Below are 72089 nucleotides of genomic sequence, written 5' to 3'. Positions count from 1 at the left end.
ATAATCATGGGCATTATAAGTAGTCTCATTACAATAAACAGTGTTCCTCATTCAGTAGTATTCAGATCATTACAAAGTCATTATTAAAATCAGTTAATTATAGTCATAGCATTAATAATCACGGGCATTATAAGTGGTCTCATTACAATAAACAGTGGCAGTTATTAACTAGTGACAAAGCATTATTAAATATATATACTTTTTTGTATCATTAAGAAGTCATTACTGAAGTGACATACTATTCAGAGTTGATCAGTATTATTCAGAATTTTCTCAAACTGGTGTCACTATTTGGGACTGGTAATACATTTTTTTTTGTTAGCAATGCATTGCGTTGGGATCGATAATTAATTGCTGAGGCATAACACTATTTGTTTTTGACCTATTGCTGCAAATGAGGATAGGTAACGTCATTTGTCATGAGTCAGCTGTAGCAAGATTATGGAACAAAGCAGTATATGTGATCACATTTATAAATGATAAACACAAATGGGTAAAAAATGAAAATGCAAGTACTAGAACAGGTATAATAACTAACAGGTTTAGTAAGTATCATGAAAAGCTTCTCCTGGAAAAAATACAAAAAGGATTATTGACCTGAAAGAAGTAACGCACACTATGCTGAAAAGTAGTGAACTTCGAATTAACAAGTAGTGAAATGTGTATAAAATGTGTTCCATAGCTGTCCTTTCCAAAACTTTCCGTCATCCTACTATGCAATGTAACACCTGCTGTCAAAGCAAACTGCAACAAATACTTAAATAACTACATAGCATAAATACATAACTTCAACATTATCCTCATCTGTAAAGAAAAAACTTCATTATCCATATCATCATAACTTCATTATTATCATCACCTGTAAAGAAAAACTTCATTATTCATAATACCATTTCCTTCATCATTATTCATCAGTATTCATTATCATCTGCAAAAAATAACTTCGTTACTCATTATACAACTATTCCTTATCTCTAGCATATTTCATCACTAAAACTAAGATGTGTAGTTCAGTCTGACAGCCTGCATCAATCACCTTGTATTCTGAAAGAAAAAATTAGTTAAGACTGCTATTCTGTGATGAGTATTGTATATTCTTGTTAATGCCTGCCAATCCTGATCCATTTACTCTTCCTCATAAAGTTATTGCATCTCCTTTCGTTTATTCCGTAGGTGAAATTCCCATTTCTGTTGAATTTATTTCTTACATGCATCATTTCTTTCTGAAATTCATGAACAAAGATTAATGTCTTGCATTTAAATCATATACCCACTAAATAATGACTGGTTTATGGTGACACAATTAACCATACAGCATAACATGACAGAAAACGTAATATGTCAAAGACATTGACAGTGTTCAGATGCAAAAATGTACACAGAATATCACAATGCAGCAGCAAAAAAAATGTAAAACTGTCACGATGTTGAGATGTCATAAGGCAAAAAAAAAAATGTCAAAGTCAACTGGTGTGTGTTATATCTTAACTATTTCACAATGCATACAAACAAAACTGGAATACAATCATACATAAAAAAACAAAATGTGACGTTCGTTGTGTTCAACTTGTATGTAGTGTAGTTAATCGAGGCGAGACTTAGACTTTAATGAAAAAAAATGTAATGAAATTAACATGTCATTAGCTAACATTGCATAATTAGTCATAAAATACGTAAGTTCGTCTGGAAAAGTATGCACGGTCTGATGTGTAACGACAAGAAAAGCGACCTGCTAACCTTACCTTGTCGGGCACTTGCCAAGAAAAAATACGATAATCATCAGTAATTAGTCAGGTGAAATAATTGCATTAGTAAATGGCATCATAGTATGTTGAATCATACAGTGGTTTCACTCAATAAACGGTTTAATGTTTGAGATATGGTGATTGCTTTTCGATTTTCTGGTTCTCAAAGTTTCGACGTGTACAACATTGGGGTGAGGGATGCTGCGAATCCGATATGGACCTGCGTATAGAAGTTCAAATTTACTGCACTTACCTTTTAATTTGCTGGATAAATAGTGTGTACGTATTAGTATCTTCTGTCCAACGTGAAAGTCGCGGCGTGTACAAACCTGTTTTTGCTGTCTTCTCCGGCGCTCTGCGGCACGTTTGATGTTGTTCAGCGCAATGTTAATTATTTCGTGGTGTCGTACGCGACGACTTTTGGGGAATTTTACTAATTCTTTAATTTTGTTTGGTGGTTCAACGTTTTTCAGTATAACAGACGGAGATAGCATAGTGGATTCATTTGGTATGGAATTAATTACATCTTGGAATGAGAGTATGTATGTATCCCAATCAATATGTCTTTTGTGGCAGTATATTCGGCACAGCTTACCAATTTCTTTCATTAATCTTTCACAGGGGTTCGAAGAAGCGTGGTACTTGGATATATAGATCGGAGAAATGTTTCTGGCTCGTAACATGCGTGTCCATACGGTACTACGAAATTGAGATCCATTGTCAGAAATTACTCTCATTACATGCCCTACATGAGATAGAAAATGTTTTACAAATGCTTTCGAAACAGTTTTAGCAGTAGCTTTGCGTAATGGAGTGAAAGTAACAAATTTTGAAGTGAGCTCAACAGCGACAAATATGTAGCAAAAACCTCTGTTAGTTCTCGGAATCGGACCAAATATATCTACAGCGGCCATATGTCTTAATTTAACAGGTATAATGGGATATAAAGGAGGAATATGTAAAGTGGTGTCAGATTTAGCTTTCTGGCAAATTTTACAAGACGCTAAAACTCGTCGTATACGTTTCTCCATGTTGGTAAAATAACAGTTCTGTCTCAGTATAAGAAAACATTTTCGTGCTCCGTAATGTGCGTAGCTTAAATGAGTGTACCAAATTAATTTGTTAACCAGTTCGTCAGGAATGCATAATAACCAAATGTTGCTGTCAGGATGAGAGCGGCGAAACAGAATGTCATTGCGTACAGTATAATGGTTTCTAATCGTAACATTATTCTTATCTTGCCAAAGGTGTTTAATTTCTTTCCACACGTTGTCTTTATCTTGCTCCTTTGCTATGTCCTGTAATGACGATGAAATAAAGTTTTCAAATGCAACTTGCTGAATGTACATGACACTGAAATTTGTTTCGCAGAAGTTGGTTGCTACGTCTTGCTGATTGTTGCTGAGAGAACGCGATAGTGCGTCTGCTATAACATTTTGTGTACCGGGAATGTGAACTATTGTAAAATTAAATTCTTGTAAATATAGTTTCCATCTACTTAATCTGTCGTGAGTGAATTTAGCCGAAAGTAAAAATTGTATAGCTCTATGGTCTGTGTAAACGGTGGTATGTCTGCCATAAATAAAATGCCTAAATCTCGTAAAAGCCCATACAACACATAATGTTTCAAGTTCTGTAACAGAATAATTTCGTTCAGCGGGTGACAAAATGCGGCTTGCAAATGCGATGTTTTTAATTACTATTGAACCATCTTCTTCAATTTCCTGGAAAATGTGTACGCCTAAAGCGGTGTTGGAACTGTCGGTGGCAATGGAAAAATTTCTGGTAAGATCTGGGTGCGATAAAAGTGGTGCATTCAACAGAGCCTGTTTCAGGTTCACAAATTCAGAGTGTGCTTGCTTATCCCAAGACCAAATAGTGTTTTTACCTGTTAATTGGCATAGTCTAGGCGTGTCAAAAGCAGAATGGTGAATAAATTTACGAAAAAAGTTAATTAAGCCCAAAAAACTGCGTAATTGCTTCTTCGTCGTAGGAACGGTAATGTCACGTAGAGCCTGAAGTTTTTTCGGATCAGGTGCAATGCCTTCTGCTGAAATCAGGTGTCCAAGAAATTTTATAGAAGTTTTGCCATAATGCGATTTACTGAGGTTAACTGTAGGTCCTTGTGCATGCAAAGTTTGTAACAGACGTTCTAAAATCACATTGTGTTCAGACCAGTTAGCTTCTGCAATAAGAATATCGTCTACATACGTCGTAATTCTGTTCTTAATGCAAACGTGTGTCGGATGGTGTCAAAATTAATAACATTTTCGTGAAGAGGATTCTGCGTGTCAAAATTATTGCTTACGTTACTGGAATATGAAACCTGTACTGTATATGGTCAAATTCTATCGTACGTGCTGTTATTTACGGGAGAGTATTGTGGCATATCCACTATATGAACTGCTCTGTTATTTCTTATTGACCTGTTACGCTATAGATGACACCTATTGTCTGTTCCATTCATCATAATATGTTGTTGCTGCTCATAAGATCGACTGTTATTAAATGTACGCTGAAAATTGTGCTCATCATTTTTTTTTTTTTTTTTTTTTTTTTTTTTTTTTTTTTTACGTCTGTCATGATAGTAATTTCTATACGGCGTATTGATATGCGAGTTGAAATAGTGTGTTGTCTGTACGTAGTTATTTCTTTGCTGCCATGCGTTACTATTTGTTGGAGCTGGGACTATACGTGCACGCGGCGAAACATTAAAGTTTGGTTGACCTTGTAGACTGCATTGTTGGTTAGGTATTCTAAGCGGCTGACTTTCATGCTGTCGTGGTGAAAAGGTCTATTGTTACGAAAATATGGTTCCTATTGCTGATAATTTTACACATACACTTTTATCTGTTATTTAAGTTCTCGTGATTCTGGAGTGCCTAATGAAAATTGTCACATTCGGTAAAAATTTGTCACATCGGGTTTTCTTTGTCATTTTTCTTAATTCTAGGTAGAGCAATAGTTAAAGAGCAGTTTCGATAGATATAAAGGATAGTAGAAGAAAAGGCAGCAGTGCAGAAAACTAAAGATGAAACAGCACTACTACAGCTCGGGGCCCTATGCTCGCTACGGCACATATTCATTAAAGCGTAATGAATCCCCTGAGGTCAATTACGCACTGCAAATAATTTTTTGCTTTTGTGTTATAGGCAATGGCGGTAAAATTTCAAAAGTAAATCGCTGTATTCTTGCTAATTCTAGTTTCTTCATTACAGGCAATGCTGTTGTAAATACAAAAATAAATTGTCGCATCTGGTTCAAAGCTAGCTTTTGCATTACAGGTAATAGCGGTGAATGTACAAAGATAAATTGTCGTATACAGTGCAAAGCGTGTACCTGTACGCTGGCATTATTAAGTTCTTTAGATATTCTTACAAATGCAAATTGCTCGAAATCTACGTTCTCGTCACTCAGTTTGATAACACGTTCAGGTTTGTGTGTGAATCTGTTCGTCTGTGTCATTTCGGATTTCAAGTCGCGTGGCTTTTCGGATTTTACGTCTCGTAGTCTCTGTAAATTGTTCACATTATACACGCTGCGTGACTCTGACAAATGTTCATGAAGTGGCGTCTGTTGTGGCATGTTATTAACTGAAATGTTTTTCATCTCTGTTACTTCTTGTTGTAAATTTGACAACTTCCTACGTAACGTGTTGTTAGATGAATCGATCTCATTAATAGTCTGCTGTAAATTTTGAAATTCAGGTGTTTGGTTAAATGAAACCGGTGAAGTATCGTCTGATTTATTGTCATTAGTATTTCCGATAACATCAATACGACTGGCCAATTCATCACATTTTTCAGTCAGTATTTTAACCTGATCGTCGGTTTTAGAATCAGACGCATTAATCTGTTTTTGCAACTTACGCGTAGTTTCGCTCAGTTTCTTAATATCAGCTTTGATGACATCGCAATCCTGTGTTAGTTCTAATTGTTCGAATCTGTCTGTCACTGTTTGAATATTTACTGTGTGTGTATCTGTTTTTGATTTAAGGTCAGAAATTTCATCCCGTAATTCCGCGTTCAATTGTTCTATGGTATTAATTTTGTCGGACACTGTAGTAATATTATTGTCTACATACGTCTTCGCTTTCGCGAACATTTTACGTTTGTCTTCTTGTCTTTGTGCAGTGATTGTTTCCATGACTTGTCGTTTTGCTTTGTTTTGATCTTGAATAAATCTGCGGAAACGCGTATCACTGTTCTGTATGTGCTGATTAAAGCGCTCGTTAATCTGAGTGTTCTGCTGTTCGAATTTCGCGTCTATCTTTGCGTCCATAGTGCGCGAAAGTTCTACCGTCATTGCTTTAAACTCGTCCCGTAATTGTGCAGCTTTTTCAGAGCATTGTTTAGCGACTCCGCTAATTTCGTCTCTGAGTGTTTCTGTTGCGGCTGTCTGCATTTCCCTTAATTCTTGCGCAACAGACTTAATTTCTTCGCTATTTTTTTGAGAACAAGCCTCAATTTCCACGCGCAACTGTTCCTTAGTGTCATGGCACTGCGCGGCAACGTCTCTAATTTGTTCACTAAGCTGTCTGTTCTGTTCCCTAAGTTGTTTGAGATCTTCGGCATTATTGTCAAGTTTTTCATTTAAGTGTTGTTTGAGTTTTTCATTATCTTGTTTGTTCTGTTCCCTAAGTTGTTTAAAATCTTCACTCTGTTGTCTGAAATTGTTGTCTGTTTTCTCACTCTGTTGTTTGATATTTACGTCATTATTGTCAAGTTTTTCATTAATTTTATTAAATTTTTCGTCCTGTTCACTAAGTTGTTTGCTCATTTGTCGCAACAAAGCCATAATTGGATTCGACTCAAGGTCAGCATTTCTATTCTCTGTGCTGTTCAATAGTGGATCTGGAATTGTTTCACTTTCTGTAACCATTTGGTCATTTTGAAATTTACAAAAAGGTTTGTCAGTCAAATGTATACTATCAGTCATTGTTTCGGAATTAAATAAATCTGTCCTACTTTGTGTGATCTGTTCATTTTCATTAGACAAATTTGTCTGTACATTACTTGAGTTTTCCGAATCGGGTGTGTTAAGCTGGGCAGCGCTCATTACAATAGAGCGTTCTGCGTCATCAATTGTCGTCAAATTAACAGACGAGACAATTGAGTTTGTTTGTTCATTATCAGGGTAAAAGTCATCACTAGTGGTTGGAATGCATTGATTGTCAGTGAACGCAGGATTGTCATCATTACACTGCGTGTCACAATTACTATTGGTCACGTTGTTTAAGTCGGTAAATTCGTTCATAATACCTCGCGATACACTATTCACAGTCTTTCGCGGCATTTTTACAATAGTCACAATTATTCAAAAACAAATAAGCCCAAATGCAAAGGCAACACACAAATACAATAGAGCAACGAATTGCCGTTGACCTGTAGAAAGAAAGTCACAAGTTAATAAAAGCGTTGCGCCAAATCCTAATTATATCTAAGCAAATAAGAGCAGATATCTGACTGTCGCTCAAAAGACTCTCAACGAAATACGATCCTGGACTGGGTGTCGCCAAGTGTAACCTCCCCACAATAATTTAAAAGGAATGTAAAATGACAATACTTAATAGAAATGGGAGCCAAACGTAACCTCCCTAGCAATTAAATTTAATGACAATAGAAGTGAGAATCGCAATCTGACTCAAGTATAAGTTTTTCATAAAAAAATTAAAGTCCATTCAGTGACAAGAAAATATCAGTGATAATAATGATTCAATTAAACCGGAATATCGGTCTTTGGCCCTGTGCAAAAAAAACAAAATTAAATTCTTACCTCATTGCAACACCTGGTCAAATTTCTGCTCTTGTTGTTGCGCACCGCTTGGAGCAACTGCATTGCAAATAATAATATTCCCTTTTTTTTTTTTTTTTTTGTAATCTAATTGAAAACTGAAACTTTTGTTTAGGGGAAGTGGAACGAAATAGTTACTTCAAAAAAAAATGAAAATTTTATGTAAAATTGCTTTTGAAATCAAAGTTATTATTGGGGGCACTTGTTGAAAATTAGTTACAATAATTAAACCTTACATTATCCGATGATTATCTTAATTAACAGTATACCTCATTCAGCATCTTGACCAGTGTTGTCGCCAGACCACATCACGCAACCCCACTGGGCTGCCACCACTGACCGACCGCTCTGCATGACGACTACTAGCGTACTGCACTGCACGACTACTACTAACAGACTGCTCGCAACTAAACCGAGCTACAGACTGCCACGACTACAGACAGAGTACTGCCCTCCACTAGACACAGCTACAGACTCGCAACGACTGACTGACAGACTGAGAACCGCTCGCAACACTCGCGCGGTCAAGCGCATACTCTCTGGTCACAGATGCTACAATGCCTCGCCATCGCTGCTATGTTACATACGTGTTTCACAGTCATTACGGCTTTTTCTCGTTCCATTGACGTACGGAGCACGGAAAGAATGATCGCCTAAACACCTCTGTGCCAATCTTGTCCTCGCGATTCTTATGAGAGTGATACATAACGGCTACAGCATATTTGTGTACAAAAAAAGGGATAGGATGTGTGTCACAAACTAAAATTTTCAAAATTCAGGTAAATATGTCTTAAATATTTGACGATTATATTAATTTTATGAAAAAATATGTGTATATCAAAATACCTTTACAAAAGATGAAAACAGTTTTTTTATGAATATGTATAAACGTAACAAAACTTATACGAAAAAAGAAGTAAGTGCTATCCCTTCGTTTTCTGAAAACGCTGTAAGTGCCTTACTGAGTTTGTGAAAAGGATGTAAGTCAAGGGTTTATGTTACAAAAAGATTGTAAGTACATTGTAGTTTTGAGAACGTTTAATACCTTTACATTTAATTTTACTCTTTCAGTGCTAGGCTTATACAAAAAAGGTATAAAATTCTGGATGGGTTTTTTGAAGCAAAGTTGTTTGTCTTGAGTTTATTCCGCTTCTTCTTTCATTGGTAAGCCACCTGAAAACCAAAACTCAATCAGATGTCTAAATTTGTTCTGGGTGTTTCAGCTTTATACATAATATTTTGACTTTTTATTCACTATTCGTTCACTTCTGATACACTTCGCAGTTTTTGACTAAATCAATTTTATTTTAAGAACACGTATATATACGAGAAATCAAATGAAAAGTTATCTGCAGTTAGTAATCAAAATAAACTTACAGTAATGTATGTCTTTCTTCCAAGCAGTCCTGTTCCTCATCTTCTTCCTACACCTCCATGTTGCAGGCCTCTTCATCTTTGTTCTCCAACAGGGCTCTGTAGAAGTCCTTGTCTTCTTCTTTCTCTATATAATCTACCATTCCCAAAAGATGATTCTTCTTTTCTTGTGAGATTTTGGATTTAAACTGTATTTTTGGCAAGATTAACATCTATCTTTAAAACATCAAATTTCTTCCAAGTTAACATAACATCAGCTTTAAGACCCAAAACCGATGCCACTTTCACTGTGCTAGGATTCCTGAGGGAAATGCGGAAGTGAGAAATTTTACTTATAGCCAGATCTTCTGTATTTAGGTAGTCTTTAGCAAGGCCTTTAAAATCTATGAAGATAGTATTCATAGATACTACAGTAAAAGGTGTCATCAATTTTGCACTTGCAACTAACGCTTCAAGATCTTTAGGTGTTATTGCTGTAATGTTGATGCATTAAGTTGTTCTGAAAGTGGTGCTGATATTCAAGATAATAAAAGCCGATTAAAAGCTGTGAGCTATCTGGGGAAGTTATCATTGCATTACTGAGCAACTGTTTCACCAGGTATCCAGTCTAGTTTACCAAATTGCCAACCAGACTAACATTAATCATAATCTTTTAATAGTCATCTTATGACAGAATTTAAATAAAAAGAAATAAATCAGTTTATATTTAGACATTTATTTTAGCATTGATCATTGTACCGTTAAAATTTCAGCATATTAAACTTGATTCATAACTAAACTGGTGCCTTATTTAGAATTGTGAAAATGTGAGTTTGTAATCTTACAGAACACATCAAATATGGAGCCAAGATTGGGAGACTGCATACAGCACTGCATTCATAAAATAACACACGAAGAACGTTGAAACATATGCAAGAGGAAATTAACCACAACCAACTGATTCAATTTTCACCCAAAGAAGTTACGGTTTAGCGCAATCCTGTCTGTCATGAAATTACCACACTGGTATACTAAATTCACACTAACTCTCTGTGAAATCTTCCTGAAAAGAATAGCTGAGGGCTACTTTGATGATTACACCACATGCTTCATGTGGTCAACTTGGTTTACACAAAGAGTGTAACTCCACAATAATTTTGATAATTAAAATAAATTACATGGAAACGCAATTTACAAAAGAAAAGCCTCGAACTGGTTACTATCGTCCTACTATTAACGTGATGGGTCAAACAATTGTATAAGCACATGGTACTGGCCTCACAAAGTACACCCCACGTGGGTTGAACATAAAGAAAAGTTGCTATATTGAAAAATATTGTCAAGATGAGACGTCTCCGCTGTATCCTTTCTTTCAGGAGTGCTAGTTCTGCAAAGTGCTTCTGTAAAGTTTGGAAGGTAGGAGACGAGATAGTGGCAGAAGTAAAGCTGTGAGCACCGGGCGTGAGTCGTGCTTCGGTAGCTCAATTGGTAGAGCACTTGCCGGCGAAAGGCAAAAGTCCCGAGTTCGAGTCTCGGTCGAGCACACAGTTTTAATCTGCCAGGAAGTTTCATATCAGCGCACACTCCGCTGCAGAGTGAAAATCTCATTCTGGAAACATCCCCCAGGCTGTGGGTAAGCCATGTCTCCGCTGTATCCTTTCTTTTAGGAGTGCTAGTTCTGCAAGGTTCGCAGAAGAGCTTCTGTAAAGTTTGGAAGGTAGGAGACGAGATACTGGCAGAAGTAAAGCTGTGAGTACCGGGCGTGAGTCGTGCTTCGGTAGCTCAGTTGGTAGAGCACTTGCCCGCGAAAGGCAACAGTCCCGAGTTCGAGTCTCGGTCGGGCACACAGTTTTAATCTGCCAGGAAGTTTCAAACAAGAAGCTATTTCGTTAGTGGCACGGCCTCCAGTCCCTTCATGCCACATACACATATATACAGAGTCATTGTCTTCAACATGTTTTCCTATACTGTAGCAAGATAGCTGTCTACAATAAAACATAGTGCTATGTGTAAGCATTGGAACAACCATAACTCGTTGTAGGTCCATGCATAAGGTTTTATAAGTAGCCGTTGGAAGCTACAAGATGTAGAGGTAGGGGTGTAAATGTGGAAGCGTGAGGGAAATGTGGAAACGTCTAGTATCTGGCCTGCAGAGTGCTGCACTTTAGTGGGGAAGCCAGAAATTGTTGCAATAGTTCCTGTTTGTCACGGTAGAGGTTTAGCAGTCAGTTGAGCAACAGACGCCGTGACAGTGATGCAATTTACGTTCACGCATTTGCTAAACCTTTTTCGATGTAAGTTGTGGTATTATATTTATCTACATACTTTGTAGTTATCTTTCTTTACGTCTGATAGCTTATAAAGGGAGGTGCATAGAAGGTTTTAGCAGTCCTTTGTCAACCTTAAATGGGTAGTTGCTTAATTTCATCTACCGACATTTAAAATGGCCATTGTGTAGGTAATCTGGACGCATACATACGATAGCATTGTGGGAACGTTTCCACAGTACCAACATCAAATACATTAATTCTAATACGTTGTGCGTCTGTTTCTAGATGCCATGAAAGCTAACTGATCGGAAGCTAACAGCTATTTTGAAGAAGTGGGATGCTGGAAACATGATTAAGGCTATAACAGCCTTAAGGGAAAAGCCGACGGGGTTAAGGAGAGCAGTAAAAGCTTCCAGGCTATCTCAGACGACACTTCAAAGTTTTGTGCATAGTGATATGTCACCTGAAGAATGTGTTTCTTTAAGACTTGGACGTAAGCCTGTACTACCTGATGCTATTGAGAAACAGTTGGTACAGTATCTCATTGAAATGGATAATCGCTTCTATGGTCTTACCAGATTAGATGTCAAGAGAATACATATTAGCTAGCGGAAAGAAATAATATTAATCAGCCTTTTACAACAAATGCTGCAGGTTGAACTTGGTTTGACCTTTTCCTTAGACGACACAGAAATAAACTCACAATCCACAAACCTATGGGGACCTCATTATCGACAGGAAACGGGTTCAACGAAGAAGCTGTAGACAAGTATTTTTTTTAAATTTTGGAAGCTGAGTACAGTAAACACTCCTATAGTGCTGATCGTGTGTACAATGTGGACGAGACTGCGCTCTCTGTCGTCCAGAGCAGAATACCATATGTAATTGGACTGAAGGGTAAACGTCAAGTAGGTGCCCTCACATCAGAAGAGCTAGGATCCCTGGCGACTGTCATCTGCCGTACGAGTGCTGGCGGTACTTTCATACCACCAATGATGATCTTCCCCAGGAAGAACTGGACTGATACTCTACTGAAAGGAGCACCACCTGGAACAACTGGTAAATGCCATCCTTCAGGCTGGATACAAATTGAGCTCTTCTCCGAGTGGTTTGACCACTTCATTTCTAAGGCACATCCCTCAGAAGAATCTCCTGTGTTGGTAATTCTTGATGTGCATAACAGTCATGCCAGAAACCTTCAAGTTATAGAATGTGCAAGGGAGAACCATGTTACAATCTTGAGCATCCCGCCTCACACCTCTCATAAAACTTAGCCACTTCATAAGACCTCTATGGGCCCTCTAAAAACCTATTATGCTGAGTATGTTCACCAATGGGTGCAGCACAGCAGCCAGCCATTAGGACCATATGACATATCTGAGTTGTTTGAGAAAGTCTACCTAAAGTGTCAGACTGGCTCTATTGCTGCAAAAGGATTTTTGGCGACTGAAATTTTCCCTTGTGACACGGCTGTTTTTGCGGAAATCGACTTTATAGTTGCCACATCGGCTTTAGATGAGGCCAGAAATCTGAGAGGAACTTATGAGAATCCAGCATCTCCAGATGGAAGTAATGACCTCAGGCAAGAAGACACTCAGAACGCATTCAGACCTGTGGCAGCTGACAGTCCAAGTGAAGATGGCCAAAGAGAAAGCAGAAGATCTACATCGTTGTCAAATACCTCATCAAACACGTGTGTGTCCCCACCCCACAAGATATCATGCCAATCCCTCCTCTAAAGAGGAGGTTTCTAACACAGGTCGTAAGCCAGGCACATCAGCTGTCTTGACATCTTCGCCTTATAAAACACGCCTTGAAGTCTCCTTACTGAAGGGTAAACAGAAGCTTCCTAAGGCATCTGCCAAAAGCAAGAAAAAACTTGAAGCTCCTCCTAGAAAGCCATGCAAAAAACAGCTTAAGTTATATGAGGATTCAGATGAAGAGCCCAATGCACCAACTGGCACATGAGGCGAGTCAAATTTTGATCTCCCAGTTGGCGAAGAAAAACCTACTGAAGAAGATACCAATTGTATTTTTTTTTTTTGCGCATTTTCCAAAAACGTTCGGGGAGAATTGTGGATTAAGTGTGTAGTGTGTGAGGAGTGGAGTCACTCCTTGTATGCCGGAAATGAAGGAGATAATTATATATGGGATTTTTGCAAGTGAACTTCGCTTATGAAGCATTTTTCTATTACAGTTGCGTTTGAAACGTCCCCTTAGAAAAATTATACATGACTGTGCTTAAACTGACACACAATATTTTTAGCGCAACGCAATCTGACTTTCAATAATCCCTACAAAAGAATGGCCCTGACTAACATTAACCTATACCTTTCACAAATCACTTACCTCACAAAAATCTTCGTTACTCGAACTACTGCAATACAGCGAGCGCCACTACTGCCAGCTAAATAAAAGATTCAAACTACGGAAAGGCACTAACTACTGATAGGCATAGTTAGCAAATGAAAGATTTTAATAGAGAACAACCAATGTATTTACCTTAATAGTCATAATATATACAGCAGTTCATGACATCCAGTCTTACAAATTTCAAAACTCCGCCATTTCTCTCCCCACATCCACCACTGCTGGCGGCTCACCTCCAACTGTGCAGCGCTACGCGCTGTTAACAGCCGACAACCCAACACTACAATAGCGAATATTACAACAATGCCACCCAGCCACAGACTGCACACAGCACAGCCAGTGATTTTCATACAGAGCGCTATGTGGCATTACCAATATAAAAACCTAAACAGCGTACTTACACGTTTAAAAATATTTTGTGTAATTTAAATTTAATATAAAATAAAATAGTTTCTAACATTTTTAACAGTTTCGTTTGAAGTAGTCAGTTTCCCACAATTTCAAGGCCTTTCCACATTACCCACACTTCTTGAAAAATTAATGAGTTGTTGTGCAAGCAGAAAATGTTTTTTAATTTTTAACATATTTTGTTATTGTGTTTCATAATATTACATTCATTGCTAAAACATTATGAATTAGCTTTGGCTAATTTTTGAAGCTGAAAGAGAGGTAAACATTTCTTTTATACAGCAAAAACAAACTGGGTTTCCACATTCACACCCCTACCTCTAATATCTTGTTTCATACACTTATGAGCCCTTTCCCATTTTCGGTAATGGAACTCTTGCTGGGCTTTTGCTTCCTGTTTTGCCTCTTCGCTGGTGGTAGATTGCAAACTTAGCCTTCAAAAAGTCACTGTATGTAACATCACTTGCAGGATTTCGTTTTTAAAAGCCACATTCATTCGGTGTCTATTTAGATCAGGTGACAAAAACTCATTACTTGATTTTTTTCGGCTGATGTGACTTTCGTATCTGGGGAATGAGTTACATGAGATCTTACAAGATTTCGACCATCTTCTGTAAATTTAAACTTGTGTGCATTTGATGCGGGTGTTTTCCGTCTTTTGTCCTCAAAAACCAAGCAACCTGATTTCTTTTTTGTTTGTAAAACAATCAGTTTCCTTTCAGATATAGAAAAAATTTCTTTGAAGGTTTTCTTGCACACTTGTACATTTTTCCCTGTACCATCAGGGATGTTGTATGCAAAAGTACAAGTCCGCCAATAGGTAACATTTGAATATGATTCAACAAATACGTTCATTGGATTTCTTCATCAACTTTATAAAACTCCAGAAGAATAGCTGTTTCTGTTCACTACTTATATTTTTACAGTTGTACTTACAGGAGCAGCTTGCCTGTTCTGCTGGTGATGGTTTTGCAGGTATCTCTTTCCCACGACTGTTAATGTACGGCTGGCTCTTTTCTCTTGCCTCACGTCTCTTACGAACAGTCACCTTCTTCGTAACAGGCTTTTCCATTTTCTGGTTGGTACACTAAACACATGACCGAAGGACACTCTAAAACACACATGTGAAACGACCAAAATCGCTGCCGTGTAAAGTACTGTCACCAACTAAAGCAACTGTGTAGCTGAGGCACATACATATGGCGGTGGCCCTTACATCTCTTACCATCTCAGCCCCGCTGGCGCTAGCACACTGCTGCTATCTTCGAACTGCTCTTGAAACTAGTAGGAATTTTTCTGGCACTTGCAAACTTTCTCGTTTCATTACGCTTGGCTTATGCAACCCTTTTCACTATGAAAGTATTTTTTTAATTTTTGGCACATCCATCCTTTTCTACTTAGTGAATAGGATACCTTGGGATGGTTTGCGTCTTTCTTCCAGCGTTTGACAGTTTATTACTTCATCATCTCCTTGATGCTTTCGCAAGGGTCACACAAACTTGTGACCATTCTCTGTAAACGTGTACTATCACCTGTTAGTCCTATTTGATATGAGTTCCATACAAATGAGCAATAGTGCAGAATGGGTTGTGAGAGAATTTCGTAAGCAGTCTTCTTTGTAGCCTGATTTCCATAACATTCGACCAATGGATCACTTGCTTTACCTATCACTGAGGCTATGTCATCATTCCATTTCATATCCCTACGAACTGTTACGCCAAGGTTTTTGTAGAAGTTGACCGATGCCAGTTGTGACTCGTTGATTTTGTAGTGATAGGATACTACGTTTTTTCGCTTTATGATGTGCACAATTTTACGTTTCTGAACATTTAAAGCAAGTTGTCGTCTTTGCGCCACTTTGAAATCTTATTGAGATCCGACTGAATTTTTGTGCAGATTTTCTCAGTCGGAACATTACAGATGTCATCTGCGAAAATTCTAAGGTTAATGTTAACACTATCAGCAAGATCATTAATATACTAATCGAGCAGGAAGGCTCTCAGCATACTTCCCGGGACACTTCTGAAATTACTTCTACGTCTGTCGATGAATCTCTATACAAGATAACATGCTGCGTCCTCCCTACCAAGATATGTTCAGTTCAGTCATAAATTTCGCTTGATAAACCCGTACGGACGTATTTTCGATAATAAACGTAGGTGTAGCACTGAGTCTAATGGTACACGGGACTCAAGAAATACTGGATACGACTGGCTGTCTTACCCATGGCTTGCAGGAATAGTGTGAGAAACTCACAGTGTGAGAAACTGTGAGCTAGATTCCACATGATCGATGTACCCGAGGTGCTTGGTGCGGATGAGGTCGTTCTCTTTTGGATATATGATTGCGTTTGCACTCAAATTGTACAACAAACTGATGCTGATGTCAAGGATGATGGATGGTGGTTTTATAGATAGATTCTGGTACCATTTATTTCGACCACTGGGTGCAGTTTTCATGATTGAAAGAGGGGCTATCTCCGCCGTAGATTCGATATAGAATTTTATCTCCCCGCGCGGAAGGTGAGTAGCACGAGCGACGATTACCAGAATCTGCTCCCTGAACATCTCAACGCGGGACTCTGTTTTCGCATTTGCGTTGTTGATAAAGTCAGAAATCGTAAGAGTGGCTTCAGGTAGATCTCTAATCGTATCGTTTCCGAGCTATCGTTTTCATTTCACCGTAACTGCTGCATTCTACACCATTAACAATCTCCTGCATACAGGGTGGAAAATACAACATGATAAGTATTCCAGAGTAGGGTAAGGGACATTGAGTAGAGCAATATTTTCCAAGTGAACATAGGAGCTACGACCATGAAACTTCTAGAATGGTGTGGGTTTTTGACTAGAAGTTGTGAAAGGATGGCGCTGTTAATCTGATATCAATAAACCTAACCCCTCCTAAATAACAGAAGGAGACAAATATCTAACACACGCAGAAGTGCTACATATAGCCAACAAAGGCAGAAAACTCAGCGTACTAGAAGCACTTGAAATTAACAAACACTTAGCCCTAAATCCCCAGCTGGTCCAAAATAACCAATTGCAACAGAGCACATCACGACTCTTAAAAGTTACACAGTAAAGTAATCCTGCTACTAACCAGAAAGTGTCCCAGTGGTAAACAAATTCACACCCCAATATAATGTAATATCCCTTACATGTTTACATTCCTAACTGTAACTCAACTGTAACAATATAATATTTGGTATATATTAATGCACAATTTTCTAATATCAAAATGTAACCGCCAAAGAAAACAACCAACAATTAATGTCGAGTGGAACTGTTCACAACAAATACCAAAAGTTTCAAATACCAAAAAATTGTAAATTTGTAATAACGTGTATTCTAAATAATTCTAATCGTTCTCATACATGGTACTGACAAATTATAAAATGGGATTTATTATGTCAAAGAACAGTTTTACAGAACAAAAGTCTAAAGACCCGTTTGGCAATTCCAAAGACAGTACCACAACTAAAGATCATATGTAAGTGTGTTGTATCTAGAGCCCACAATGTTTGGTTCGTAAGAACACAAGCTCCTTGTGAACAATAGCCAGTAGTTATCTGAAGATGGCCTAATAAGCCGAAAACTAGTTCATACAAATAAAAATCAGTAGAACAAAAAAATCGCCTAAGCATTATTCAACCCTCAAATAAATGAGGAAATCATGTGCTACAAAACTAAACAAGAATCACAATTAATTCAGTTTATTACATTAAAGGGCGCATTACATCATGTCACGTAAATTGATAATATCGAACTATTAACATGAAAAATCTGGGAAAAAGATCAGGTGTCTGATTCTAATAAACGCATCTCGGAATAAAACAATAGTATTCGTGAAGTCTTAGCGTGATTTCTGAAATATTAACGTGAAAAGATAGACACCGCTATACGGGGTATGCGTTTGCATCTGTGGCCGGAATTGGAAGCACACTGATCATAAAAATCTGCAAACAAGTCTTCAGAGTAAAGAAGATAATTACTGAAACTTTTAGTAATAATTTGACTGTTCCTACAGTTCGTCTCACGGCCGTGGCTAGATCTCACCACTTGTATCTGCAGGTGGAGGCTGAGGTAGATGCAAAATCAGACCTGCGTCTACGGCTAGGTGTAACTCGGCCTGAAATATTCTGGGTCCCCCAGCTCTTCCTCTCGGAGAGGCGTCCGGCGCCGCGGCTGGCAAGGTGTTGCAGGCATATGCTGAAGAAGATGATATCTGACGACGAACTGATTTTTTGCCATCTGTTTCCGAATCGGAAGACTCGGGTTTTCGCTTTTTCATTTTCTACGTCACTTTTGATTCGTTGAGCCATGGATATTCCGATCAACGACAAGTAAAAAGTTGCCTTAAAAGGAACTGGCGCCCTCTCCGATTTCAGGCGGTTAATCTGTAAAACGTTTCTTATCATCTGGTGCTGAAAAACTGTGTCGTTCTCTCTCTGTCTTTTTCTACGGCCAGTGAGGTGGCTCCTCGACAGCATAACCATGTCTCTTCCTATCTCCAAATCATTCACGTTTGCCAGTCCTTGCGGCTCCTACAACGCGTTAAACATTCGGTTTTTGTAGTGTCTGAGTTCAGTGGCGTCTCACTTTCACAAAGGTGGCTTGGCTGTGGGTTCTCACTCCCCAGCTCGATCTTTGTCTCCTGGGGCTGGTGTATTTTGAAGAAAACCCCATTTTATACGTTTTGCTCAAAAAAGCAACTTTACACACCTTAAGAAAAACGCCTTGGGAAAAACGGCATTCCTCCTCCTTCCACATACGAGTTGTCAAACAGTATCTTCTGGTGTCCCTGCGCGATAGCGATGGAGATACTATCGAAGACAGTGCTGCCAAAGCAGAGTTACTAAACACAGCCTTCCGAAATGCCTTCACAAAAGAAGACGAAGTAAATATTCCAGAATTCGAATCGAGAACAGCTGCCAACATGAGTAACGTAGAAGTAAATATCCTCGGAGTAGTGAAGCAAATCACTTAATAAAAGCAAGTCTTCTGGTTCAGACTGTATACCAGTTAGGTTTCTTTCGGAGAATGCTGATGCATTAGCTCCATACTTAACAATCACATACAACCGTTCGCTCGACGAAAGATCCGTACCCAAAGAATGGAAAGTTGCACAGGTCACACCAATATTCAAGAAAGGTAGTAGGAGCAATCAACTAAATTACAGGCCCATACCGTTAACGTCGATATGCAGCAGATTTTTAGAACATATACTGTGTTTGAACATTATGAATTACCTCGAAGAAAACGGTCTATTGACACACAGTCAACATGCGTTTAGAAAACACCGTTCCTGTGAAACACAACTAGCTCTTTATTCACATGAAGTGTTGAGTGCTATTGATAAGGGATTTCAGATCGATTCCGTATTTATGGATTTCCGGAAGGCTTTTGACACTGTACCACACAAGCGGCTCGTAGTGAAAATGCGTGCTTATGGAATATCGTCTCAGTTATGTGACTGGATTTGTGATTTCCTGTCAGAGAGGCCACAATTCGTAGTAATTGACGGAAAGTCAATGAGTAAAACAGAAGTGATTTCTGGCGTTCCGCAAAGTTGTGTTAGAGGCCCTTTGCTGTTCCTTATCTATATAAACCATTTGGGAGACAATCTGAGAAGCCGTCTTCGGTTGTTTGCAGATGACGCTGTCGTTTATCGACTAATAAAGTCATCAGAAGTTCAAAACAAACTGCAAAGCGATTTAGAAGAAGTATCGGAATGGTGCGAAAAGTGGCGGTTGACCCTAAATAACGAAAAGTATGAGATCATCCACAAGAGCGCTAAAAGGAACTCGTTAAACTTCGGTTACACAATAAATCAGGCAGCTTTTAAGCCGTAAATTCAACTAAATGCCTAGGTATTACAATTACGAACAATTTAAATTGGAAGGAACACATAGGAAATGTTGTGGGAAAGGCTAACCAAAGACTACATTTTATTGGCAGGACACTTAGAAAATGTAACAGACCTACTAAGGAGACTGCCTACACTACGCTTGTCCGTCCTCTTTTAGAATACTGCTGCGCAGTGTGGGATCCTTACCAGATAGGACTGACGGAGTATATCGAAAAAGTTCAAAGAAAGGAAACACGTTTTGTATTATCGCGAAATATGGGAGAGTGTGTCACAGAAATGATACAGGATTTGGGCTGGACATCATTAAAAGAAAGGCTTTTTTCGTTGCGACGGAATCTTCTCCCGAAATTCCAATGACCAACTTTGTCCTCTGAATGCGAAAATATTTTGTTGTACCGACCTACATAGGGAGGAACGATCACCACGATAAAATAAGGGAAATCAGAGTTCGCACGGAAAGATTTAGGTGTTCGTTCTTTCCGCGCGCTATACGACATTGGAAGAATAGAGAACTGTGAAGGTGGTTCGATGAACCCTCTGCCAGGCACTTAAATGTGATTTGCAGAGTAGATGTACAGAAGATGGTGTTGTTACTTCAGTGACTGGCACTTGAGGCGTTTTCTCAAAGGAAAGTTGGTCAGCCAAGTGGCGTTGACCCGTGTAGCTCATGGCTGGTATCTTCCGGGAATTTGTCTAGGGCTGGGCCTCTCCTGTCAGACCGTGTTACTTAACTGCACCTGCTGGCTTGCCGCTCAACTTAAAATGTTTCGGAAGTGGCCTCTTGCTTAGCTTCAACCACGATATACAGTATAAGAGTGTAAACTATAATGATTAGCTACAGGCAATCACAGGTACTGACATACATCTCATTAGACAGTGAGAATTAATTGTTCTGATATGATTAGTCTTTTTAAACTCTGGTTTTATGTTAGTTACAGGACAGTACTGGGAAAAATAATCATGTAACAAAACCTATGAACTCTATATTGGTTTCCCAACCCTGTTAACCAAAATAAGAGAACGTAAGGGGTTCACCACCCTGCTGGAGCAAATGTAATCTCGATGTATTGCTCACTTGCTAGAACGACGATTTACAGGTGCTGCCTGAGACATAAATTATCTTTGCCCCTGTTAAAATACAGCTGCAATAGCGTCGCAGGTCAGACCAGTCTCTGCCGCGGCTGCAGTCGCTCGCTGCTACTGTGTAGTTGTAGTCTGTCGCCCGTACAGGGCAGTTTATAGTTAGAAGTTGTTAAAGTCACAGTGCAGAACAAATTGTAAAATTTTATTATATGGGACTGAATAATAATTGTGATCAGCCGCAGAGCTAAATGATACCATGGAATGAGATGATGATGAACAAATGAATAATTGTTAATATAATGAAAAATCAACAGTGTAATTAAGCCAACCATCTATTGTAAGGTAAATTTATTATTTTTATTGGCAAGCGCGTAGTTAAGTCACCTGTCTGAGACGATAATATGAATTTGTTGCAATCTTTTCTTTTGTGATTCGTCAGCACCAATTGACCCAGATTTGTAATATATTCAATTTTTCCGTGTAATGGATTGTAGATCTTTATCAATAACGTAAAAAAATTTCGGAATATAATTGTTTTTACCAGTCAACTATAAAAGTATAATTTCCTCATAAGTCATTGCCAGTTAACATCTAGTCGTTTATCTAAATTAAAATATTCCAGAATTTATCAGTTCATAGTCATGTGCTCTTTAGTAATCAGACCATCAGCTGTGCAGCTGTGTCACTAAGTAAAGTCAGTTTTTCTAGTAATTCAGAGCTCAGACAAATGTTATCCAGTATTAGTCAACAGGCCAGCATTGCACTAAGCTGTGCCATTTACGGGCAGATATATAGACAGCGTTATCCAGCGACACCATCACGATGTAAGAATTTTTCAGTTTATTTCTCACGAACACATTCAGATTGATTTCACAGGTCCATGGTGTAGCGCTGCTTACGTCAAAATTTATCAGTTTTTCATTACTTAAGATTTATCAGTTTTCATACGTCAGAAAAATTTAATTATTTTTATTTTCTGTTTGGGAAGGTTACACATCATTATTTTATATTTTTTATATATACAGGAAGATTACAGAATCTCTGGTTAAAGTATTTATCTGGAGTGTAATATGATATGGAAGTGACAAACCGACAATTAATAATACATACAAGAAGAGACTGCAAGCCTTTGAAATGTAGAGCAACAGAACAATGCTGAAATTGGATGGGTAGATTGAATATCTAATTGAGAGATACCGAACTGAATGAAGGAGAAAAGAAATTTGTGAAACAACTTGAGCAAAGGAGGGAGAGTACGATAACACACATCCTGAGCCATCAATGGTTAATTTGGTAATGAAGAAGAGTGTGGGAGGTAAAAATTGTAGAGGGAGACAAAGTCTTAGCCCAAGCTAAGACTAAAATGGATGTAAGCTGCAATAATTACACAGAGATGAAAAGACTTGTCCAAGATGTACTAACGTTATCTTCGGAATGATGATCACAACATGGCAAGATCGTTGTGAGTGTGTGTGTGTGTGTGTGTGTGTGTGTGTGTGTGTGTGTTTGCGTGTATGGAGATGGAGAGAGAGAGAGAGAGAGAGAGAGAGAAACTTCACGCCTCCCTCGTCTTGCATCTCTTCAAGTTTGCTTTTTTTCTTACTTTAGTGTTCATATTAGATGCTTCTCTATTTCTTCACATAGTACGATTGGCGAGTATTCAATAGTCTTTCACTTCGTACATACTCCAGTGATTTCAGTAATGGAACTATTTCATACACAACTACTTGGTCGATGAGCAATAGTTACGAACACGCCTACTCACTTGTTCGATGACCGATGATAACATAGAAGGTGGACCAGACCTCCATCGTCAAACTTTCACAGAAGGTACAATGGACCAAAACAAGGAGAAAATACCTAGTAAACATCAGCTCTTAACTGTGTACTTTAAGAGCTATGAGCACTCGTTCATTTTCGCTCCTGTGAGACACAGCTCTTCTACTGAAAATCTTTTCGTTCTGCGTTTTGAGACGTGGTAGTATGTACCAAAACAAGAAAGAAAATGCCCAATAAACATGGGCCCTAAAGTGCATATCTTAAGAGCTACGAGCACTTTCTCGTCTTTACTACTGTGAAACACATCTCTTCTACTTAATAACTGCCCATAGCTTGAAAGGTGTCTATTTTAATCAGCAATCTTTCAAATGTTCCATTTATTTACGTGTGGATGTTGGTACGCACTTTTGTTTCTGTATCGGTAACACACTAATCGAGTTCCGTATTTATTCTGCTACATCGGCTAGACCTAGGTCTTTGCCTGAGGTCTTTCGAGCGAGTTTTGCTCAGCCAGTGAATAGCGAGGGCGTAGCCGCCTTACTTGGGCTGGTTAATTTCTGAACAAAGAACTGGCAGTTCAGGGGCAGCAGTGAGTTGGAGTGTGTTTGTTGTTGTGGTAGCGAGCAGGAAGACAGTGCTGGCCAGAAAGTGGCCGCTGGAAGCTTTATGTCATGTTCAAATAGCTGTCTGATGTATTCTGTTTCGGCACAGCGTGACATTGGTATGAAGTGGTAACGAGAGCTGCTACAATAAGAGGCACTGAAATGTAGAGGGAGAGAGAGCTATACATGAGTGCAGTAGTAAGTTCGTATTGAGAATGTGAGAACAACATGAATATATTGCTCCTCTCTGTTTGTTTACTCAGGAAAACAAGATTATGAGTACTTTTTGTTTACGACTTGGCGTGTTACTTCGGAACAGTGTGGTTGCTTAGGTCTTCTTCTTGAACGTGTAGCAAGCAGACTGGCACTAACGCCTATGATCAATGTATGGTGGATGTTGCTCTGTTTATGAACTGAATTTCACTGATGATCGGGTGTGGTAAGACGGTTCTTCATTCACTGAGTAGAATTTGCCATTCTCATACCATTTTAAAAGGTGTATTAAGGAGTCGATCTTTGTATGGCTATGCTGAGTGCATAGATATTTGTAGATTAATCAGTTGAACTGTGTAAATTATTATTTTGTAATCATTCAGTTGGTCTGCTTGAGAGGTGGCATGAGCCCCCTCTCATATTTCTATCTTACGATTTTGCTCTCTAATTGCATGCAGTGAAAAGTCGCTATTCCTTCACACACGGACTTCCCACGCAGCGTCTCTCGTCACCCGGGTGGTCCGGTGACAGTCGGGCTCTGCTGATCTGGAAAGGGTTAAGCCGACGGGTGGGAGGAAGTCGAGTGAATGCTTTGCAGACGCCGACATTGTCAAAAGACACGCCCGGAGGGGTCTGAAGTAGCGGCTGGGCTAGAGGTTCCGTTACTTCGCAGAAACTTAGCGAAAACACTTTCTGGCGGGCTACCAGCGAGGCGTGGGAATGACTTGTGTACCCAGGCAGTTGTGGCGGGAAAATTCCCGCGCTTTCTGCAAAATAGTAACTGTGATTGACCTGCTCAGGGCATAGCTCCGTGACGTAGCAAAATCAGCGCAGAAATTGGCGCCAAGAATCTCCATTGGTGGAATGGTAGTGTTCCGGCAATAGAGTGGAATTTTCCGCCGGTTTTCGAGATGCTGATTGGAACGTTTAACCACGGCCACTGTCGTGGAGGCGGGAATGTTGTGTGTTCGGCCTGTACGGGTGCTCTAGGTAGTCCGCTCTCGCCTTTCGGTCGAGGACGTCGAAGCAACCAGCCATCGCCTCCGGTACGCCAAATCGTGTTCTTGCAGTTAAGAAGACAGATTAGTAAGGTATGTCCGCAGCACCGGCAGACAGGGATTTTCCTAGGTAATAATCAGAGCTCAGCAGAGCGCGCCTGTTCGTCTTTTTCTAACTTTGTTCTGTCTTGGGTAGCACCAATTAATGTTGGGTTGGCTATGTGTTTTCTCTTAAGATTTGAGTTGCAAGGAATTGGCTCCACATACCACTTCGTCATAATCCTCACAATCTAGTTTAGGGACAACTTCACATTCACAGCGTTTGTTTGAGTATCCAATTTGATGTATTGTAAATGTTTCATGTGTTTTTGTTTATTATTTTGTGTTTAGTCTTAATAAATCATATTGTTATTTTGGACAGAACTTTCATTCTGTTAATCGGTAGAGCAACCCTATCATTCCTCACTATGTTAATGAAACCTTCGTTTATTTAACTTATTTATCAAATTAAATTATTGCAGGTGCCAAACTCTCTTCTACTCCACTGGCAGGGTTGATTAGAGTCAGTTCGGGTATTTTTTTTTAATCCTTGTGCAACAGCAAAAGTCGGAGTTAGAATAGGGGGGGGGGGGGGGGCTTAGAGCATCATTTACATATGTAGATTCTAGAAGAATTTAGTGTTAAATACACTGCTAGCCCCGACACCTCGCATAAAATGGCGACCCTTAGCCTCGGATCTTTCCTGTGAATCACTGATTAACGAACAGTATTCTTAGTAGAAACATTCAATTTTTTTTTCTCTACTATTTTTATGATTAGTACCCAAGTTCTTTTTCTTGTAGTTCCGCGATTAGTTTTTATTAGCGGCGCATGATTACAGTTTTTGTTTTCAGTGTATGTATTTTTTGTGTGTTCATTGTTTTTTGTGTTTCTTTGATGTGGTGTCCATACCTCATCACACTTTGTCGGGTTTGTGTGCAGTTTCTGTACCACAACAAATCGTGCTTGTAGTTACAGCGTTGGAACGGCGTTGTTGAAATTTTATGTCTATGTGGAAAAATATTGGGAGTAGATGATTTTTATTGTGAATTTTAGATAAATTTGTTTTTTCATGAATGATCACGAGAAGTAAGGCACGACTATTATCGAGCGAAACTAAAACAAAAGAGGATAGCATAATGGATAAGAGGCAGGTTAATGACAAGGATAGGTTCGGAGATGAGATGGGCACATTTTGAGCAGCACAGGACGACAGAGTCATTGATGAGGAAGGTGATTTGGACGCAATGTTAGAGCAACGTAGCGACCATGATTATGATAGTGAATTGGAGGATGGAACAGAGACAGGCACACAGGTCGAGACGGTAGCAGAAGTTTATAGTCAAACGAACGAGTGCAGACAGAGGCCAGCTCGGTCACGTCAGAGCTCTAGCGCCCAGGTATCCAGAGTTACATCGCCCATGTTTGAAGAGGATCAAAAAGATGATGTAAACCCAATACTGAGCTTCCTACGATCAATGAAAGAAGAAGCTGATGAACAACGTAAGAAGGAGAAGGACGAAGATGAGAAACAACGTAAGAAGGAGAAGGAAGAAGATGAGAAACAACGTAAGAAGGAGAAGGAAGAAGCTGAGAAACAACGTAAGAAGGAGAAAGAAGAAGCTGACGAACAGCGTAAGAAGGACACGGAGGCAATAATTTCGCATATACGGGAAATTCGTGGGGAATTATTAACAATAACGAAAGAATGTGGAGAAGCAAAACAAATGTCAATGGTAGCACAAAAAGTAGCAGGCCTAGCCAAAACTGCAGCAACAGGGGCAATGAAAATCGCAAGAGTAACTTCTCAACTCGCAGGGCGCTTGCGACGTGCGACACAAGTCCACTCCAAATTCCTAGCGGCCTTAAAGACTCAAGGTAATATTGCGGTTACGAACATCACGAAACGAATGAAAGAAGTAGAGAGTCGGATAGCAAAACTAGAGCGAAACGGGCACACGAGCACTGCGCGTTCGGATACCAATGATGGAGTACACAGGATTGTGTCTCCGAGGAAAAGCCCGCCGTGCTCTAGCCCAGTGACAGCGTGCGGAACGAACAATGCACACGCAGAAACAGCGAGTAATAGCTCCAATAATTGCAGCCCACTTAGAAGAGTGAATGCTGAATGCCACTTCCACTGTGATACAGACGTAGCACATCACAGTTATCAGCAAGATAGATCAGGACACTCAGCAGACGTGCAAGTATCGGAAACGAGTGACAACACCAGTGCGTGGATCGGACAGAATTTTGATCACAATCACTTCCTGTCGATACTAAAACTCCAGAAATGCAAAGACAATGTGGGGTCGATGCATCCGAAGAGCTGGGTGATGCAATTTACAAATTCATTACCGTCGTCATGGCCAACCCAGGCCAAATTAGAATTCATGTGTGGACACATCGAAGGCCAAGCCGCAGAAAAGATGCGGGGCGTGGCAGCGACGTGTCGGACTTATCAGGAAATTTGTTGGTGCATTCCTGCGGACCTACTGGTCAAAGGAAACGCAAGATAGGATTAAAGAGGAAATAATATTTTGTCCTGAACTGGAAGTGTCCGGGCATAGGAGCGCAACCAAACTTTTTGATGATTTACTCAAGAAGAATCAGTTTTTAGATAGTCCATATAGCAACGGAGAAATCATTAAATTTTGCTTTTCCAAATTGACAGTTAGGTATCAACAGACACTTGTCGGGAAGTGTGGATCTGACATAGATGCATTCAAGAGTCTACTGCGCGAACTCGAAGTAGTCTTCGATAAACAAGACGCAAAGGACAGGAAGAAGGCGCAAAATAACAAATACCACGGGCCAGCAAGGGAAGACGACAACAGATCGCATAATCGCACTGGTCATTTAGGAAACCAGGGTTACGGAAATCAAGGTTACGCTACTCAAGGTTATGGAAACCAGAGACACGGAAACCAGAACGTCAGGGAATAGGGTCAATCTAGACAAGCAATCTGGGACAGGAGGAATGACGAACGGCAAAGCGACCGTAATTGGAGAGAGCGAAATCAAGGACAACAGGAGAACCAGGAGATTGAAATTAGACCTCCAAATCCTAATGCACGTCAGAGGAGGGGGAGTCTAAGAAGGGATTGACGCTAGTCCGTAGGACTCCACCACTTCTCTCACACAAAGAAGTTCGTGGAATAATAGTAGTTTAAGTGGTGTACATAGTAGAATAGGCAAATATATGAACCTTTCTTCGGGGAACAATAATCGTTGCATTAATAGATTAAGATTGTTAAAGTATTAGCACGCTGCGTTTTCTCGCATAAGAATTTACTGCTGTTAACTTTTTTTGTCTATGTTCGCGATTTCCTCTGTCGTTGCGATAAGAGGCACTACCTTTCCATGAGCAATGTTTTTGTCCTTTCCTATCTGGTGTCCATGTTAAGGGATAAAGATGAGTGACGAGATGTCGCACAAACGGGCGCATACAAGAACGTGCTCTTAGAAGCGTTCTGAGAAGTCGTGATACGCCCCATAGCGGCCACAACCAGTTCGTGAGACGTTCATACCAATGCTTGCAGGCACGCGTCAGTGCACTGCAAGATTGTGGTATATTGCGTGATTTCGAGGATGAATATGGGCAGTATAGTTTTTGCAGAGCTGCGCCAGCATCGTTGTCTTGCAAGTCGGGGTGAACCTGTGAGCGTTTGACTCCAATGGTGCCCTAGACGATAGAAGTGCGGGCATAAAGCCTACCATGCCAATGTGCTGGTTGGGGATTTAGCGTGCTGCTCGTGACTGTCACAGATGAATGACCAGGGACTTATACTTGGATATTCGTGACATACTGTGTAGCTGGCGTGTGTTGGACGACTGAATCCGCAACAGGAACCAGTCCTGGCGTGGTCATATTACATTGCCTCAGGAAAGGTGTGCTTTGATCGCGAAAACCGCATCACATAGAGAAGGAAGTTGCAGCTATAAATTTATTGTCGTGTATAGCCGTGGCTAACCCAGTCTCTGGAGTTTCAGTGAGGCGTATTGAAAACTCGGAGGTCATGTCGTACGGCGCGCACATCACTGTCGTCAATAGCGGCGAGCAGCGAGACATCTCAACGTAACAGGAATTATGTAAGAGTATTGTATAAGGTAAACAAACAAAAAAAAAGGCACGATATACTAGGATAAGTTAAACTGTAGGATTTAACAATAACTAGATTAATATTGTGGGGGTTTTCTACCACAAGTGTTTGGCGCGCGCCTGTTGGGATGTTATTTTTCAGGTCATCAAATCACAGACCCAAGATGGAGGGACGACTGGCGAGCGAACGTAGAATAGTTGCTTGTTCTTTATAAGCTCAGTAAAACATCGACCTGCATAATAACATAATTTATTCAAAAGACATAGAATGTAGATCGTTGGCAAATGGTAGTTAATTCTTGAGCATGTCTACTGTCGATCTATATAATTAATAGTAATATTAGTGTGGGCTCGCACATTTAGCTGTTCATCCAGTGTAGCGTCACACACCATGTACAGTAGTGAGACCGGTCTCTACACAAATAACAAGATAAATTATTTCCATGTCTAAATTTGATACACCAAGATTTTGTTATACTGATAGCCATAGATTAATAACTATAAAAGTAAAATAAGAGTGTCTGAAATGACAGACCATCAATGTGTCATTATGTAAATATATTATAACATAGAAGGTCATGGGAAAAGTTAGACATAAGATTTTTGTCAGAACTGTGCAGATGACGGGTATCGTGGCAATGCAGAGGCCAGCCAGCGCAAAAACAAGAGGTCTTCGGCTACCTGCAAGAAGGCGAACGTCCAGTCCTGCAAGTTGACAGTCACCGGGCCGTATACCTGAGGGATTAGGCGGGATCCTCGCCGGGCCACAAGCGAAAGTGAGGCTGGCCGTTGACACTGACACGCGACCCACAAGCGACAGCTCTCCGGACGCGGCAGCCGTTTGGAGGGATTCCCTGCGGCAGACCACGTTGTCGTGAGTACACGAAGAAGATCACATATCGTGTCAGTACCTGCGCCTCATGTGCTTCAGGACAGAAAGGGACGCTATATACTCACCTGTTTGGGTTTTTACAACTCACTAGCTTTGGCCGATCTGCATACACAAAGCAGTATCGTGCCACACTAACAAATGTATGGTCTCATTTCCAACTTCTCCTCTCTATTAGAGAGCAGTTTTAGCAATCGTCACTCCTAGTTCGATCCTGTATGGATGACCTCACAACTTGTGGAGTCACTCCACGTGCCATCATTCCCCGTCGAACTGCAATATTGGGAAATGTAAAGTACTGTCCAGCGAGAGAAGAGACCTAGACTAGTGATGTATCCCAACAAGTAGACCTCAGAGACAATTAATCGACGTGAGGAGAGCCTATCACTGTGTCTTCCTACCGTACTGCCGTGATCATATGCGTGGGTCTTGGTGCAATCTCAACAGAGTACTGCAGATGCTCCAGCACACCCTATTGCCGTTGCAACAACGTAGCAACAACACCCAACGTTTAGCCCTATGTGATGTCAGTACTGTGGAATTTGTGAAATGCTTCGAATATTTCTAACAATGTGATTTAGTGCCTCATTCTCAGCACAGTCGTGAACTTTGTGCAATGTGCACGCACAACTTGATATCCCATGAACCTTGTTTTTTTTTCTTAAATTTCTTTCTCTAGTGTTGTTTTTGTAATGTATGTTATACCTTGTATGTGTTTGTGTTTTACACTGTAATTCTTATTACAAATTACTGTATTGTTCTCCACACCATGTTTTTTTGTATTTTGTATTTATTGTTGTGTGTATGCAAACAGTGTGCCTGAAGTCCCCAAAAACTGAAGCAGATACCACCACTGTCGTTGTGAATGGACCATCGGTTCAGGGAACATTTTGTAAAGGTTATTCTTGCTGCAGGGAGACAGAATGAATCGGAGGTTGTAATTAGAATCTGAAAGCTCACAAAGAGATTGTTAACTTAAATAGTATCATGTGTGAGTGAGTTCAGGTTAGTTTAATGATTAAAATTGTTGTAACATCTTGGGCATTTAATTGCGGAGCACTCCAACTCTGATTGTAAAGAATAAATTGCTCCATATTTGGCTCAAATGCCCGGGCCATATTTAGAGAGTGAATGTCTGTGTGAATCAGTGTTTGGAAGGGGCTCCCTGGGTATGGATGTGTGATGTGAGTGTTAGTGTTCCATATTAAGAAGGTGAAGTTGGCTACATCATAAATAATCCTCCCTCTATGAGCTGCATTTTTCAGTTGCAGTGATTTTCTTTATAGAGTGCGGCATGTGCAGCCAGTTTGCGAGATTGTTCTTGGGCAATTGACTCACTACCTTGCTCCTAAGTGAGCCAACCACTCACCAATTACAATCTAAAATGGCGTAGGGGCTATGAGAGGTGGCATGAGCCCCCTCTCATATTTCTATCTTACGATTTTGCTCTCTAATTGCATGCAGTGAAAAGTCGCAATTCCTTCACACGCGGACTTCCCACACAGCGTCTCTCGTCACCCGGGTGGTCCGGTGACAGGCGGGCTCTGCTGACCTGGAAAGGGTTAAGCCGACGGGTGTGAGGAAGTCGAGTGAATGCTTTGCAGACGCCGACATTGTCAAAAGACACGCCCGGAGGGGTCTGAAGTAGTGGCTGGGCTAGAGGTTCTGTTACTTCGCAGAAACTTAGCGAAAACACTTTCTGGCGGGCTACCAACGAGGCGTGGGAATGACTTGTGTACCCAGGCAGTTGTGGCGGGAAAATTCCCGCGCTTTCTGCAAAATAGTAACTGTGATTGACTTGCTCAGGGCATAGCTCCGTGACGTAACAAAATCAGCGCAGAAATTGGCGCCAAGAATCTCCATTGGTGGAATGGTAGTGTTCCGGCAATAGAGTGGAATTTTCCGCCGGTTTTCGAGAGGCTGATTGGAACGTTTAACCACGGCCACTGTCGTGGAGGCGGGAATGTTGTGTGTTCAGCCTGTACGGGTGCTCTAGGTAGTCGGCTCTCGCCTTTCGGTCGAGGACGTCGAAGCAACCAGCCATCGCCTCCGGTACGCCAAATCGTGTTCTTGCAGTTAAGAAGACAGGTTGGTAAGGTATGTCCGCAGCACCGGCAGACAGGGATTTTCCTAGGTAATAATCAGAGCTCAGCAGAGCGCGCCTGTTCGTCTTTTTCTAACTTTGTTCTGTCTTGGGTAGCACCAATTAATGTTGGGTTGGCTATGTGTTTTCTCTTAAGATTTGAGTTGCAAGGAATTGGCTCCACATACCACTTCGTCATAATCCTCACAATCTAGTTTAGGGACAACTTCACATTCACAGCGTTTGTTTGAGTATCCAATTTGATGTATTGTAAATGTTTCATGTGTTTTTATTTATTATTTTGTGTTTAGTCTTAATAAATCATATTGTTATTTTGGACAGAACTTTCATTCTGTTAATCGGTAGAGCAACCCTATCATTCCTCACTATGTTAAAAAACCTTCGTTTATTTAACTTATTTATCAAATTAAATTATTGCAGGTGCCAAACTCTCTTCTACTCCACTGGCAGGGTTGATTAGAGTCAGTTCGCGTATTTTTTTTTTTTTAATCCTTGTGCAACAGCAAAAGTCGGAGTTAGAATAGGGGGGCTTAGAGTATCATTTACATATGTAGATTCTAGAAGAATTTAGTGTTAAATACACTGCTAGCCCCGGCACCTTGCATGCTTGTAGTAGCTCTGAATATAATTGCTCTGTTTGGTACCATTCTTTCTCATATAATTACAATGACTATGATGATTCCTACGATACAAATTGTTGATCCAATTCTTGATACTACCTGTCAAAAGACTTTTTCTAATCTTGAAGCAGAATAATAATTATAAGGTTAGTGAAAATCTCGTATTTTATTTCAAATTCTCACCTTTCATAAATGCAATTAACTGAAGAAAAAATTTTATTATTTAGTAAAAGAGACCAAGTGTGAGGTGTAGCCCAATGCATACGTCGAAGTACTTAACCAAATAACCTCGTACCTAAGCCAAGTTTGTTTTTTCAGTCAAAAACCATATCTCCTCGTAGTCGCTGCTAACAGAAAACAATTTTTCAGACTAGTAAGTTATTCTCAGTCGTATAAGGTAAACCTCTTCGAACGCTTAGAGACGGTGCCTACTCGACACGTAATTCACAAATTCTGTTGTGTTGTGACGTTGCCATGTCATTTGGACGAAATATAACAACTTCATACATGAAAATATAAATCTAAGTCAGTCTTCTTAACCTAGGAGACATTAAATGAAACAAAATATTCCGTTATGGTATTGAAGTATGGATGTCTGAAGAACCACATGTCAGATTTCATTTTGTTGATCTGAGCTTTATTCATTTATAAAGAAATTATACATAGATCGATAAAATTTAACAGTTCCCGTACATACTCTTAAGGTATACATTTTGGAGTCGATGTTTACAGGACTTTTTTCCTTGTTTTGGTTCACACTACCTCCTCCGAAAATATGGACTGCAAGGAGCTTACAGTAGAAGAGACTTTTTTCCCAGTATCGAAGATGAACAAGTTCTCGTAACTCTTAAGGTACCGCATGCATTTTGGTGCACATGACGATTAAAATTATTCTGTGTGTTGTACTGCGCCACTGTATAAAATGCTTTAATTATAAATTGTGAAACCAGCGTTCCGACAGAATTTTCCAAGTGTCTTCTTCTGGGTTAGACTAGATTTGGCGGAGAAAAAAAGTCCTCTGTTTATTGAAGATGATCGGTGTCAATACGTCATACTTGTCAAACTTAATTCGCCTTGGACTGTAATGGGCTAGTCATGACGAAAGGGAGAGGGTAGGAAAGAAGCTATTCGTAGACTAGCCAGCTTATCAGTGATAGGCGACAGTTTGCATATCAGTGTTTGGTTTCTGACGGGCATGTTTTCTTCATGGTGTGCGCGGAAATGCAGCCATCGACCCTCTTTAGATGTTTGTTTAGGCTGGTGCGTCTGTGAACGGTGTGGCTTCTGCCCTGCGACCGCTCGCGACCTGTTAGACAGGGATAGCCGGCAGCCAGGACGCCTGTTACATTCTAGGGCCAATAAAGATCCGCAAACACGACAAATTGATATCAATCGTCTGCAATAAGTAGAGGTAACGTCTTTGATTGGTAATCAAATCGTCCTCGGTCCCAGTTCGAACGCCACCACGGCTAAAATTTCGAATAATAATCAGCATCGACGGCCGGAAATTTTCGGCATAATGAGGCACCCTCATTCTGCCAACGGCTCTGTCAAAGCGGGCGGAGGAGAGGCCATAAGTTCAGGGCACCCTCTAGCCCTTGGGGTGGAAAACTGCCGTAAAGGGGGAAGAATCACTAATTATCAACGGCAGGAAGATGCTGAAGGCAATGGAAACCACTGCATTGAAGACACATAATGTGTATCCACAGTACATGTGGCTTGTCATTGAAAAAGTGGCATGGTGATCTCTTCATTGGCAAAAGATTCCGAAATAGTCCCGCATTCGGATCTCCGGAAGGGAAATACCAAAGGGAAGGTGACCGTGAGAAAAGGAAAGATAACGTCGCACGAGTGGGATAGTGGAATGTCAGAACGTTGAACGTGGAAGAAGCTAGAAAATGTTAAGGCTGAGTCTAGATATTTTAGGGGTCAATGAACTGAAATGGAAACAAGACAATGATTCCCGGTCAAATGAGTATAGCAGCAGAAAACGGAATAGCGGAAGTAGGATTTTTTTATGAACAGAGCGGTAAAGGAGAGAGTGTGTTACTGTGAAAAATTCAGTGGTAGAGTGGTTGTCATCAGAATCGACAGTAAACCAACACCGACAATGTACTACTAATTATGAGTAGGCTGAAGTTTAAGACATTAGTCAGGAAGAATCAATACCCAAAGAAGTGGGATACGAAAGTGTTAAGGAATGACTAGATACGGTCGAAGTTATCTAAGGCTACAGATACTGCAAGAAGAAATAGCTCATTATGCAGCAGATTTGTAGAGGAAGGGATAATTCTAAAAAGGGCCATCACAGAAGTTCGAAAGAAAAACAGTGGTACAAAAAAGGTGACTAAGAGAAAACCATGAGTAACAACGGAAATACTTTAGTTGATCGATTGAAGAAGAAAGTACAAAAATATTTAGGGGAATTCAGGAAAACAGAAATACAAGTCACTGAGGAATGAAATAAATAGGAAGTAGAGGGAAGCTAAGACGAAATGGCTGCTTGAAAAACGTGAAGAAATCGAAAAAGAAATGTTGGTCGGAAGGACTGACTCAGCATATACGAAAGTCAAAATAACCTTCGATGAAGTTAAAAGCAAGGATGGTAACATAAAAAATTCAACTGATATTCCTCTGTTAAATGCAAAGAAGAGAGTGGATAAATCGAAAGAGTACACTAAAGGCATTGTGAAGGGAAAAATTTGTCTGATGTGATAGAAGAAGAAATGGAAGTCGATTTAAAACAGACAAGTTCAAAATGGTTCAAATGGCTCTAAGCACTATGGGACTTAACTGCTGTGGTCATCAGTCCCGTAGAACTTAGAACTATTTAAACCAAACTAACCTAAGGACATCACACACATCCATGCCCGAGGCAGGATTCGAACCTGCGACCGTAGCGGTCGCCCGTCTCCAGACTGTAGCGCCTAGTACCGCTCGGCCACTCTGGCCGGCAACAGACAAGTAATGGAGTATTAGAAATAGAATTGAAAAGAGCTCTTTGCAAGACTTGAGACCAAATAAGGCAGAAGGGTTAGATAACGTTCCATCAGAATTTCTAAAATCACTGGGGAAGTGGTAACAACGACTATTCACGTTAGTGTGTAGGGTGTATGAGTCTAGCGATATACCATCTGACTTTCGAGAAAATATCATCCACACAGTTGTCGCAGAAATAGCTTAACAGCTCTGCATCTGGAAAAAACGTTCGGCACTGTCAAAAGTGCAAGATGGTCTAAACTGTGAGAAAAATAGGGCTAATATGCAGTATGTAAAAGAGCCAGGAGGTAGTAATAAGAATGAGAGATCAAGGACGAATGCACGGATAAAAAAGGGTGTAAGAGCGGGATGTAGTCTTTCGAACCCTACTGCTTAATCTGTACATCGAAGAAGCAATGATGGAAATAAAAAAAAAAAGTTCAGGAGCGGAATTAAAATGCAAGGTGTAAGGAAATGGATGATACGATTCTCTGATGATATTGCCATCTTGAGTGAAAGTGAAGAAGAATGGAATGAACATTCTAATGTATGCAGAATATGGGCTGAGAGTAAATCGAAGAAAGACGAAAGTAATGAGAAGTAGCAAAAATGAGAACAGCGAGAAATTAACATCGGGATTGACGGTCACGAAGCAGATGAAGTTAAGGAATTCTGCTACCTAGACAGCAAAATAACCAATGACAGACGGAGCATGGAGGACATCAAAAGTAAACTAGTACTGACAAAAAGGGCATTCCTGGCCAAGAGAAGTCTGCTAGTATCAAACATAGGTCTTAATCTGACAAACAAATTTCTGAGAGTACACGTCTGGAGCACAGCATTGTATGATAGAGAAACAAGGACAGTGGGAAAACCGGAAGAGAAGAGAACCGAAGCATTTGAGATGTGGTGTTACAGACGAATGTTCAAAATTAGGTGGACTGATAAGGTAAGGAATGAGGAGGTTCTGCGCAGAATCGGAGAGAAAAGGAATATGTGGAAAACACTGATACGGAGAAGGCACAGGATGATTAGAACATCTGTTCAGGTATCAGGGAATTACTTCCATGGTACTATAGCGAACTGTAAAGGGCAAAAACTATAGAGGAAACCAGAGATTGGAATACATCCAGCCGGCCGGAGTGGCCGTGCGGTTCTAGGCGCTACAGTCTGGAACCGAGCGACCGCTACGGTCGCAGGTTCGAATCCTGCCTCTGGCATGGATGTGTGTGATGTCCTTAGGTTAGTTAGGTTTAATTAGTTCTAAGTTCTAGGCGACTGATGACCTCAGAAGTTAAGTCGCATAGTGCTCAGAGCCATGTCAATACACCCAGCAAATAATTGAGGACGTAGGTTGCAAGGGCTACTCTGAGATGAATAGGCTGGCACAGGAGAGGAATTCGTGGCGGGCCGCATCAGATCAGTCAGAAGACTGATGACGCAAAAAATACAAAATAAAAAAGGCAGCAACTCGACGTAGCATGGACTCAACAATTCGTTGGAAGTCCCCTGTCGAAATACTGAGCCATGTTGCCTCTATAGACGTACATAATTGCGAAAGTATTGCCAGTACAGGATTTTGTGCACGAACTGACCTCTCGATTGTGTCTCACAAATGTTCAATGAGACTCAATGTTGGGCTATCTGAGCGACCAAATCATTCCCTCGAATTATCCGGAATATTATTCCATACATTGATGAACAATTGTGGCCTGGTGACATGTTTGAGAACATGAAGTCCATGAGTGGCGGCAGACGGTCTCCAAATAGACGAACATATCCATTTCCTGTCAATGATGGGTTCAGTTGGACCAGAGGACCTAGTCCATTCCATGTAAACACAGTCCACACAATTATGGAGCCACCACAAGCTTTCACAGTGCCTTGTTGACAAATTGCGTCCATGGATTCGTGGGATCTGCATCGCACTCGATCCCTGCTGTCAGCTCTTACCAACTGAAATCGGGACTCATCTGACGAGGTCACGGTTTTCCAGTGTTCTGCGGTCCAACTGCATTAATCTGCTGCTGCCATAGCCCATTAAGGCCACATTTCGCCGCAGTCTCCTAATGGATATGTACGTCGTATTTCACACACTGGTTTATGCGATTATTTCACACAGTTTTGCCCGTCTGTTAGGACTGACATCTCTGACGCAAACGCCCCTGCTTTCGGTCGTTAAGTGAAGGCTGACGGCCACTGCGTTGTCCGCAGTGAGAGGTAATGCCTGAAATTTGGTATTCTCGGCACGTTCTTGACACTGTGTGTCTCGGAATACTGAATTTCCTATATCCGAAAGGAAATGTTCCATGTTTTTAGCTCCAACCACTATTCTGCGCTGAAAGTTTGCTACTCCGGTCGTGCGGCCATAATCACGTAGAAAACCTTTTCAAATGAATCTCCTGAGTACAAATGACAGCTTCCCTAGTGCGCTGTCCTTTTAACCTTGCGCACGCGATATTACCGCCGTCTGCATATGTTCATATCGCAACCCCATGAGTTTCGTCACCTCAGTATCTTTCGAAGTTACTGCCAATTACTCCGATTTAAGAGTCTACAGGGTGAACTAGAACTCCACCGACAAACGTTCGGGAGCAATACAAGAATAAGAGTTAGTAAACAGTAGCTTTAAATTGCTACGTAGACTACAGGGGCCGGTGTCATGATTATTAATATTTTGTTGGGTTTGTACTGCGTCATTATGTACAGTTTTTTGTGTCACCAGCCTTGTGAGTCTTTTGATGAGGCCGTCACGAATTCCTTTCTCGTGCCAGTCTCTTCATATCACAGTACACTACTGGCCATTAAACTTGCTACACCACGAAGATGACGTGCTACAGACGTGAAATTTAACCGACAGGAAGAAGATGCTGTGATATGCAAATGATTAGCTTTTCAGAGCATTCATGCAAAGTTGCCGCCGGTGGCGACACCTACAAAATGCTGACATTAGGAAAGTTTACAACCGATTTCTCATACACAAACAGCAGTTGACCGGCGTTGCCTGGTGAAATGTTGTTGTGATGCCTCGTGTAAGGAGGAGAAATGCGTACCATCACGTTTCCGACTTTGATAAAGGTCGGATTGTAGCCTATCGTGATTACGTTTTATCGTATCGAGACATTGCTGCTCACGTTGGTCGACATCCACTGACTTTTAGCAGAATATGGAATCGGTGGGTTGAGGAGGGTAATACGGAACGCTGAGCTGGATCCCAACGGCCTCGTGTCGCTAGCAGTCGAGATGATAGGCATCTTATCCGCATGGCTGTAACGGATCGTGCAGCCACGTCTCGATCCCTGAGTCAACAGATGGGGACGTTTGCAAGACAACAACCATCTGCACGAACAGTTCGACGACGTTTGCAGCAGCATGGACTATCAGCTGGGAGACCATGGCTTCGGTTACCCTTGACGCTGCATCACAGACAGGAGCGCCTGCGATGGTGTACTCAACGACGAACCTGGGTGCACGAATGGCAAAACGTCATTTTTTTCGGATGAATCCAGGATCTGTTTACAGCATCATGATGGTCGTATGCGTGTTTGGCGACATCGCGGTGAAAGTACATTGGAAGCGTGTATTTGTCATCGCCATAATGGCGTATCACCCGGCGTGATGGTATGGGGTGCCATTGGTTACACGTCTCGGTCACCTCTTGTTCGAATTGACCGCACTTTGCACAGTGGACGTTACATTTCAGATGTGTTACCACCAGTGGCTCTGTCCTTCATTCGATCCCTGTGAAACACTACATTTCAATAGGATAATGCACGACCGCATGTTGCAGGTCCTGTACGGGCCTTTCTGGATACAGAAAATGTTCGACTGCTGCCCTGGCCGGCACATTCTCCAGATCTCTCACCAACTGGAAACGTCTCGTCAATGGTGGCCGAGGAACTGGCTCGTCACAATACGCCAGTTACTACTCTTGATGAACTGTGGTATCGTGTTGAAGCTGCATGGGCAGCTGTACCTGTACACGCCATCCAAGCTCTGTTTGACTCAACGCCCAGGCGTATCAAGGCCGCTATTACGGCCAGAGGTGGTTGTTCTGGGTACTGATTTCTCAGGATCTATCCACCCAAATTGCGTGGATATGTAATGACATGTCAGTTCTAGTATAATATATTTGTCCGATGAGTACCCGTTTATCATCTGCATTTCTTCTTGGTGTAGCAATTTTAATGGCCAGTAGTGCAGCGCTTGCAACCTACACCTTCAATCATTTGCTGCACATTTCCAGTCTCTGTCTTCCTCCACAGTTTTTACTCTCTACACCTCCCTCTAGTACCATGGAAGTTATTCCCTGATGTTTTAACGGGTCCTGTCATTCTGTCCCTTCTCCTTGTCAGTGTTTTCCACATATTCCTTTCCTCTCCGATTCTGCACAGAACCTCCTCATTCCTTACCTTCACATCTCAAATACTTCGGTTTTCCCACAGTCTATGTTTCACTACCATACAATGCTCTACTCCAGACGTACATTCTCAGAAATTTCTTCTTCAAATTAAGACCTACACTCCTGGAAATTGAAATAAGAACACCGTGAATTCATTGTCCCAGGAAGGGTAAACTTTATTGACACATTCCTGGGGTCAGATACATCACATGATCACACTGACAGAACCACAGGCACATAGACACAGGCAACAGAGCATGCACAATGTCGGCACTAGTACAGTGTATATCCACCTTTCGCAGCAATGCAGGCTGCTATTCTCCCAAGGAGACGATCGTAGAGATGCTGGATGTAGTCCTGTGGAACGGCTTGCCATGCCATTTCCACCTGGCGCCTCAGTTGGACCAGCGTTCGTGCTGGACGTACAGACCGCGTGAGACGACGCTTCATCCAGTCCCAAACATGCTCAATGGGGGACAGGTCCGGAGATCTTGCTGGCCAGGGTAGTTGACTTACACCTTCGAGAGCACGTTGGGTGGCACGGGATACATGCGGACGTGCATTGTCCTGTTGGAACAGCAAGTTCCCTTGCCGGTCTAGGAATGGTAGAACGATGGGTTCGATGACGGTTTGGATGTACCGTGCACTATTCAGTGTCCCCTCGACGATCACCAGTGGTGTACGGCAAGTGTAGGAGATCGCTCCCCACACCATGATGCCGGGTGTTGGCCCTGTGTGCCTCAGTCGTATGCAGTCCTGATTGTGGCGCTCACCTGCACGGCGCCAAACACGCATACGACCATCATTGGCACCAAGGCAGAAGCGACTCTCATCGCTGAAGACGACACGTCTCCATTCGTCCCTCCATTCACGCCTGTCGCGACACCACTGGAGGCGGGCTGCACGATGTTGGGGCGTGAGCGGAAGACGGCCTAACGGTGTGCGGGACCGTAGCCCAGCTTCATGGAGACGGTTGCGTATGGTCCTCGCCGATACCCCAGGAGCAACAGTGTCCCTAATTTGCTGGGAAGTGGCGGTGCGGTCCCCTACGGCACTGCGTAGGATCCTACGGTCTTGGCGTGCATCCGTGCGTCGCTGCGGTCCGGTCCCAGGTCGACGGGCACGTGCACCTTCCGCCGACCACTGGCGACAACATCGATGTACTGTGGAGACCTCACGCCCCACGTGTTGAGCAATTCGGCGGTACGTCCACCCGGCCTCCCGCATGCCCACTATACGCCCTCGCTCAAAGTCTGTCAACTGCACATACGGTTCACGTCCACGCTGTCGCGGCATGCTACCAGTGTTAAAGACTGCGATGGAGCTCCATATGCCACGGCAAACTGGCTGACACTGACGGCGGCGGTGCACAAATGCTGCGCAGCTAGCGCCATTCGACGGCCAACACCGCGGTTCCTGGTGTGTCCGCTGTGCCGTGCGTGTGATCATTGCTTGTACAGCCCTCTCGCAGTGTCCGGAGCAAGTATGGTGGGTCTGACACACCGGTGTCAATGTGTTCTTTTTTCCATTTCCAGGAGTGTATGTTTGATGCTAGCAGACTTCTCTTGACCTAAAATGTCCTTTTTGACACTGCTAGTCTGCTTTTTATGTCCTCCTTGTTCCGTCCATCATTGGTTATTTTGCTGCCTAGGTAGTAGGTTTCCTTAATTTCATCTACTTCGTGTCCATCAGTCCTGATGTTAAGTTTTTCGCTGTTCTCATTTCTACTGCTTCTCATTGCTTTCGTTTGTCTTCGATTTACTCTCAATCCATATTCTTTACTTATTAGATTGCTCATTCCATTCAGCATATCATGTAAATTCTTCTCCACTTTCACTCAGGATAACAATGTCATCAGAGAATCGTATTTTTTATATCCTTTCATCTTGAATTTTATTCCACTCCTGAACCTTTCTTTTATTTCCACCATTGCTTCTTCGGTGTTCATACTTGACAGAAGGGGGAAAGACTACATCCCTATCTTACACCCTTTTTAATCCGAGCGCTTCGTTCTTGGTCTTCTACTCTTATCACTCCCTCTTGGCTCTTGCATATATTGTGTAATACCCGTCTCTCCCTATAACTTACCCCTATTTTTCTCAGAATTTCGAACATCTTGCACCATTTTACATTGTCTAACGCTTTTTACAGTAGATAAATCCTTTGAAGGTGTCTTGATTTTTCTTTAGTCTGGCTTCCATTATCAACCGCAACGTCAAAATTGCCCTCTCGTGCCTTCACCTTTCCTAAAGCCAAGCTGATCGTCATCTAGCATATCCTCAATTTTCTTTTCTGTTCTTCTGTATATTATTCTTGTCAGCATATTGGAAGCATGAGCTATTAAGCTGACTGTGCGGTAATTCTCACACTTGTCAGCTCTTGCAATCTTCGGAATTGTGTGGATGATATTTTTCCGAAAATCAGATGGTATGTCGCCAGACTCATACATTCTACACTCCAACGTGAACAGTCGTTTTGCTGTCACTTCTCCAAATGATTTTAGAAATTCTGTTGAAATGTTATCCATCCCTTCTGCCTTACTTGTTCATATGTCTTCCAAAGCTCTCTTAAATTCTGAATCTAATACTGCATCCCTTAAATCGACTCCTGTTTCTTCTTCTATCACATCAGCCAAATCTTCCCCCTCATAGAGGCCTTCAATGTACTCCTTCCGCCTATCTGCTCTCTCCTCTGCATTTAACAGTGGAATTCCCGTTGCACTCTTAATGTTACTCCCTTGCTTTCTATGTCACCGAAGGGTTTTTCGAGTTTCCTGTTTACTGAGTCAGTTCTTCCAATAATCATTTTTTTCGATTTCTTCACATTTTTCAAGCAATCATTTCGTCATGTTTACTTCCCTGCGCTTTCTATTATATTTCATTTTTCAATGACTTGTGTTTATGTATTCCCAAATTTCCCTAAACATTTTTGTACTTCATTCTTTCTTCTGCTACACATGGTTTCTTCGCAGTTACTTTCTTTGTACCTATGTTTTCCTCCCCAAATTCTGTGATTGCTCTTTTTAGCTTTATCCAATCCTCTTCAATTGTACTGCCTACTGAGCTATTCCCTATTACTGTATCTGTACCCTTAGGGAATTTCAAGCGTATCTCGTCATGCATTGCTACTTCTGTACCCACATTCTTTGCGTATTTATTCTTCCTACTGACTCTCTTGAACTTCAGCCTACTCATCATCACCATTACATTGTGATCTGAGTCTACAGGGTGTTACAAAAAGGTACAGCCTAACTTTCAGGAAACATTCCTCACACACAAAGAAAGAAAATATGTTATGTGGACATGTGTCCGGAAACGCTTACTTTCCATGTTAGAGCTCATTTTATTACTTCTCTTCAAATCACATTAATCATGGAATGGAAACACACAGCAACAGAACGTACCAGCGTGACTTCAAACACTTTGTTACAGGAAATGTTCAAAATGTCCTCCGTTAACGGGGATACATGCATCCACCCTCCGTCGCATGGAATCCCTGATGCGCTGATGCAGCCCTGCAGAATGGCTATTGTATCACAGCCGTCCACAATACGAGCAGGAAGAGTCTCTAGATTTGGTACCGGGGTTGCGTAGACAAGAGCTTTCAAATGCCCCCATAAATGAAAGTCAAGAGGGTTGAGGTCAGCAGAGCGTGGAGGCCATGGAATTGGTCCGCCTCTACCAATCCATCGGTCACCGAATCTGTTGTTGAGAAGCGTACGAACACTTCGACTGAGATGTGCAGGAGCTCCATTGTGCATGAACCATATGTTGTGTCGTACTTGTAAAGGCACATGTTCTAGCAGCACAGGTAGAGTATCCCGTATGAAATCATGATAACGTGCTCCATTGAGTGTAGGTGGAAGAACATGGGGCCCAATCAAGACATCACCAACAATGCCTGCCCAAACTTTCACAGAAAATCTGTGTTGATGACGTGATTGCACAATTGCGTGCGGATTCTCGTCAGCCACACATGTTGATTGTGAAAATTTACGATTTGATCACGTTGGAATGAAGCCTTATCCGTAAAGAGAACATTTGCATTGAAGTGAGGATTGACACATTGTTGGAAGAACCACTCGCAGAAGTGTACCCTTGGAGGCCAATCAGCAGCTGATAGTGCCTGCACACGCTGTACATGGTACGGAAACAACTGGTTCTCCCGTAGCACTTTCCATACAGTGACGTGCTCAACGTTACCTTGTACAGCAGCAATTTCTCTGACGCTGACATTAGGGTTATCGTCAACTGCACGAAGAATTGCCTCGTCCATCGCAGGTGTCCTCGTCGTTCTAGGTCTTCCCCAGTCGGGAGTCTTAGGCTGGAATGTTCCGTGCTCGCTAAGACGCCGATCAATTGCTTCGAACGTCTTCCTGTCGGGACACCTTCGTTCTGGAAAACTGTCTCGATACAAACGTACCGCGCCACGGCTATTGCCCCGTGCTAATCCATACATCAAATGGGCATTTGCCAACTCCGTATTTGTAAACATTGCACTGACTGCAAAACCACGTTCGTGATGAACACTAACCTGTTGATGCTACGTACTGATGTGCTTGATGCTAGTACTGTAGAGCAATGAGTCACATGTCAACACAAGCACCGAAGTCAGCATTACCTTCCTTCAATTGGGCCAACTGGCGGTGAATCGAGGAAGTACAGTACATACTGACGAAACTAAAATGAGCTCTAACATGGAAATTAAGCGTTTCCGGACACATGTCCACATAACATCTTTTCTTTATTTGTGTGTGAGGAATGTTTCCTGAAAGTTTGGCCGTACCTTTTTGTAACACCCTGTATATCTGCTTCTGGGTACGCCTAACAATCCAGTATCTGATTTCGGAATCTATGTCTGACCATGATTTAATCTAATTGAAATTTTCCTGTGTAACCCGACCTTTTCCAAGTATACCTCCTCCTCTTGTGATTCTTGAACAGAGTATTCGCTATTATTAGCTGAAATTTATTACAAAACTCAATTGCTCTCTGTCCTCTCTCATTCCTTGTCCCCAGCCCATATTCTCATGTAACTTTTTTTTTTTTACTCCTTCCCCGACAACTGCATTCCAGTCCCTCATGACTATTAGAATTACGTGTCCCTTTATGTACTGGATTACCCTTTCAATATCCTCATATACTTTATCTCTTCACCTTTAGCTTGTGACGTCTGCATGTCTACCTGAACTATCTTCGTCGGTTCGTTTTGTTGTCGATTCTGACAAGAACAACCGTATCACAGAACTGTTCAATGTAATACACTCTTTGCCCTACCTTTCTATTCATAACGAATACTACTCCCGTTATACCACTTTTTGCTGCTGTTGATATTACCCTATACTCATCTGACCAGAAACCCTTGACTTCTTTCCATTTCACCTCACTGACCCCTACCATATCTAGAATGAGTCTTTGCACTTCCCTTTTTTCTAGCTTCTCTACCACGTTCAAGCTTCTGACATTCCACTCCCCGACTTGTAGAACTTTTTCGTTTCGTTCATTATTCAATCTTTTTCTTATGGTTATCTTCCCCTTGGAAGTCCCCAGCCGGAGATCCGAATAGGGGACTATAATGGAATCTTTTCAGTTACAGGCCACATGTCCTGAGGATACCACATGTCCTGAGGATACTTGTTATCTGTCTTTAATGCAATAGTCTCCATTGCTTTCTGCATCCTCATGCCGTTGATCATTGCTGATTCTTCTGTCTTTAGGGGCAATTTCCCACCCCAAGTACAAGAGAGTGCCCTGAGCCTCTGTCTGCTTGTTCGACCGTCTTGACAAGGCGGTTGGCATAATGAGGGTGACTTCTTATGCCGGAAATCTTTGGTCAGCAATGCTGATTATTAATCAAAATTTAAGCGGTGGCGGGTTTCGAGCCCGGGACCGAGGACTTTTTGATAAGTGATCAAAGACACTACCCTTGACCACGGCTGTCCTACGCCAGGAAAAAGGAGGACACAATTTTAGGAGGTATTCCATGGCTTTTGTCACCTCAGTGTAATGCGTTAGTCATGGCGAAAGGGAGAGGGTAGGAAAGAAGCTACTCGTGGGTTACCCGGCTTGTCAGTGATTGGTGACAGTCTGCAAGTCAGCGCTTGGTTTCTGGAGTGCGTGATTTCTTCCTGGTGTGCGCTAAAATACACTGACAGACCTTGTACAGCTGTTTGCTTAGGCTGACGTGTTCGTGCACGGTGTTTCTTACGCCCCGCGCTTGGTTCAAATGGCTCTGATCACTATGGAAATTAACATCTGAGGTCAACAGTCCCCCTAGAACTTAGAACTACTTAAACCTAACTAACCTAAGGACATCACACACATCCATGCGCGAGGTAGGATTCGAACCTACGACCGTAGCGGTCGCGCGGTTCCAGTCTGAAGCGCCTAGAACTGCTCGGCCACACCGGCCGGCTACCCCGCGCTTGCGTGGAGCCTGTTAGACAGGGGTAGCCGGCAGCCACGATGCCTACAATATTGAAGAGACAACAGAGTTTCACAATTATGACGTATTGACACCGATCATCTGCAGTGAACGCAGACACCTTTCTTCCACCAAAACCAGTCTTTCCCTGAGGAAGGCCGTTGTAATACAGTCTAAATTTACCGTTTATACCTAAACTATTTTATACAACGACGGGGTACAATACCCAGAAGAATTTCAGCCGGCCACAGATACCTACGTACCTACACAAAGCTATATAGAGTCCATTTCTACTAGAAGTCCCCTACAGAAATCCTGAGACATGTAACCTCTATAGCTGTTCATAATTGCGAAAGTGTTACCGGTGCAGGGTTTTGTGCACGAACTGACTTCTCGATTATGTCCCATAAACGTTCGATGAGGTTCCCGTCCGGCGATCTGGGTAGCGAAATCATTTGCTCGAACTGCCAAGAATGTTCTTCAAACCATTCGTGAACAATTGTGGCCTGATGACATGGCGCAATACGATCCATAAATATTCCATCGTAGGTTGGAAACATTGAGTCCATGAATGGCTGCAAATAGTCTCCAATTAGTAGAACATAATAACCATTTCCAGTAAATGATCGGTCAGTTCGACTAGAGGACCCAGTAAATTCCCTGTAAACACAGCAGACACCTTTATGGTGCCGCCACCAGCTTACAGGTGCCTTGTTGACAACTTGGGTCCACGGTTACGTGACGTTGTGCCACACTCTGACCGTACCATCAGCTTTTATCAACTAAAATCGGTACTCATCTGGTCAGGCCACCGTTTTCCAGTCGTCCAGGGCCGAACTGATTGGTCACGAGCCCAGGAGAGGTGCTGCAAGCGATGTAGTGCTTTTAGTAAATGCATTCGCATCGGTCGTCTGCTGTCATAGCCCATTAACGCCAAATTTCGCCACACTGTTCTAACGGAAACATTCGTTGAACGTCCCATATTGATTTCTGCGCTGACTTCACACAGTGTTAGTTGTCTGTTAGCACTGACAACTCTATGCAGTAGTCGCTGCCCTCTGTCTTCGAGCGAAGGCCGTCGGGCATTGAGCTGTCTGTGGTAAGAGGTAATGCCTGAAATTCGGCATTCTCGGCACACTCATTGCCCTGTGGATACAGGAATATTGAATTCACTGACGATTTCCGAAATGAAATTCCATGCTCAAAGTCTGTTAATGCCCGTCCTGCGGCCATAATCACGTCGTAAGCCCTTTTACATGAATCAACTGAGTACAAATGACAGCTTCGCCAAGGCACTGTCCTTTTGTTGTTTTGTGGTCTTCAGTCTAGAGACTGGTTTGATGCAGCTCTCCATGCTACTCTATCCTGTGCAAGCTTCTTCATCTCCCAGTACCTACTGCAACCTACGTCCATCTGAATCTGTTTAGTGTATTCATCTCTTGGTCTCCCTCAACGATTTTTACCCTCCACGCTGCCCTCCACTAAATTTGTGATCCCTTGATGCCCCAGAATATGTCCTACCAAGCGATCCGTTCTTCTAGTCAAGTTGTGCCACATATTTATCTTCTCCCCAATTCTATTCAATACCTCCTCATTAGTTACGTGATCTACCTATCTAATCTTCAGCGTTTTTCTGTAGCAGCTGTCCTTTTATACCTTGTGTACGCGATACTGCCGCTATATGTGAAGATCGCTATCTCACGATTTTTGTCACCTCAGTGTATATATTCGAGCATTTCACATTACTGCGTAACGGCTGCTTGTTTAAAACTGTTGTTTGCCACCATCACCAAACCAGTGATTTTTGACAGAGTCGAATATTCCTCAAAAGTCATAAATATTCGTTGATGTAAAATCATGATAGCTGTGGAAAGGAGCCGTAGCCCGAAATGAAGCTTCCGGTCTCATACGCGCGCCTAGGGAAAAGCAAGTGATTTTCCGTCGGGTCTAGGAGGAGCGGGGCGAATGCTGGTGGCTGATGTCAAAGGCGCGGTGCTGTTTAGGAAGAAAGGGAGGCCCAAGCTGCCCCCTCGGGAGCCGCGGAAGAGGCAGAGGCCAGGGGCGCCACGGCACCCGGGAGACGCCTGCCGGCCGGGCCAGCGCGCTGCAGGCGGACAAGCGACAGCCGTGTTTGTCTTGGAAATGTGATTCAGCTCAGAACTGCAAAATCGCTCCCGTTCAATGTTCCCGGCAGAGAGATGTTATGTCGTAGAAGCCAGACACGTTGTCGACTCATACCACTAGCATCGCAAGTGTCTCCTGGATGCTGTGTTTGCATTACTCTCTATTTCCACTTGTAGGAAAGAGTCAAGAGCGGTTAATAGCTCCGCATAATGTACGAGGTGCGGCTTACTTTGCAGCCCAAAGAAGTTGGAAAATATCTTGGAGAGCACGGCCGCCAGGTGCGGGCCCTAAAGGAGAGGGCGGGAAGGTGTTCGTTTTCGTAGAGGTTAATGACCCACCTACTCCGCAAAGAACATGTTACTACAGGTGTTTATATTTTTACGTCTATCAGTTTCCAAGTGTCTTATATAATCTTTGGAAGATAAAGTAGCACGAATGCGGTATCATAGAGCGACAGCACACTCACATGTGTCCCATAGCTGGCAACGGAAACGCACGTTTCTAGCAGATGTGCAGGGACTCGGCGGATCCAGTAATGATCGCCTGCTAAGCCACGGCAGGCCGGAGTGGCCGAGCGGTTCTGGGCGCTTCAGTCTAGAACCGCGCGACCGCTACGGTCGCAGGTTCGAATCCTGCCTCGGGCATGGATGTGTGTGATGTCCTTAGGTAAGTTCGGTTTAAGTAGTTCTAAGTTCTGGGGGACTGATGACCTCAGAAGTTAAGTCCCATACTGCTTAGAGCCATTTGAACCATTTTGCTAAGTCACGCCTTCAGCGGCTTCGACTACGAGCGCTCTCTACCGCCACGATATAGAACGGCCATCAGCAGCTACAAGGCCCAGTTTCCAGTCTTCGACGGTCTCCAGTCTTAGCCTTCGACAGTTCGCTCACGCACTAGTAGCCGAACCTCACACTGCACGACGTTCTTCAGTTTGCTTCTTGTAATAGCTGGACTTTATTGCTGGTTTCTTTTCTTTTTTCAGTTTCTTCGCAACGCTTGGAGAAAGCTACAAGTCAAGTAAAAATTCTGTTGACTGTATTTACCTGTTCGGGAACACAGACCAACGATGGAAAAACTTTTTTGCTGAAAATACCTTATTCTTATGTTTTTTAGGGTGGGAAATCGAAATATGATACTTAAAAAACTGTATCACCCACCACTTCTTCACATTTTACAGTTAAATTTATTAAATTAAGGTCCGCAGCTCGTGGTCGTGCGGTAGCATTCTCGCTTCCCACGCCCGGGTTCCCGGGTTCGATTCCCGGCGGGGTCAGGGATTTTCTCTGCCTCGTGATGACTGGGTGTTGTGTGCTGTCTTTAGGTTAGTTAGGTTTAAGTAGTTCTAAGTTCTAGGGGACTGATGACCACAAATGTTAAGTCCCATAGTGCTCAGAGCCATTTGAACCATTTGAACCATTAAATTAAGCGATTTTTAAAGAATTTAACAGCTTTTATACAGTTAAAATAATTTGAAAAGGAGGTGTAATGAATGTAGATGACGTTGGTAGCACTGCTGAAAAACATTTGCCGGCAAGAAAAGGTCGATTCTATTTTTGTGTTAACAGATGGTGTTTTGTTTACTCTCAACGTAACCTCACTTTCCCGTTTCCTGTACATGTGCTCAGTACAATGTTTAATTGTGGTTGTAACAACTCTGCTGACAATTTTTGTTATATTTGTGATGAATTTGTGAATAAAAACACCAAAGAAACATTACAGACTTTGTGAAAAAGTTTATCTTTCATACTTTGGATCTAAAGTTGGTGATCAAGATAAATCTTGGGTGCCGCATAAGGTATGTTATGAGTGTGCTGAAGATCTGAGAAATTGGTCCAAAAAGGAGAAAAAAACCCTTTAGATTTGCTGTTCCTATGATGTGAGGGCCCCAAGAAATCATTTCAATGCTTGCTACTTTTGCGGTGTTGCTATTACTGGTCATAATTCGAAAAACAAGAAGGTAATAAGCTACCCTAACCTTCCGTCCGCCATCCGACCAGTAGGGCACGGTGTACATTTGCCGGTTCCTGAACCACCAGATGATTTAAATTCTATTCCAACAGAACTATTTTCTGATTTACAATGTGATTTAGATGAACTAGATGATGATGAATTCCATTGTAATACACAAAATCTACAGCCCAAATTGTTTATTCAGACCGAACTTAACGAATTGGTTAGGGATATGGGTTTAACGAAAGAAAAAGCTGAATTGCTTGGCTCTGGATTAAAGGAAAAGAACTTATTTTCAGTTGGAACCAGCATATACATGCATAAAAAGAGAGAGCAGCAATTTTTCAAGTTTTTTCAACAAGAAGGTGATTTAGTGTACTGCTCACACATTCCCGGTCTGATGAATAAGTTTGGTATTGAATACAAGAAGGAAGACTGGAGGCTGTTTATTGATTCATCCAAAACTAGTTTAAAGGCAGTTTTATTACACAGTGGTAAATGTATGCATCTATAACTGTTGGACATTCTGTACATATGCAAGAAGGCTATGAAAACGTAGAAAAAGTGCTAAATAAGATAAGCTATTCTGTTCATCGTTGGATGATATGTGGCGACCTAAAAGAAACATGCATGCTCCTTGGTCAGCAAGGTGGCTTTACCAAATTTCCATGTTTCTTGCGCGGATGAGACAGTAGGGCTAGGGATCAGCACTGGTGCAGAAAGTACCTGCCTGTGAGGGAGTCTTTAAGACCTGGTGAGAAGAACATTCTACACTAAAACCTTGTAGATCGAAAAAAAGTACTCCTACCACCTCTACATATAAAGTTAGACCTAATGAAACAGTTTGTAAAGGCTTTGCCTAAAGATAGGCCATGTTTTAAGTATCTGTGCCAAAAGTTTCCACACCTTTCAGAAGCTAAACTAAAAGAAGGCGTCTTTGCCGGACTTGACATTAGAAAATTGATATTTGATGTTAACTTTGAATCCACAATGACTTTACATGAGAAAGAAGCATGGGTATCATTCAGGCAAGTCGTTAAAAAGATCTTAGAACATGAAAAAGACCCAGAATGTGTTTCTATTACAGCTACAATGTTAAAGAAGTTTAAAACTTTAGGATGTTTAATGAGCCTGAAAGTTCACTTTTTGAACAGTCACCTTGATTACTTCCCGGACAATATGGGAGATGTTAGTGAAGAGCAAGGAGAGCGTTTTCACCAGGACGTTAAAGTGACGGAGAAACGCTACCAAGGCCACTGGAACACCAACATGATGGGGGACTACTGTTTGTCACTTCACCGAGAAGTTCAGCAAGCGACTCACCGTAGAAAAAGCTACACAAGAAGCTTCAAAGAAGAAAGAGAAAGAAAATACAAACCAATTCCAGCCGACAAGTGAAACCTTTATTAAGACAAATCATTGTTTGAAGTAGCTTACTGTAAATACAAACCATGCTTATATTGTAATAAAGCGTTTCATTAATTTCCCCGTTTACCGTATAGCACAGGATTTTTATAGTATATAATAAAAGGCATCTTGCTCGAAGACTATGGGTGATACAAGAAAACTAAGGCTAGATTTGGATTCAGCTCATAAAAATCTATGAATATCAGCTATCAAAGCAAAAAACGTTTTTCAAAAAAAATTTTCGTCGGCCTGTGAAATCATTAAATCATTTCTGCTCCTCTACAGCTTCTCTACAACTACAGCTGCTGCACCACTCTCTAGCCCACATCTCCCTACCGTTCTCTTCGAAGTAATACACAACAATGAAAAGTGTATAAAATGCCAGGAAATTCTAGAAAATTACGACCTATGCTTAACACAAGGGAATTTTCTGGTTCTCGCTTGATGGCCTCCCCACACAGTTGGGTTTGCAGCCTGACCGGCTCTAGAAAACATTTCAGCCATATAAAAGCGCCATACCTGCTGCCAACAACATGGTTCTCCGGTCAACAGACAGAGTCAGCAAACCGCGGGATACTGGGTAGAGTAAGAGAGGGAAAGGTAAGTTCAAATGTTCTTTCAAGAAACTCAGGTAGCGTACAGTCACTGGACGATCTGGCCGCCCCGCATGATGATGCCTCAAGCTGATTCCACCTTGTCGCTCTCCTGCTCTGAATGACTTTTGTAGACGGCTGTTACTGATTACTTTGCGCCACTTGTCGGACTGATGGAGGATAGGAGAGGAAATGAACCACGGCCTTTCAAAGAAACCATCCCGCAGTTCGCATCAAGCGATTTAGGGAACAATAGAAATTTAACGTCGGATCTGGTCCGGCCACCGTTCAAATCTTCTCATTGCGCTACGTCGCTCGGTTACACAAGATGGCTGTGGACAGCCAGGTATCAGAGTGAGTTTGCTCAGGCTGAGGATTAAAGACCTCTGACGGTATCGGGACATTAGTACGGAACTGAGGAGGTAATTCCTGAAAGGGTACACAGGGCCGTACCGAGAGATGGCGAAACGGCAACCGGTCAAGCGGGCAGGCAGAGAGGGGCGAGCAAAAATTGATCTTAAAGAAATAAGAATTAATCTAGAGAAGTACTTAGGTTCTCCTAGACTACCTGGACTGTAAACGTACGCCGTTGGCACAATGCTGTCTCGGCAACGTCATTTCATCCAAGTGGCACCATAAACAAACGAGAACTACCGAACAGACGTTATCGCTAACAAGACGTTTCACTTGCTTCACGCAACTGCCGCCTACACAGCTTTTTCACTTTCTACAATGGAGGTCTTGCTCCTACTTCTCTACGGTATTTAGGATTTCTGGGGTCAGTGATCGGGTGCCGAAGAAAATACGCTGTTTAACCGAATGGAAGGCTTCTCATTAATGCCGATTTCTTCAGCCTCCGGACGAGCGATACGCTACTGTGGAGAAAGCAAGCAAACAAGTTCGACGGATGCGCAATTTATTTACCATTCCAGCATGTAATTTTGCTGCTCCCAAGTCACGATTGGTACAAGAAGCCGTGTAAATAAATTAACACTATAGAACAAAAACAAACTAACGCTTTTCATTTATTATAATGTTCCACTACCAAGAACCGACGGAAGATTCAGTTACAAGATGAATTCCGTGGCTGATTAATAATATTACTGGAAATTTAGTACTTTATCCCTCTTCGTCAACTGTTAAGTATATTTGTTGAAAACCTACCAGTTGCACAAAAGAAATATTATTTCTTTACTGGTTTCAGGGACCTAGTACCCCTCTTCAGAAGTTTAGAATTATTACATTGTTAGCGCGCGTCGAAAATATGTAGGTATGTGCAGCATAGTACTGTAGTCATATGGATGTACATGTACAATTATCCATATGGCTACAGTAATATACTGCATACAATTGCTTATTTCCGACGTTCGCTAATAATGCGATAAATCTAATCTTCTGAAGAAGGGCACTAGGTGCCTGAAACCGCTAAAGAAATAAACTATCTGGTTGCTGATCTTTTGCACAAATATTACGGGAGTTGTTAGTGATTGTACTTACAGACAGCAATACTCTGTTCATTTAAGTAGAACTGTTCTATAAACAAACGCATCATCTGTCATTGGTCATCAGATGCATTGCTCAAGCATTAGATGTCGGAAGACCACTGGTAATAAGCCTCTCTTATACAGGGTGTTACAAAAAGGTACGGCCAAACTTTCAGGAAACATTCCTCACACACAAATAAAGAAAAGATGTTATGTGGACATGTGTCCGGAAACGCTTAATTTCCATGTTAGAGCTCATTTTAGTTTCGTCAGTATGTACTGTACTTCCTCGATTCACCGCCAGTTGGCCCAATTGAAGGAAGGTAATGTTGACTTCGGTGCTTGTGTTGACATGCGACTCATTGCTCTACAGTACTAGCATCAAGCACATCAGTACGTAGCATCAACAGGTTAGTGTTCATCACGAACGTGGTTTTGCAGTCAGTGCAATGTTTACAAATACGGAGTTGGCAGATGCCCATTTGATGTATGGATTAGCACGGGGCAATAGCCGTGGCGCGTAAGTTTGTTTCGAGACAGATTTCCAAAACGAAGGTGTCCCGACAGGAAGACGTTCGAAGCAATTTATCGGCGTCTTAGGGAGCACGGAACATTCCAGCCTATGATTCGCGACTGAGGAAGACCTAGAACGACGAGGACACCTGCAATGGACGAGGCAATTCTTCGTGCAGTTGACGATAACCCTAATGTCAGCGTCAGAGAAATTGCTGCTGTACAAGGTAACGTTGAACACGTCACTGTATGGAGAGTGCTACGGGAGAACCAGTCGTATCCGTACCATGTACAGCGTGTGCAGGCATTGTCAGCAGCTGATTGGCCTCCACGGGTACACTTCTGCGAATGGTTCATCCAACAATGTGTCAATCCTCATTTCAGTGCAAATGTTCTTTTTACGGATGAGGCTTCATTCCAACGTGATCAAATTGTAAATTTTCACAATCAACATGTGTGGACTGACGAGAATCCGCACGCAATTGTGCAATCACGTTATCAACACAGATTTTCTCTGAACGTTTGGGCAGGCATTGTTGGTGATGTCTTGATTGGGCCCCATGTTCTTCCACCTGCGCTTAATGGAGCACGTTATCATGATTTCATACGGGATACTCTACCTGTGCTGCTAGAACATGTGCCTTTACAAGTACGACACAACATGTGGTTCATGCACAAATGAGCTCCTGCACATCTCAGTCGAAGTGTTCGTACGCTTCTCAACAACAGATTCGGTGACCGATGGATTGGTAGAGGCGGACCAATTCCATGGCCTCCACGCTCTGCTGACCTCAACCCTCTTGACTTTCATTTATGGGGGCATTTGAAAGCTCTTGTCTACGCAACCCCGGTACCAAATCTAGAGACTCTTCGTGCTCGTATTGTGGACGGCTGTGATACAATAGCCATTCAGCAGGGCTGCATCAGCGCATCAGGGATTCCATGCGACGGAGGGTGGATGCATGTATCCTCGTTAACGGAGGACATTTTGAACATTTCCTATAACAAAGTGTTTGAAATCACACTGGTACGTCCTGTTCCTATGTGTTTCCATTTCATGATTAATATAATTTGAAGAGAAGTAATAAAATGAACTCTAATATGGAAAGTAAGCGTCCACATAACATATTTTCTTTCTTTGTGTGTGAGGAATGTTTCCTGAAAGTTTAGCCGTACCTTTTTGTAACACCCTGTATAAAGTGATTTCACTGAATCAGGATGAACTTCAGGAAACAATCCCTGACACGATAAGCAGCAAAGTAAGCTCCACACAGTAGTGGACAGTGTGGTGCAGCACGATCCTGTAGTAGCAATATTATCCTTCTTTCCTCCAAAGGCACGTCTCGCAACAGGGAAGGCAGTCAGCTGCAGGAAGTGAGGCGTTGTGGAAGGATGACTGCTCCCATAGCGGGGACACCAAAAATAACTACCCACAGGTTAGACAGAACCTGTGCTGCCTCTATACCATCACAACACTAGTACAGCCGGAACATTCCCACTTTCCTGGTGCGTTCTCACGTGTGCTTTCAGTGAGTGTATCTACGCTGTTACAGATCTCTTAACTCTGCCTTCAGGTGGATGTGCCTTCCTTGGAACACAGTTTCAGCCGTTGTCTGCATCCACATTCTCTCAGTGATCGTTTCCTGCTGCTTGTCCCCTTCAGTAAAATCACCATGTGTGTTAGGCGTTTTGTTTTTATTGAAACTCCGACATACGTTAAACCATCGAAAGTCTTAAGTTTCTCTGCTAATCACTGTGCGAAACGTTTAACCTATGTACTCGTAGTTCTTGCAGCAAATTTGTCATTCTACACTCCGTTTCGCTGTGCTTCATCTTTTTAAACTAGCTTTATTTCATCTAAAGTATTTTAGCCTCCAAAGATAGTTTTTTGTTTTATTTTTTCAGAACTGTTTTATTTTATTTTAATCTTCCAGTCTTCGAAGTCCTAAGATCTTTCTCCAAGCTGACATTTCAAAAGACTCGATTTCCCTGCTGTCCACTTTTTTCATTGTCCACGACTCACATCCGTACAAACCTGTGCGAAAGATCAAAGTTTCAGCCGTTTTTATTTTGGTCAGTAGTGACAGCTACCTGTAATTTAACAACTTGCTTAATGGCGCTGTAACAGCTTTTCCAATATCTAGCCTTCTTCATTTTTCCTTAATGTGGAATCTATCTAGATTTTAAATATTTATCGATTCCACAAAATTTCTCCATCTATCACCACATTAGTCTTAATTCTTGTTGGCAGAATTGTTGTTTTCTTCACATTTTGGCGTAGGTCATCTTCTTTGCTTTCTTTTTGGTAGTCTGATGTTTTGATATTTCAACTGTTTGTGTATTATATTTTCTGAGGCGGATTTGGGACCAGCTTAGCATCTGCCTAAATGAGTGAAAATCTTCTAAACTCCACTCAGAGGCTGGTCAGTGTAGTCGTTAAGCCTCCACGCGCGTTTTGTCCGAGGAAGAAGAGCCGAGCTGTCGGTAGGACAGTGGACACGCACCTGATGCAGCAGAGAAAGAGGTCGTTGGGTCTCTATGCTGCTGAGCTTCATGCTGAGCTTCAGGAAAGGAACTTTCAGCCCTTAACGTCCCGTCAACGACGAAGTCATTACAGGCAGAGCTGAATCTGGAATTGGATATGTATGGAGAGGAAATATCTAGCGTTGTTTTCCAAAGAAATGACACGACATTATGTTTAAGCGGTTTAAGTAGACTAAGAGAAACCTAGTTTTCGATGACCGGTTGGGGTTTTGAATCGCACACCTCCCGACTGCAGTGTCTTAAATGTTGCGCCATGTCTTTCTTTGAGGACTGGAACCAGGACGGCGAGCTCGCTCACCTTGCTATGACCACCAGTAGCAACACACGTACAGCTGACATCTAGCGTCTCCCGCCTTGGACAATTCTTCGGAGCCTTCCCAATACTCACAACACTACCTCTATTTCATCAGTTTGCACGAATTTACACTCATCGACACCAGCGAGCATGTCTTCAGGGTTTCCAAACCTGTGAGATGTTCCAAGCAAAAACCAACACTTTCAAGAAGTCCAATAACATGTAGTGGGTCCAGTGTTTTCTACTTCATGTTCCTTCTCTGTCCACATTGTGGTGCTGTAAACCGTTGTCTTAACTGCTCTTCATCGGATCGCCTTGTAGACTGTACGTATTAATCGATACCAAGTTCTGAGGACAGGAGTACACCCCATATATCTCTTGTACAGTCCGACTCTCAATACGTGCATTGTGGCATAAGGAACTAAATGGGAATTTACATAACATCAGCCAGCTTTGTTACTAGACTGTAGATTCCTAGCAAACAGAAAGCACGTCGTTCTTAACAGGAAAAAATCTTCAGACAGGAAAGTAACATCGGGTGTACCCCGAGGGAGTGATGTACGACCATTGTTGTTCACGATACAAACAAATAGCATAGTGGATAACAATGGAAGCTCCATAAGAATGATTGCAGGTGATGCTGTTCTGTGAGAAGAAGTCACAACACTCGAAAATTGTAGTGAAATGCAGAGCTGCAGTGGCCGACGCTTGGTGCGGGGATTGGCAGTTGTCACTCAACGTAAACATATGTAATGTATTGCCCTTAGGCAGAAATACCAGTTATTATAGTTGCACCACTGCCGAAGAATTTTTGGAAACAGTCACATTCATATCCCGAAAAACGACGACATAAAACTACAAATAGAAACCTTATGAAAGTTCATCATTCTTGTGGATATGGGACAGCTGCTGACAATATAAATAGTGAAAGTGGAATATCATATCTGTATTTTCAAAGTATTTATTATTCAGACGACTGGTTTGAGCCCTACGTTTGCGTCTTTCCCGGTAGGAAAGGCAGAGACAGACAGATTCGTAAGAAGAATCCTGAAGAAGTACGATCCACACACGAAGAAGATACCATTGTTCGACAAATATTTGAGTATTCCTCTTCAGCCTGGGCCCATTACCGGACATAATTAACGAAAGAAGTAGAGAAGGTACAAAGAAGAGCAGTGCGCTTCGTGACAGTTTGGTATATGCAAGAGTCTCGGAGATATAGCCTGCGCAGGATACAGTGACCGGTGTGTAGTGACCAGTTTTCGTCCAAAACGCTGGGCGAGTTCATTTTAGGAGGGGAGGCACGTCCTGCGCGATCTTTCTCAAATGATTTTACAGATACTATTTGCTAAAAAAATTTCATTTTTGCTTTACTTACAGCTTTATATGTCAAGTTCACGATGATGTGCCCACCGTCTCGTTAATGGTCACAGTTATTGTGATATTTGCGTGACAGCAAGACACTGTGCGTGATTCGGGAATGTTTTGCAATTGAAATTAGGGGTCGCTATGATTTTGTGTTTGGTGCATATTGCATAATATGTTGTTGTGCATGAAATTTACCTAATATATTGAATTTTTCTTTAGACTTGGGAAGGGGTACCTATCTGACACCAATCTCGAGAAAACTGATCTGATGTAGCACACCCATTTTCGATCGTGAAACGCCAGCGATAAAGCCAGAGTGAAACATCCACAATATTGCTCATATTTCATAGGCGGTTTGAGATATCGAAATGAGATTTTGGCAAATGATAGCACGCAAAGAGAATAGTATTCTGCCACATGGCTATTAGGCAAAACTTCATTATCTGCCGTGTTATTCCACTAACTACAGACTCTTCCGATGAAAAACTGTAATTTTTAAGGGCAATCGATAGCTGGTGAAAAGAGAAATGCCACAGGTTTTGGAACAACATAAGTGAAGTCATTACACATTTATTTTGTACTGAGGATGTACTTTTTCATAAGATGATGACCTAATTTTTCCTCAGTTCCTCACTTAATAAACCACTGTTTCAGACTTCTCCGCAGCTGCGTTAGTGAAGTGAGACAGTGTAAACTCCGCTTAGTTTTGGCAAATTAGCATCACAACCATCCACCGCTCAGCCAAGAACCACACAACAAACCAGACCAGAGATGAAATCACCCGTAAATTCGCGTCTTGAACGAAATGGCCCCACTTCACCCACTAACGATCACAAATATTATTCAGACGCAACAGCAAACAGACCAAGCCCAATGTACGAAGGCGCGATTTTAATGACCTCGGGCAACCTCATGCAGCCTTTCTCCCGAGCATTTACGGATATTGCAACATTACTCACTCACCTACAACAGAAAATCACATCATTCCTCAGCTTTGTTGAGGGAATAATCAAGGCTTTCGTTGCGCACTAAAGAATGCCAAACGAAAACAACACACGGCACCTAAAATTCTGTAACTGGAACGCTAACGGACTCGAGCAAAAACAAAAGGAACTCGACGAATTTAACGCTCGACGTCGACTCGACATAATAGCAGTAACAGAGGCGCACTTTGCTCCGACGACGACCTTTGGACTCCGCAAAATGCATGCATATAGAACAGACTGACAAGACAGAAGAGGAGGAGGAACCGCCATTTTCATAAAAAGGAACATCATACAGCATCTTGAAACACTTCCACCACTCCAGTCATTAGAAGCAACCGCCGTCACCGTTCACACCGCCATAGGAAATATAACAATAATCGCAGCTTACATCAGTCCCAATAAACAACTAATCAAAGAAGACCTCACTACAATTTTTCACCGTTTCCCGAAGATTTTAATGATAGGAGATCTCAACGCTAAGCATGAATCCTGGAAATCCATCAAGACGAACAGAAAAGGACAACTATATGACGCACAAGCCGAACTCGAATGTACAATCCACGCTCCACATCAACCTACAAGAATTCCAAACGTTCAAAACCAACTTCCAGATGTCCTTGACATTGCCTTAATCAAGAAAATAAATCCAAATTTACAGCTACGAACCATCAATGACCTGTCATCCGATCATCTACCTGTCCTCGACCTCATCCAACGAGCAGCTCTACAAATTCCACTCACACAACAAATACAAATCGACTGGGGACCAATACAGCAGATATTTATCAAACAACATCCGCCCGACAATGAATCTAGACAGTAAAAACAAAATCAATATTGTAATAGAATCTCACACCAAGAAAATTAAAACAGTCGCAAAAAGAGCATCCACAATACACACAAATCCGGAAATATACCACGACACCTTCCCACCACTACTAGAAGAACTCAAAATACAACGCAACAGACACAGAAGACGCTGGCAACAGTTCCATAACCCCCGTGACAAACAAGAAATGAAAAGATTGTCAAGAGAATTACACCGACGCGTAATAGAATGGCGGCAGCAATTGTGGGAAGACAAAATGGCAGATTTCCTACTACAAACACGTGACGAATGGAAAACTGTCAAAAACATCAGAAAGCAGCCGACACCACTTACAGCGATAAACGGACCAGTCGGATTAATATTTGACGCACTAGAAAAAGCTGAATTATTTGCCGACGAGTACAATATCCAAATGTCTCTACCACATAATAAACAAGAAAACCCACGCAATAGAAACAACGAAGCTGACAGAATCCGACACGTTCTACAACAGTTTCGACATACACCGCCAATTGAAAGACCTCTATTCACTACACCAGCAGAAGTAAAGAAGATAATAGCGAAAACAAAAAATACAGCACCAGGCAACAATCAAATATCCAACACTCATCTAAAACATCTACCACGTAAGGCAACAGTTCTTCTAACAAGGATAATTAACAGCTGTCTACTACTCGAATACTTTCCAGACAATTGGAAAACTGCAAAAATTGTACCAATCCCAAAACCGGGCAAAAACCCTGCAGAAGCTGTAAATCACAGACCAATCAGTTTACTTCCGACACTCGGCAAAATACTCGAAAGAATCATCTTAAAACGCCTACAGCTATGCCTCATCGAACATAATATCATGCGCCCAGAACAATTCGGTTTTATCTCAAAATTATCAGCAGAGCTACAACTAATCCGCATTACAGAACACATACAGCATAATTTCAACCATAGTAAATCTACAACAACCGTCTTTTTCGACATTTCAAAAGCATACGACAAAGTATGGAAAGAAAATGCAATAGTTAAACTACACCAGACCACACGGATTCCAGATTGTTACGTAAAAATCATTGACAATTCTTCGTTACTACACAAGGAAAAACATCAACTACAAAAGTACCTGAAGCCGGAGTCCCGCAAGGATCGGTCATATCGCCAATACTATTTAATCTCTATATCAACGATCTACCTACGCTACCATACGTAACCCTAAGCCTCGTATATGCAGACGACATGGACTTCCTGACATCCGGACGAAACATCGACGTAATTACAACAAGAGCACAACGACAAATCAACATTATGGAAGAATGGGCAAAACAGAACAAAATCGCTTTTAACGCCACTAAAACAGCAGCAGTATTTTTTACGAAGACTAAGAACACAATTACAGGTCGCAGATCAACCCATACCATGGAGCTCCAACATAAAATATTTGGAAATACATTTTGACAGATCTCTGACATTCAAAGAAAACACAACACAAAGAAAAAGAACCGCACAAAAAATGATGAATATCCTCATTCCGTTTTTCAAAAGCAAAGAGTTGAACTCGAAAACAAAACTACAATTATACAAGTCTACGATCCAGCCAGCAATACTATACGGAGCGGCAGCATGGGGCACTACATGTCGAACTAACATTAAGCAACTACAGATTCTTCAAAATACATGCCTGAGGTGGTCCCTCGCAGTACCTCGCTGGACAAGGGTAGCAGAAATGCACGCACAGTTACAAGAGAAGACAATTGCAGAAAAAATCCAAGATCACACACAAAAAATATTCCGAAAAATTCACACATGACGAGAATCTACCCCTCAACTCAGAACCGTTGCAACAATAGTACCCCAACCATGGCACAAGTACAACGTACCTAAATCAATAGTTCCAGGATAATTTAAGAACAAAATAACTCGAATAGACAATTAACCTCAATATCAAGACCATCAACTGGAACAAGAACTTCAAGAAGTCAAGCGCTAAAATTTCCTAGACAAGAAAAAACAAGAAAGCACAAAATTCCAGAAGAACAAAGGACCCCAAAGAGAGAGCCCAGTTCCTTCTGAATGTTTTTAAAATAAAGTTATGAAAAACTTACCCTATCCTAAACAAACAAAAACAAGTAGAGCCCGCCGAAGGCGGGTACACTTGGGACAACACACACACACAAAAAAAAAAAAAAAATGGCAAATTAAGAGCAAATTTTAACATGACAAGAAGATAAATGTGTAAGTTCAACTCAAAATTCGCTACTCGTGACACTTTTATGTGAGTTACAAACGGTTTACAAGCCGGGCGAAAATACAATGCTGTATGTCCAGTGAAATTCTTTTTACATACTAACCAAATCAGAAGTGACAGATGTTTTTGAATGGTCACCATGCAAGTGTGGGCGTGACGCCGCCCCGCTTGATATTTACAAAGAATAGGAGTGTCGGCTTCAGTTTAGAACGGCACTTCCCCTCCAGCGCTCGGCATTTCCCTACGGCACCTGCCCGCAGCCCCCACCACTACCACTCTCCCCATGCGTTGCCTACCGGCCACTATATTCTGGGCGCACTATACATTCACACCAACCAGTATTTTGCTTCCACCTACGTATATCAAGCAAAAAAAGTGAAGGTCAAATCAGAGAGATTCGAGCTCACACACAGGGTTACCAACAGTCGCTCTTCCCACTCACCATTCTGTTCCAGTCAACGAAGACCAAAAAAAGGGCGAATAGTGGCAAAACTTCGCGTGGTCGCAAATTTTTGTACAGTGGCTGAAGGGGGGAGCTGAATGCCGTGAACAACGTACTAAAATATCGCTACTTATTAGTTGTGAACGGTGAAGTGGGGAAGCTTTTAAAGGTTACTTTTTTACGTCTTTCTTTAATAACTCGAAACCCGCAGCCTCTACAGAAAATGTATCCCACTGCTACTCGCCCATAATGTTATTACACTTGACCTCTCGCAGTCGTTATCGGCAATACGCGGTGACCTTGCTGTAAATAAAAACAATATTCATTTTTTCGACTGTGCTACTGCGGAAATTCGAACAGTTTCAGGAGCACGTTATGTGATAGTTAGAACAGCAGAGCACATTCTGATAGGCTCCAAGCGCACAGGTAAAACATATGAGTCGACCGAAGCGCCCTCGCTCCCAGGTGCAATAATATTGTGGTCGACTAGTACAAAATTAAACTAAATTAAATTTCCTTACAAAAAAGGTCCTATTCATTTATTTTTTTTCTCAAGGTCTAACCGTTTCATCGTTGCAGTCATGGAAATATCTCGGTTCATTAAAAAATAAAATTAATGTTTATTGTTAAAGGAATTATGTTAAGAAGAAATTTGAAATGTTTCCATCACATCTAAGTACAGTACAATTGTATTAAGGGATAAACTGCATACTGAGGATGTACAGGATGTAGAGGGCGGGAATGGAAGGTCGAAGCGCGAGAGAAGGTAGGTCGTTTGATTTGGTCATGCGTTCGTGGACTCCCTCGTTCATAGGTCAGCAAACTGAAGAGGGAGCAGGCGATTCCCCACTCTGTCTAACCCACCCCCTCACGTGAAGTGATTACAGAGTGTTTCACAAAGTTATACCGACACTCCGCAGTGTGCTTTTTGAATCACTGGCGACGCAGTGCGCAGATTTACCAGGGTGTGTTTAAGGTAGCTTGCAGGATGTGGAAACGCACCTGTTCCCTGTCACGCGTTGCTATGGGTAAGTCTGGCTAAACGCAGTAGGAAACAGGAAGCACACGTTTCTAACATGTATGGGAATTGTATAGACGTCCTAATCTTTCTCTTGTCTGTCCATGTACTGCTTCCCCTCTCTGCGTCCATCTCTTCCTGCTCCATCTTATGTCCATCTCATCCATTCTGCTTCCTATCTCCATTTCGTCCAACACCTCTGTCCATCTTCTCTTCCCTTGTCCTTGACCTTGAGTCTTGTTTACTGTTATTGCATACTCAGATTCTGTAGCAAAATTCTGATTATAAAACGATAAGCCATAAATACAAGTTTCCTATTTGCTAACAACGTTTCAGTATTATATATTTTATATTTATGTATTATACGAGGGTCGTCCACAAAGTAAGTTCCGTTTCTATTTCTATACTCGGCAGCGTTAAGACCGCAGTTCGGAGCATGCGCGGCAGTTACTCTGACTCAAGGAGAAGAAATGTGCGTCATTCCCAGATCGCTGCTGCCGACGTGTGCTTTATAGTGCTACTTTATAATGCCAGCCGTAATTGAAAATGCCGCCGCGTGTGAAATCAGATCAGATTTGTTTTCTAAATGCAAAGTGAATCAAACCAAAGGAAATTCATCAGCAAATCTGCGGGGTTTACGGACAAAATGCTGTGAGTGAGTCAATGGGTCAGACTGTTCAATGAAGAACGTTAGCAGGTTACGTACTGCAGCTTTTGCCACTACACCTAAAAGTCTGGGAAGCCTATTCACAACGTGTCTGATAAAAGCGCAGTCGTGTGTCCATGCACTCATGCAACGGCCGAGCGTTTATCTTGAGCGAAGAGCTTCTCTGAACTGTAAACTCATCCCGAACGCAAGGTAAACTCAAGATAGCCCGTTCGGTCGATGACGCACTGACTCATGACTTCAGCGTCCCATCCTTGTACGACGTCACGCTACGTGACACGAGGCAACGAACGGCGGAGGTTGCGCAGGGTTCAGCACAAACTTCCTCCCAACACAGCTCTGCGTTACGCCTTGCAAATAATACAGTGGCGTTGTTGCAGTGTGTGGCACTGCAATGCTGTTCCTTGCGATCAAATTGGGCACAGGTGAGGTGTCGTCACACCTCATCAGCAATTTACCACTTTATTCAAAAAGAAAGGAAATCCCAGCCAAAAAAGTAAATCTACAACTATATTCTGCAAACCACTGTGGCGTTCATGGAGCAGAGTTTAACCTATTGTATATTTAACCTATTGTATATTGATGCGTCTTCCCATCTCAGCAGCTCACGGAGCGCGGGAAGAATTATTGCTTAGATGCGTGTACGCGCACTGAATGTGAGTGTTGTGAAACCTCGCATGTTCATTTTTCAAAAAACTGAGTTACATCTGATTTTGTACTTAAAACATATAAACCAATCACGATACAGAGAAAATCCGTACGATGTGGCCTTCTCTATTTGTTAAGCAGCCATGGTATGACCTAAATCGAAGAGAAACCCCTACGTGTCCAAAAGATACGGGTTTTTTCAAAATTCTATGTTGTCAGCACTGTTTTAAACAGAGAGTATAATCGATATATGACTGTTAATGAAAAGAAAATGCATGACCTAAGGCGATTTCTGCCATTCCTACCAAAAGAAGAAACCATCTACAATTTCTACACTGGCATGTACAACTGGCTAAAGAATGAACCATATGTGGCGTGTAATTCCAAAAAGAATGGAAATTAGGTATAATCTGTTTCATTTTTGTCCGTATTAGCAATAAAGTATGAGTCTGGAAATTTTGGAAATTTGTGGTAATGTTCTATGGGACCAAACTGCTGACGTCATCGGTCCCTAGGCTAACACACTAATTAAACTAACTTACGCTAAGGACAAAACACACACACACACACACATGCCCGACGGGAGGAGCCTCACGAAACGTGACAAGACGTCTGACACCGCGCGGCAATATGAGTTAAGTAATGATTTATGCTTATTTGTAAGAAAATATTGAGAAAGCCCACATGTTCACTAAATAAATTTTAATTTCTCCATTTGTATGGCCATATGGTCCGTAGTTGCTTTACAATTCGTGAGGGTACTTTTGTTCCGTCGTACAACTACAAGAAAATGCGCGTTTTTCCCATCAGACGCATTTCGCTTTATTGAGATAAAGTATCATCAGTGGTCCGTAATTAAAAATATTCACAGTTTTATTTGTTTTTAAGATTGAAGAACAATTCATCATCAATTTATTGTTTTCTACTTATGGTAATTTCTGCTTTGTTTCTCGCGGAAATTCCGTCTGCTAGCACGTGTTTCTTTCGTCACTGATACTTGCAGTCTAGTTTTCCGTCACTGATACTTGCAGTCTAGTTTTCCGCTGCTTTGTAGGACTACGCATTTTTTTACTTTTTACACAGCACTGTTTTCGTACACCACCATTTACTGTTCATCTGCATATTTCTAAGCGTAGACCTATCGTTAACTCGCCCGGTGCTAATTAGGCTGAGTTAAAAACCCCAGTCTACGATACAATTAAGCTACTATTGATCCTACGTCATCATTACGCTTCGTGCCCATACACTTGCTACAGCCCGGTATTTTTAACAGTTGACTGATCCCAGTTGTGCCTCACTGGTATTGTAATTTTAAGATAATACGCACAATTTTACATTTCAGGACATTTAAAGTGGGTTTCCAATTTCGGTATCACTTCGAAATTTTTATCAAGATCATGCAGCTTTACGTTTTGGTTTTTGCGAAGTGTCCGACACTAAATGTCCACTATACGCAGTTACCTTAGTATTGTTCGCTCGAAAAATGGTTGAGATAGACCAACATTCAGTGACAGCAGCAATTCATGTCCAGCTCGAAAGCGATTGTCATTAATAAAGCCCGGATATCCAAGTACAATATAATAGTAAAAAAAGCAAGCAAATTAGCAGGAGAAATGGTGAAAGTAAGCGCCAGAATAAGCAAAAATGAATACACAAAGTTTCACAGAACTCTTACCCTATTGGAGGCTGTTACAGTACACAACGAAGGTCATCCTGAGATTTTCCTGAGAAAAACTCCTACGTCTGCCAGAGAAGAATGATTTGTACAATGAAAATGTTCTTTCGACGTTGCATTACGTCACAGGTGCAAGTGAAAATCAACGCAATTCTTCTTCGGTTGATTCCTCTTCAACATTTGCTTCATCACCAGAAAACTTTTTAAATGTCTTGTAGCGGGAACTGTTCTCTAGCACCTGATACAGTTTCTCGATCGCAAGTTTTGCAACCCAGTGTCTTTCTGATGATAAAGAAAGAGTGTTCCAGCTGCTTTGAGATATTAGGTATTTTGGAGACACAATTGTGGATGTACTGTATCCTTTCCTGGATGCCGGTTTTAGCAAAACACTCTTACGTTGTGGCAATATTGACTGCATTTTTTGCAGTTAGGAAATTGCAAACATTTTTCACTTCAGTGAAATGTTCTGCACAGTGTTGTGCAGTGTGAACCACGTTCCCCATAGTGTTAAAACTGTTCGAAGAGGTAATGCCCAATTTGGAAGGAGTTCACGGAATTTTTGGATTCTGATCGATGATTTGACAAACATAGAAACAATAGGATCCACGTCGTTATGCTGCCTTCTGACAGTTTCAGCAACACGATGTAAACCGTGAGAAAGGCACGTCAGGTGAACTGATTTACAATAAAGAACTTTTAATTCACTTCCTGATTTAGCTATATACGGAGCAACATCTTTAAAAAATAGCATTACACTACCATACCGTATCCCTTCTGATCACAAGATAGCTAACTAGTCACTGCAAAATTTTACAGCAGTGGAATGATTTAATCGGTCGAGAATTTACATATTAAGAAGAAATTACTTGCTCCCTTCTTTCAAACTACCAATTAGAGCACTACATATGCAATGCATCTGTGGTGTCTTCAATAGCAATCCATATGTTTCCACGCTTCGGTGTATTACGAATAATACTAATTACTTTTTGAAAACATTGTAGCATATAGTTTCTGCGCAATGAAGATTCGTCCGATACCCTTTTGGTTGTGTGTTTTTCTAAAAATACGCAAAGCTGCACATTACTCAATTTCTACAGCGGAATGTCGGAACCCACAAATGTTAAGGAAAAGTCTTTGAAAAATGTGTGACTACAACTCGATTGCTCGCCAACACTGCTTTTAGTCGGTTGCTGATTTTACATTTATTCTTACACCTCTCATTACGTCGCACTGTATTAACGTGCTGTACAATGTTACATTTTTTCTTCGCAGAAACGCACCAATCAAAATAAGATACTGCCGTCTTCAGTGATGATGTTTCTTCGAAACTTGTTTAAGCATTTGTGTAGGAATGCTGAGAGTTTTTTGGGTGGCATTGCTTAACTACAACAGCGAGGAATCGTGCACACTTAAACTAACGCACGTTGCACAGTACACTGCAGATTGCAACTCGGGAATTCACTGTCCATGCCAGTGGCATCATTCCGATGCAATAACTGACTCATCTGCCCAGTCGCGGCAAGTTTTTCTCATTGTAATATTATTTCACAACATCCTCTATACACCTTAGCATTGCTTAAAAGCATTCGACTGAAATTAATTTTTACAAAATTTTTTATAAAATTTTTATAAAAAGGAAATCACTGATCGATAAATTACGGCTAGGAAAGAAATACTCACTTTAAAAACACAGTTTTCGAAAAAATATGCTGTTTTAATTAAAAATTATAAAATATTCTATAAAAACGTTTTCTTGCAAAATAAGCACACAGTTAAAACTGCTTATCTTCTTGTGTCTTACGAAGTATAACCTTTCTGAAAATTCCTAGAAGTGTAGAAAAACATTATGCATTCCGCTTAGAAATCCGGGCCTTAGTCATTACCAAGTCTCTGGCCCACTATGGTAAGGATCTTCTTACGACCATAGCCATGGTACGTGGTTGCCCGCGTTGACAGGCCAACAGATCAGGCAGCTTCATGAACGTTGTTGCCATGGCCACACCCAAACACCACGACTCCTTTACGCCTTTCTATCACGTTTCCGCGTCGCCCCACCTTGGTGCGCCGATTCGACACAAACGATTGGATAATAATACTCATCACATTGGTGCCATGAGTTACGTCAGCGCTGGAGCGCCACGTCAGCACCTGGTACCAGTGCTACTGCACACCATTCGCAGCGCTCTTAAGTTTTTTTCTTTTATCCCCTACGCCCCATATGCGCGGGGGTGGGCTGTCAGCGGTACAATTCTCTCTGCTCTTCGGCCAAGTGAATTATAAAAAAATGTATCTTACAATGAGGAATATAAACCAAATTTAGGGCTGTATTCTACCGTAAATTAAAAATCAAAAACGGAAATCTAAGAAACGGAAATGTGTACATTTTAAAAACACATCGCAGGAAGCTGAAATTATTCTGATAAAAACACGAAAGCACCGCACCTCTACTTAAAGTCTGAATGACCTACACTATGGTGAGTGGTACTGCTGGAGGAGAGAGTTTGTTCCATAGCGTTGAATGATGTGAACAGAAAGTAGGGGTCTGTTAGAGAAATGAGCTATGAAGATGAGAGGTAGGAGCTGAGATCGGTAGTGAGGAAAACAGTTGGTGGGAAAGACAGAGGGTGAGGCGTAGTGTGTCGTGTGGGTAGGGTAGTTGTAGAAAGAGTGGGGATGGATCGAGAGGGAAAGAAGAGATGAGCCCTGATGTGGAGTGCGATAGGTGGGGAATAGTTTATAAGTTTGTAGCAACGCTCGTAAGTGGTCTGTGCTCTTTTAAGGTGGTCACTAATATTTTCTACTGTGAGCTCACAACATAGAATTTAGACACAGTACACAAGTAATGTAAAAACATTCTTACAAACAATAAAATACGAGGATATCCACCATCTTTAAAAATTAAAATGTAAATGTTCATTTGTTCAAAATCGTGTATCTCGGAAAGCTCTTCACTGATTACTTTGAAATTTTGACAAATTTTACATTCGAATATGAACGCTTTCTTATATCTATTGGAGCGCCGGGTAATATATAATTGTACATATAATAATAAAGGGGATACGTTGTAAGCAAAAACCACATGTACGTTTGTTCGAAATCTTAATATTCGAGACTACTTCATAGATTGCATTGAAATTTTGACACAGCGTTGCATTCGAATAAACGAGTGTCTTTACATACCTACTGGCGTATATATCTATGTCACTCCAATAGGTTTGCAAAAACACGCGTCGATTGGAATGCGACGTTTTGCCAAAATTTCAGAGCATTCAGTGAAGAACTTTCGTATATTTACGATAATTACCAAACAAACAGTTTCATTTATTTACATCCATTGTTCAAAATATTAAATCTCTGAAAGTTCTTCGAAATTTATACAAAACATTGCATTCGAATATGCGCATGTTTTTATATATGGTCTACCTATTTTTTCAGTGTATGTAATGTATAAATGGGAAGCGTTATTACCAAAAATATTGAAAAGTTCTTCAATTTTTTATACTTTACTGTAATAACTACTTGGACACTTGTAGGATTTTACTATATATAATCTAAAAATACACGTATATAGAACACACAGGGTGGTCCATTGATCGTGACCGGGCCAAATATCTCACGTAATGAGCGACAAAAAAAAAACTACAAAGAACGAAACTTGTCTAGCTTGAAGGGGGAAACCAGATGGCGCTATGGTTGGCCCGCTAGATGGCGCTGCCATAGGTCAAACGGATATCAACTGCGTCTCGTAAAGAAATATGAATGTTTTAGTTGGACCACTTTTTTCGCTTTGTGATAGATGGCGCTGTAGTAGTAACAAACATATGGGTCACAATTTTCGTCGAACAGATGGCAACCGGTAGGATTTTTAAATTAAAATACAGAACGTAGGTACGTTTGAACATTTTATTTCGGTTGTTCCAATGTGATACATGTACCTTTGTGAACTTATCATATCTGAGAACGCATGCTGGTACAGCGTGATTACCTGCAATAAATGCTCAAAATGAGGTCCGTCAACCTCAATGCATTTGGCAATACGTGTAACGACGTTCCTCTCAACAGCGAGTAGTTCGCCTTCCGTAATGTTCACACATGCATTGACAATGCGCTGACGCATGTTTTCAGGCTTGTCGGTGGATCACGACAGCAAATATTCTGCAACTTTCCCACAGAAAGAAATCCGGAGAGGTCAGATCCGGTGAACGTGCGGGCCATGGTACTTCGACGACCAATCCACCTGTCATGAAATATGCTATTCAATATCGCTTCAACCGCACGCGAGCTATGTGCCGGACAATCATCATGTTAGAAGTACATCGCCATTCTGTCATGCTGTGAAACATCTTGTAGTAACATCGGTAGAACATTACGTAGGAAATCAGCATACATTGCACCATTTAGACTGCAATCGATAAAATGGGGGGCAATTATCCTTCCTCACATAATGCCGCACCATACATTAACCCGCCAAGGTGGCTGATGTTCCACTTGTCGCAGCCATCGTGGATTTTCCGTTGCCCAATAGTGCATATTATGCCGGTTTACGTTACTGCTGTTGGTGAATAACGCGTGCAAAAAATCTGTCATCGTCCCGTAATTTCTCTTGTGCCCAGTGGCAGAACTGTAAACGACGTTCATAGTCGTCGCCATGCAATTCCTGGTGCATAGAAATATGGTACGCGTGCAATCGATGTTGATGTAGCATTCTCAACACAGACGTTTGTGAGATTCCCGATTGTCGCGCAGTTTGTCTGCTACTGATGTGCGGATTAGCCGCGACAGCAGCTAAAACACCTGTTTAGGCATCATCATTTGTTGCAGGTCGTGGTTGACGTTTCACATGTGGCTAAACACTTCCTGTTTCCTTAAATAACGTAACTATCCGGCGAACGGCCCGGATACTTGGATGATGTCGTCCAGGATACCGAGCAGCACACATAGCACACGCCCGTTGGGGATTTTGATGACAATAGCCAGACATCAACACGCTATCGACCTTTTCTGCAATTGGTAAACGGTCCATTTTAACACGGGTAATGTATCACGAAGCAAATACCGTCCGCACTGTCGGAATGTTACGTGATACCACGTACTTATACGTTTGTGACTATTACAGCGCCATCTATCACAAAGCGAAAAAAGTGGTCCAACTAAAACATTCATATTTCTTTACGTACTACACGAACATGTAATAAAAAATGGGGGTTCCTATTTTTAAAAAAATGCAGTTGATAGCCGTTTGACCTATGGCAGCGCCATCTAGC

Source organism: Schistocerca piceifrons, chromosome 1, assembly GCF_021461385.2.
Source record: "Schistocerca piceifrons isolate TAMUIC-IGC-003096 chromosome 1, iqSchPice1.1, whole genome shotgun sequence".
In the NCBI taxonomy this organism is placed as follows: Eukaryota; Metazoa; Arthropoda; class Insecta; order Orthoptera; family Acrididae; genus Schistocerca; species Schistocerca piceifrons.
Note: the sequence above shows the minus strand (reverse complement) of the source record.